Raw genomic sequence first — 69,909 nt, forward strand, 5'->3', positions numbered from 1 at the left:
GTCTTTGATATGTGATGATCATGTAATGCCATGAAAATTTGTGTAATTGTGTGGTTTAAAATGTATCTATCTTTTTTCATATAACTTATTTTATAATTTATTTGACAAATGATAAAAATGAATTCGCTTACAATGTAAGGTGAATTATGAGTTGTGATGCGATCTATATTCGGCAATAATAGATAAAATATATTTATGTCATGGGTGAATGGTTAAACACTTGGGTTAGTATAAAGTGTATATTTATTAAGATTTGTTGGAAAACAAATAACAGGTTTTAGTTTATATTGAACAGAGAAAATTTGTACTATCTTTGTGGCTAATTTTGTTAAGCTGTATGGGAGATGAATGGATAATGTATATATGTGACAATTAGCTTACTAGATAGTGAACATTTGATATATTACAATAATTAAAAAGGACAATTTGACGATATGAGAATATATAATGATATGGATCAATTCAGGTACTCAGGACGAATTCAACAAGTAAGTGAAAATTCATAAATTCATACGATGAGGAAGTGAAAAATTGTGAGTATGTTTAGCCAAGTAAACCCTAATTAACGACTTAAGAATAACAACTTGAAAGTTTTAATTTAGATGAAATTTTACAACTCGGTTTACTATGGTTAAAAGTGTATGTGTTCTAGTAATGCTTCGTACCCTATTCCGACGTCGAATACGGGTAAAGGGTGTTACAGGCCAGTTGTATAAATATGTGGTCTGGGACACCTACCCCTTAAACAAGGCAAATGATCAAGAAGCGAATGTTGGATCTGGTGTCATAAGTGTAGTATTTTCGTCTATGTTCACTTGTATTTTTTGAACCAATAGGTTTAATAATATTCGTTAATTACATTAATACCCTTTGTATATTTCCTTAATGTTTTTGCTTGCAAACCAAAATAGAAGCAAATATTAACTCACTAGTTATCTAACGTTTAACTAATACTAAGTGGTATTACATGGTCAGATTGTACTATAGAAAGACAACGTGTATCAGTAGATGAACCTAAACATGTCATTAGTCTAATTGGAAATGAGCAATTTGATTGAAAGACTAATATGTCGTTTATCAAGTCCAACTAGAGAGATGTTTTGTCTTGAGCATCGGAGCAGATGACTCCTAGAAGATAGAGACATAGATGTGACTGATTGGATTGACAGTACATTGGACAAGACCCAAGTAGAATAGATCTTAGATCCGTTTATGGATTTATTCACTTGTGACATTCATAGTGTGTCATACCTTAATCTTGAGTCGATGATAGACTATGTATGTGTTGGTTCTAGTGTCTTAAGTGTAGTATTTTCGTCTATATACAATTGTATTTTTTCAAACATATTAGCTAATAAAATTATTCATGAATTACATTAATATCCTTTGTATATTATCCTCAATGGTTTTTGTATGCAAAGCAAAATGAAAGCAAATATTAGCTCATTGGTTGTCTAATGTTTAACTAATACTAAACAGTATTATGTGATTAGATCGTAATACAGAAAGATAGTTTATATTAGTAGATGAACCTAAAGATATCCTTAATCTGATATAAAATGAGCAAACTGATTAAAAGAGTAATATGTCATCTATCAAGTTCAATTGGAGAGATGCTTTGTCTTGGCCATCGGAGCAGATGACTCCTAGAATATAGAGACATAGATGTCATTGACCGGCTATTGGATTAGGTGCCCTAAGTGTAGTATTTTCGTCAATGTACACTTGTAATTTTTTTGAACAGGTTGATAAATAAAATTATTCATGAATTACATTAATACTTTGTATAATGTCCTCATGTGGTTTTTGTACACAAAGCAAAATAGGAGCAAATGTTGCTCACTGGTTGTTTAATGTTTAAACTAATACTAAGTGATATTATATGGCCGGATTGTAATACGAAAATACATCTTATATTAGTAGACGAACCTAAATATGTCCCTAGTCTAATCGAAAATGAGTAAACCAATTGAAAGACTAATATGTTGTCTATCAAGTCCAATTAGGGAGATGTTTCGTCTTAGACATCGAAGTGGATGACTCCTAAAAGATAGAGACATGGATGTGACTGACTAGATTGGCAGTATATCGGACTAAACCCAAGAAGAATAAATCCTAAATTAGTTTATGGATTTATTCACTTGTGGTGTCCATAGTGTGGCATATCTAAATCTTGAATGGATGACAGACTATGTATACGTGACTCATACACTTAGATTAAGTAAAAGTCTGAGCTCAAATAGATAAAGAATGGGAAGTTAGTGTGTTTAGTGTACGACTTCTGCAGTATATAGTATAATTCACAACAGTGGAACTTATAGCCCGAGACATGGGTAAATGATATCCTCTCATTGGCATTACATGCTTGATGAAAAGTAAACGTGGCCATGAGTCGTTCATCTTTGTGATGAATGATTTGATTACTATTTGATAATAATTGACTTTTCATGAAAGAAGGCGTAATAGTTACCATAAGATAAAATAGGATCATATTAGGAAACGGATATTATTCCAAAAATATTAAGAATATCCTATAAGGGTAACACACTTATGACAAGGTTATTAGACGAGCACTGATCGAGTTGCTTTTGCAGTAGTATGTCATTGGGGAGAGCTCAGTCACAATACCATAGTGGAATGACCTTGTGACTAAATAAGTTTATAATTAATAAGCAAAAAGCTAAAAATTAATTATAAATCATTTGAGCCTTAATCGCCTATGTCCAATTGGTCCCTCTATTGGCTCGTTGAAACCATAAATGAATTGTATGTTGAATCAAATGAACATAAATGAATAGAAATTGTGAAAATGGAGAAATTGAAATCATTTGGAAATTATTATGGTTTTCTCCAAAATGAAAATGAAAATGAAAATGGAGAAATGGAAACATTTGGAATTGATTATGGTTTTTTCCAAAATGAAAATGGAGAAATGAAATCATTTGGAAATGAATGTGGTTTTCTCCAAAATGAAAATGACCTGAAAAATGAATTTATGTTTTGAATTAAATTTAGTTAGAAAATAAAAACAAATCATTTGATCATAGCTAACCGTTGAATACATGAAAATTAAATATATTTTATCATAGATTCTTTTACGTAATCTAGGTAAATATGGTATAAGGTGTGTGAAACCGATAAATTGAATTGAATAATTGTATCGATTGAAAATTGGACTAAGTTGAAAATAATCGAGGAAAAGACAAAATTGTTGAATAGTCCTTAAAGTTTCAACTTGTTTGCTGATTTAACTAGGTAAGTTCATATGGTATGATTATATTTAAATTGTTTTATACTTGAATTATGGACTTGAGTATGTTTTATAGTAATTTGAATTGTTTACAATTTGGTACAAAAAGTGAGATATGGGCTAAATTGTAAAGAAATGATAAATTGAATATGATGAATTTCAATTTGGGATATTTAATGAATTGATATTTGATTATGACTGGTCGAATCGTATTGGTCATATGAATTTGACTAATTATTGAGATAGAAAACGCCTAATAATGTCCATTATAAAGGGTGTATAAACTTGATGTTATGATCAAAAGATTGGACAATTGGTGGTCCTCTAATATGATTATGTTCGAAAAATATCTGAAACACCCTTATATGTATATTTTTAAAAAAAGAGAGTCATTATATTGACTGTGATAAGATTCTATGAAAATAGCAAATATATTGTCTTGTTTCATCAAAGGATTTGAGGCCTCTTTACAACATCTTACTTGGTGAAAAGACATGAGGATAACAATAAAATGATCATTGTGAATTGATAATCATACAAAGGATATTCTTGATAGCATTCTTTTGCGAAAGAATGAATAAATAAACATGGTGAGGATGTTAGTCTTGTGAATTTTCAAGACAAACAAATATAAAGTTTCACCATTTGATATAGAAAATTAACATAGCTTTGTTGGAAATTTGAAAATTTAGAGGTGAGGTACAAGTACATACTATTTGAGTCACTCGTGATGGAAAATCAAATCAATACTTGGTATAACGTTAAGTCCTGAGTTCAATGAGACAAAGTACATCATCAGTATCTGATTGCTAGCATTATAAAATATTATATAATATATCATCCCTTGGTGAAAAGTGCTAGGTACATGTAATGATAAGAGAAAGGATAAGTATTACACTGTTAATAGACCCATAGCATAAATATGATAGAGTGTTATAATTACAAGAACACTTTCAATGAGATCTACCTATGTGAGTGGAAGTGTAGCTTCTTCTAAGTGCTGAAGGGTTTGGCTTTAACAACAATTATGAAAAGAGGTTACAGACACATGGTCATAATAATGTCCATAGATATCGTGCATTGACTAGGGTTGAAATCATTATGTGAGATGTGTTTAGTTAATCGAATGGAATAGCAGGTTCAAAACATACTCTACTATGCAATGTCGATTAACATTAACATATTTTCACTAAGTGAAAATTCAATCATAAGACACATTCATTTATGCAATCGATTTTCAAGATTATCAAAATCTAAAATATTTTTAAAAGGGAGAGAATGTTGGAACATTTTCAAAATATTTATAATGTTCCAATAGTTATAATTGAAAAGTTACAAGTGGTTCAAAAGTTATGCCACTTGGTTATTAACCAATAGTTATCACTATTGATAATGAGAAGTTATATCTCTTGTTACCAAGAGTTATGCCACTTAATATTAATAAAGAGTCATAATTATTCTAGTAGATATCTATTGAATAATTATGTTTATTACTAAAAGATGTGACTATCTATTTGGATAGTTATATCTCTATGAAGAAACATGAGACCTCCTATAAAATATGTAACGCCCCAAAATTCTTGTTTTTGAATTGTTAAATTATATCAAGTAAATTAATTTCAATTCAGTGGTTAAGTGTTGTGTTTGTGTGCCTGAGGTTCTGAGTTTGATTCATTTCCCTTCTTTCTTTTTTTTTTTGTTATTCTTGTCTCAACCCTTGTCATAGCTCTTTTGGCCTAACTTTAAATTCTGAGAACTTGTTGACAAGAATGAGGCTGTTGGTTCAGAGGTAAAGTTTTAATTGACTTAGAGATCTTGTGCTCGATTCTTGTGTGGGGAAAGTGATAAATATTTTTGCTATTCCTTGCATGTGCCGTTCATGTGTTTGAAAGCGGGTTGATTTTGGGTTTTGAGAAATCTAATAGTGGTAACTAACATATTTAGTGGTTGGTTTTTTAAAAAAAATAGATAATAAAATATTCTTTTTGGAGAATTTTCTCCCCAAAATACTCCCTCAAGCATTCATTCTCTCCCTCTCTCATCTTTTGTTGTCCCAAGTTTGTTCTCCTCTCTCTTCCATGTTTCCTTCTTTCTCTATTTTTTTTCTACTTTCTCTTTTCTTTTTCACTTTTGATACTGAAATTTCCTTCTGCCGTTTTCTTTTTGTTTCATTCTTTCTTCTCTGCTGTTGAGCTATTCCATACCAACGTTCTCTTTCGATATCGTTGTTGGTTGTGTGTGGTAAGGTTGTCGATTTAAGATTGATATTTAGTTAATGGAATTTTCACGTTCTTGGATTATGATTTTCTATTTTGTGTGACAATAGTTTTAATTGTTTGAAATCCTTAATTTAGGTGAAGATTTGGTAGTGACTAATCTTTCGGAAAATCAAGAGTGTTAGAAATTATTCTTTCATTGGGGTAAGTGACTGAGTGTTTTAGTGTTGTGGTCATATACTGTAATCAAGTAAGGGCCAATTTTGTTTCGGGTTTGCTATGTTTGTGCTAAACAACTTATTTGGGTGTCGTTCTAGGTTCTACAGTCAACATATTGTGTCGACATCGGAAAAAAGTTATGTGTGTGTCAAATTTACAGGCTTGTGGGCCAATTTTTAATGAAATTTAGTTAGGGTCGTGTTTGAAGTGCATTTCAAGGTTAGCTACATCATAGGGTCTGTTATGTGATACGTATGATTCTGATATATGAAATATGTAGTATTTCTATTGCATGTGTAACATTTGAAAGCATGTTTGTAATATAAATTTTGCACTTGATCTGTAAATTTGAGAATTTTGTTAGCATGGTTCTAATCTATTAAAGCATGATTCATTTGTGAGCATCTGAGTATGTGTTATGTTTTAACACATGCATTGGGGTGAGATTATTATGTGACAGAGGAAGTGTTGGCAGTTTAATGATCTACCCTATCTGGTGGTTTAACCACATATCTTTTTTGGTAACTTGACTACCATTCTAGTAGCTTGACCACAATTATCTGATTCTGGCAGCCTTGACTGCACATTTCTGTACAGTGACATATGAAATATGTTGCTTCGCATGATATGTCATGCCGTCAGTACCTGATTTACCTATTATGTTGGATTGCATAAAATTGTCATGCGATCTGTGTCTATTCAGTTATGGAATTATGTTTGACTATCTGATATTTTTTATTTGCATGAGGGCTGAGTTGTACACTGGGCTTTGTTAGCTCACCCTATATTTTTATCTTCTCAAGTAATCAACAAACTTAGGACTGGGCGGTGTACAGGAGCTCAGATTGGATTCTCAGTTAGTAAAATGAGTCGGTTTATGTTTTTAAATTTAACTTTGAACTTTTGGACTGTTTAAATATTTTGGACTTTATTTTCGATTTTTAGTGGGTTTTCTATTGGATTGTGCTTTTGATAATTTGCAAAATTATTCATTTTCACATTTTGAAATCGCGCTTTACAAATTATCAACTTTAAAACAAATTAAATGTTTTTCTACTAAGTAAATAAGACCTAGGCGTATTTTCTTGAAAATTGCAAGAGACTTGTCAAAATTAACATTTTTTGAAAAACACACTTTTTAGTTCAAAATATGGAATTTAAAACAAATTTATATAATTCCTCAAGATTCAATTGAACATGTAGGCCGGATTTAGGGTGTTACAAAATAGGAGTGAAACTTCATTAGTATGATACACTAAAAACACATCAAAATGTTTCAATCTATTCTCTTCCATCTTCTAGTATTACTAGATTGTTCTATAAAAAATTATTGCAAAAGTTTTTTTTATATAGAAATTGGTATTCTTGCTATGCTCCTCAATGCTCAGTACACTGTTACTGTCAGTGTAAAACGTAGACAGTCATTGGGCTTCATTGTATCCTCAATGTTCATTTGCCGGTAACTATTACATACCATAATATAGGTGGGGGCGAATAGAACCTTAAAGAAAAGCAACATTGATACACACTTTGAAGCTTTTATTAATTTCTCGTAAATTTATTTTTATTCTCACACACCAATAATTTGTATTTGACTTAAGCTTCAAAATCAAACAAACGAATACTTCATAACCAAAATTACTAACTTATCCTAATATAAGTATTCAAAATTCAGGAAATTTAGACATGGGTGCATTGAATCTTAAATCACTTCTCACTTCCTTCGACTTGACTACTTGACCGAAAATAAGTACGGAACTCTAAATTTGCTCCTCCTCCTAACTTAATTAGACCTCAAGAGAATTGATTTAGAAGCTCCTAGATAAAAATACAACTTCTTGAAGCAAATTCACACTTGAAGCTTGAGTCTTTCTCGCGGAATGGAAGAAGAAAGACTACTGAAATTTTTATGTATTTCAACCCTTTTTGGCCGAGCGAATGTGGAGGAAGGTTTGAGAAGTTTCCTCCACTAACATAATTCTATTTCCCTTGATTAATTTAATACTTCAATCCATAATTATAACTCATCCAATGGTCATAATCCCATCCGAGATGGAGTAGTTATCATTCCTTCCCACTAAGCTAAAACAAATCTTGGCTATTCTCTATTAAAATCCATCCGACTAATCCTCTTTTAAAAATAAAACTTTGCTTATTCACTCTTTTAACACAACACTTCCTAAGCTCCCCCAAATTAGTCTATACCTCGAGTACACATCTCATAATTTCACACACCTAGGTCTTCCAATTGATCACTCGAATTTTAATGTTGAAAATTTTGAGATATTAAAAACTGATTCACGTAATGATCTTACACCTTTCTTTAGGATGTTATGAATGACAGGGCGAGCTCTCGAAATATTATCCGATATACCACCATTTGGCTTCGACCACCATATGGAGTTCTGAAACAAAATTAGGGTGCATCGCTAGGAAATAATTGCTTAAAAAATTGACATAGGAAAGCAACTTCAGCATTCACTTAACTCCACAAAATTCATCAGTTCCAATAAAGGACGTATACAATTATCAAATATCATCTGCTATTTTGCTATTGGTTGTTGCCAATAATTTTCCATTCTCTGAGCCAAGAAGTTCTTGCTGGGGATCACCAAAAATCAAAAAAGAAATTGTTCTCAGCACATGGAACATCACAAAATTTCCAACCTTTAGCTCGCAATAATAATTTTGAAAAGGCAAAATTAAATACCCATATTTTAATAAATCAATAAATAACCATGATTCTGGGCAAATGCTGTTAGACAGAAGTTTGTATTTGTTGCAAGGCAGATTGATAGAAAAAGTCAACAGATTTTATTGAATTAGTAAAAATCCAATATTTCACCCCTCTTTCATATCTTGCATTTTCAGTAAAATAAATCTTTTCTATTACCAAAAAGAATTCACTTTCCATAAAACCTTGGCAAAATCCAACAAGACCTTGCACTCTTCAATGGCTTTCTCGACAGCACCAGTCCTCAACACCGGCGGGAAAAATAGCCACATAGCGGTAGCCACCACGAACCCGACTGTTAATGGTGTTGACACCGCCCAATGCAGCTGAGCCTTGCCGGAAAACACTCTTTTGACACCAAACTCTACAACCACACATGCCCCATGCAAAACGAAGTACCATGTTACCTCCCACGTGGGACTCACACGTGTGACGTAGTAGAACACGAGCTCATGCATTAGCCCAGAGACAATGAAAGCCGCCAGCACCGCCGCAAGTGGAGCCCACTTGGAGCCTAACATGTTGTCAAAAAATGACCGAGCGGGTTTGTATACGGTGTGGCGTAGAAGATATGTTACCATGAGGTTCCATCTCCTACCCCAAAAATCTTGCAACGATGTTGAAAGATAAGGTTCATCGGATGGCGGTTCGAGCTCCAACCCCGATGTGGCATGTACTAGACCATTAAATATACCAAAAATTATGTCTATCAATAAATACACCATGCAACTGTATAGAAGCAATACAATATTTGGGTGCAGAGTTTGTTTATAATCATGTGCACTCACCAATATGGCAAAAAGCAATACTTTGGTTGGCCAATTTAGAGGCAATTTGGGATGTTTTTTAGATGAATTTTGATGTATATCGGGGCTTTTGAGAAATGGGTATTTCTCATTTTCCTTTATTTTTATAGGGAGAGAAGCTATGAAGATAAAATGAATTAGGGAATTAGATGAGTGAGTTGAAAGTGGTCCTTTATCAAAGGCAAAAAGGAGGAGCTTGAAGTTACCTAACCAAGAGAATAGCAAAGCTATTAGGCCTATTGGGAAGACATATGAGAGGTATAGAGGGAGGGCAGTGAAAAGGATGAAGATTGGCAGAAGAGAAATGAGCCTAAACTTACCTTTGGGGATCTTTGAAGCTAAAAAATAGCAATAAAAAAGAGATGCTAGAATTGACAGCCATAGCTTGACCAAGTTATTGATTTCCCCATCCATTTAGGCTTTGATTTTTTTGTGAACTCTTTGTTCATCTATCTCGTATTGTTTATTTATGTGTGGAAATGGATCTCACTCAATCCTTGTTTGGACTACTTGAAAGGACCAAGTTTTCTAGGATTAAGAATTTTAGTCTACAACGGACCTTAAAATTCCTTCCGGTGGTATTGATTTGAAAATTTCATCATCAAAAGCCTTTGATTTTTATTTGTCAAAAGAAATACAAATTGAAATAATACATTGAATTGATACTTGTCTGTTCTCTCGATTAGACATTTTTATAGTGTGAATCAACATCTACCTTTCCACTCAAAGGAAATAGAATAAAATAAGTGAAAAGAAGAGGAGTAGGTTCCTCTATCTTTGAATTTTATAAGATAAAATATGTTGAAATATTACCTTGGATGCAATTTTGGAACCATTCCCCAATTCTCATTTCTTTAATTAGTTGCTTAATTATGGTATATTACTGTAATTTGGTGTATAATTTCTTATTTGATATAATTATACATATAAAATTTTTATTTTAATTTAACTGTACACATTTAAAGAAATCAATACATTATTTTATTTTTCTATTAGATAAATAAAATTATTTATGTGTACAACATGTAAGCATAAAATAGGGCTATATTGATAATTATATTAATAATTTGTGAAAATAAAAATAAATTAACTACATAAAATCATAATAGACCAAAATTCATTTCTCTAACCAATACAATAAGAATAATTAATGTACATGATAGAATAAAGTCTAAGGTTCTACCGAGTTTTAGCCGGAAAGTTAATACATTCCATTTTTTCGATTTAATCGGTTTTAGTGATCTTTTCGGTTTTGATATTAGAGTTTTCTTTTGTTTAACCAATCAGTTCTCGACTTTTGAATTTCGAAATCAAATCGATCGAAAAAAATCGATTTATATTATATTATTTTAAATTATTTAAAACATATTTATTTTTATAATATAATAAATATATTACCCACTAAACTCGGCCCAATAACTTAAACCATTAACCCAACAACCTCTAAACCCATTCAATTTAATAACACACAACCCAATTAAAAAAAAAATAAAAGTTGAACCCACTCCTATATTTTTCAGAATTTACTAAATAACCCCTATTTTTCAATATTACAAATTTTACAAAATAGTCCCTAAAATTTCAGTTTTCCAGTCTCATGATTTAGCCCCCAAAGTTCAATTTTTATTATTTTACGATTTTAGTCCCTGAAAACAAAATCTATTTCTCCTAATAATAGCCAAGAATTTCTAGATTTTTTTAAATCAGTCCTTTTCTCCCAAGTTCCCAAATTTTAAAATATTTATAATTTAGTCCCTATTAACCCAAATCTTATCACATAATATCTCTTTTCTAAATTTTCAAATAAAAACAAAAAAATTAAAAAGGTTGGTTAACGAAAAATCGACCAAACTGACTGACTTAATGTCGGTTTGATTTTTTTTCAATTTTCTCAAAGATGGTCAATCAGTTCAGTTTTGATAGATTTAGGTCAGTTAAGTTGGTTTCGGAAAAAACCAACTGAACCAACCAACAAATCGGTTGCCATTCTCTCTCTCTCTCTCTCTCTCTCTTTCTTTTTTGAACTCTTGCTTCTACATGGGTTAGATTACAAATTTGAAGTCTTTGCTATCTCCAATGATCTTGACCCTACTAATCAACAAACTCTTCTTCCTAGTTCTCAGTTCAGATCTAAGGAATCATGGTTTGGGATTAGACCTGTTTATAGGTTAGGCTACTCGCCTAGGTCCGAAAGACTACTCGAAATTTGGGAGGGTTTAGACAAAAATATTAGATCCAAAAAATGGGCTTGAGCTAAAAAATTAGGCCCATTTAAAATATGGATTGAGTTCATGTTTGAACATTCAAGGCCTGAGCCTAGCTAACCCATTTTATAAGTTTGTAATGTTTTATATTATATTATTTTTTATATATTATGTGATTTATAACACAAAAATTAAATCTATAATAATCTATAATACTACTATAATGTAAACATTAAAAATTGTTAAAAAAAACTATATATAAAATTTTAATAAATAAAAAATATATAAAATTATTAACTATTAAATTAAAATAATATAAATATATATTTTTTAACTTTTTAAAAAATAATATGTGCAGGTCTAAAACGTGCTTGGATTCATAACATTCTGATCACCTCGTAATCTCATATTCTTAAATAGGGTCCAGATGTCAATGTAACATCATTACGGCAGCGTAATCTTAAATTTTAGACTAATTCATTCTTTGTTTTAATTATTTTAATATTTTTATCAAATAAAATTTAAGTTTATTTAAAAATATATATATATATTAACAATAAAACAATAAATGTTATACTTTAAAATTATAATTATCATATTTACACTAATAATTTATTTATTAGCAATGCAATTATTATAATTAGACTTATATACTACCTTTAAACTATAATAGCTTAATAAGAGCCCTTATAGAATATTTTTTAATATTTAAATAAACCCTTTTTCTTTTTTATCGAAACCCTCATCTTTAGTGCTTATTCATAGAAGCCATTAATTATGATTAATTAGTTGCTTGACTTAGACAAGAAGTTTTACCTTTTGATTTTAATCAGATTTACTAATTGCTGGTCAATAAAATAGTTCTTAGGATTCTTATTAGTGTAAAATTAAAATCATTTTACATTTTTTATATTTTATACAATTAATATTTTAGCGATCCAATTGTTGAATTCATCAATATAATTGTATTTATCATGTAACCGATAAAAATATTATATATTAATATTTATTGAGCAGTTGAAAGGTTTTTCATAAAACAATATTCACATACATGATCCATGTTTAATATGCAATTGGATAGTTAGATCATTAAAATATTAATTGTAGGAAGAGATAGAGAGAAGAAGAAGAATGATTAGAGAAAGAAAAGAATTTTGTTGGATTTCATTGATAATTTCCTTCCCTCAATTTCCTCACTGTGTAATGAAATGGAAGATGGAAGTTAAAAGGGTTGTTACAAAAGGCGGTTATGAAAATTATTACAAAAATTTCCCTAAAATGCCCAGTTTCAGTAACACAACTCCCACTTCCCCTTGAACACTCATTTCAGTAAACACTCAACATCACTCAAAATTCCCCATCTTATTATCTAACAGAACTAACAACACAAATTTTCATAACAGTTTGCCCCTCATTCGAAGGATCCTTATCTTCAAGGATCAAAACAGGGGTTCTTCCTCTGAAGTTCTTATAAATTCTCCCAGGTGGCACTATCTAGAAAAGCATTCGTCCATTCTGCAAGCACTTCAATCACTGCCTTGTTCCCACGTTTCACCATTCGTTTGTCTAAGATACAAGTAGGTTCCTTAATCATAGCGCCATCAATACCAACTATAGGAAGATCAGGTTGATGGATTGTATTCCTTACATGTTTCTTGAGTTAAGAAACATGGAAGGTAGAGCGAACTCATGACCCAGGTGGTAATGTCAGCCTATAAGTTACCTTTCCAACTCTAGCCTCAACAGGAAATGGTCCAAAGAAGTTGGGGGCCAGCTTTGGATTTCTTTTTTTTTCGCCCTAATTGTGTGGTGCCTATATAGTTGCAGCTTCAAGTACATAAGATCATCAACGTCAAAGGTCATGTCACTCCTCCTATTAGCCACGTGCTTCATTTTATCCTTGGCCCTTTGAATATGGAATTAGAGCATTTGTGTTGTTTCCTCTTTATGTTATAGGCTCTTATCCACACTAGCCACTCAAGAAGCTCTAGCCAAGAAAGATGCAGGGAGGAGATTGCCCATATAGAGCTTCATCAAGAGATGTCCTATTGAAGTTAGCTTACATACAAAACATGAAACAAACCAAGTTGGCCGAACTATGCAAGTTGCTGCTGAAGATCATGCTTACGTTTTGTTACTTGAAATGAATGTTTTGTTACTTAGTTAAATATGAACTAAGTTATTAGTATACATGATGTAATTAGGTGCTAATGGATTGATAAATCAGCTTTACCAAGTGTACAAGTTATGTTTATCAATTTTCTATGCAACTTAGTGGAGTTAGGTACATGTTTAGGTAATTTCTCATCTTTTGACCAGCTAAAATACTTGGTATATGTAATGGCTTTGTGCCTTTATTCATTGTAATGAAATCTTTCAAACTTCTTCTTCATTTTGATTTCAGTTAAGCAATTCTTTTGCTCACAAAACTCAAGTCGATTTTCTTGTTTGAATTGCAAGATATTTAAGGTTGTTGCTTAAGTTTTTGTCAAAGTTTCACATTCTGATTTCTTAGTTCCAACAATTGGTATCAAGAGTTGATTTCTTAGTGGACCTCTCTTTTTTCAATCCTCTAGAGCAATGTTTTCATCTGGTTTCTCTCCAGCTCCACCACCAGTGTTCAATGGTGAAGGCTACCACATTTGGGTAGTGAAAATGAAGACCTACCTGCAGGTATTTGACTTGTGAGAGGTTGTCAATGCTGATGTTGAACCACCACATTTAAGAGCCAACCTCACACTGGCTCAAATCAGACAGTACTCTGATGATAGAGCCGTGAGATACAAAGTAATGTCTTGCATTCAAAATAATGTGTCAAACTTAATTTTCACAAGGATTATGGCTTGTGAGTCTCCAAAATAGGCTTGGGACAGGCTTAAGGAGGAGTTTCAAGGTATTGAAAGAACAAGGCAGCAAAAACTCTTGAATTTGATAAGGGACTTTGAAAATTTGAATATGAAGGAAGCAGAAATAGTTAAGCAGTACTCAGACAGGATCATGTTTGTTGTGAATAGCATTAGATTGCTTGGGGACCAGTTTAGTGAAGCTAGAATAGTGGAAAAGGTTATTTCAACCTTACCTAAAAGATATGAAGCCAAAATCTCCTCCCTGAAAGACTCAAGAGATCTGTCAAGCATCTCTTTGACTGAGCTAATCAATGCTCTTCATGCTCAGGAACAAAGAAGAGCCAGCAGACAGAAAGAGCAACAAGAAGGTGCCTTCCAAGCCAAGAGTAAACCAACCTTGAGCTCATCTGGCTATAAAGGGAAGAAGACTTAGTCCGACAAGCCTAGAAGAGATGGAGCAAGAAGAAGATATCCACATTGCTCACATTGTAGAAGGCTTAGCCATCCAGAGGCAAATTGATGGTTTAGACCTAATGTGCAGTGCAAAATCTACAAACAGATGGGCCATGTTGAGAAAGTTTGCAAAAACAAAGGCAAACAGAAGCAAAATTAGCCTCAACAGCCTAGAGTTGAAGTTCAAGTTGCAGAAGAAGGTTGTGATCAAGAGGAATAAAATCTTTACTATCTCCTGCTCAGCCACCAAAAGAAATATCACAAAAGGGTGGCTGATTGACAGTGATTGCACAAACCACATGACACCTGATGAGTCCATTTCAAAAGTATTGACAGATCCTTCAACACAAGAGGTAAAGTGGGTAATAGACACTACATTAAAGTAGAAGGCAAGGGAGATGTGCTGATTGACACTCCTATATATACCAAACTGGTTTCTAATGTCTTGTTATTACTTGAAATTGATAAAAATCTGTTTAGTATAGCTCAGCTGCTTAAAAAGGGTTACTATGTGTTTTTAAAGACAAAGAATGCCTGATTAGTGATCCAAGTGGATCCAAGCTCATGTTAGTAAGCATGACTAACAGAAGCTTCGTTGTTGATTGGAGTAAAAACTCAGTTTGTGCCTACACAACTATTTTAGATGAATCTATCTTGTGGCATAAAAGGATGGGCCATGTCAACTACAAGTCTCTAGTTCAGTTGGCCAAAGGAGATTTAGTTGAAAACTTTACAAAATCAGTCAAAAAGGATGATGTTTGTGAAGTGTGTTAGCTAGGAAAGCAAGCTAGACTGCCATTTCCTTTGAACAAGGCCTAGAAAACCTCTTAGAAGTTGCAATTAGTCCACACTGATGTGTGTGGCCCTATGAGAATTGAATCCTTAAATGGCAGCAAGTATTTCATCCTCTTTATTGATGATTACTCAAGATTCTGTTGGGGCTATTTTCTCAAACACAAATCAGAAGTGGCATCAGTATTTTGGAAGTTCAAGGCTGCAGTAGAAATAGAATCAGGTTGCAAGCTCAAGACACTAAGGTCAAACACTGGCACAGAGTATACTTCAGTAATGTTTCAAAGTTTTTGTGATGAAACATGCATTAAACACCAGCTCACCAACACCTATACACCTTAACAAAATGGTGTCAGTGAGAGAAAAAATAGAAGCTTAATGGATATGGCCAGATGCTTGATGTTTGAAAGAAATTTACCTAAAACTCTGTGGGCTAAGGCAGTTAACACTGTAATATACCTTCAAAACAGGCTACCAACTAAAGCACTGTTTGAAAAAACACGATTTGAAGCTTGGTTTGGGTTCAAGCCATTAGTTGCACATCTGAAGATCTTTGGCTGCATTTGTTATGCTCATATTCCTGCAGTTAAAAGGGATAAGTTAGCCAAGAAGGCTCAGCCCGGTATTTTGATGGGCTACAGCAGTGTCAAGAAAGCCTATAAGATTCTAGATCCTACAACCAAAAAGGTCTTTGTGAGCAGAGATGTTGTATTTGATGAGAAGTCAAGCTGGAACTGGGATAAAAGTGAACCATAAGCTAATTCTGAAGATCTTATGTCAGATCAGATTGAAGTCAATCAGAATGATCCTGAAATGGACATTGATTATGAGCCAATTAAGGGAACCAGACCACTGACTGAAATATATGAAAGAGCAAATGTTGTAACTGTGGAACAACTTGTTTCGAAGAGGCTCAAGCTCAAGAAGGATGGAGACAAGCCATGCTTGATGAAATGAGCATGATTGACAAAAACCAGACCTAAGAGTTAGTTGTAAGGCTAAGCTAATAGGAAGGTCATAGGAGTAAAATGGGTGTTTCGAGCCAAACATAATGTTGGTAGAAGCTTGAAAAAACTAAAAGAAAGGCTGGTTGTGAAAGGATTTAGTCAGAAATATGGAATTGACTACCTTGAAACATTAGCACCAGCAATAAGGCTTGATACAATCAGACTGCTGATTGCATTGGCTGCACAAAGGCAGTGGAAAATACATCAACTTGATGTAAAATCTACCTTCCTCAATGGCTTTCTTGATGAGGAGATCTATGTTGAACAACCTGAAGGTTTCAGAGCTCCAGCCAAAGAAGATAGTGTGTACAAGCTAAGAAAAGCCTTGTATGGCTTAAAACAGGCACCAAGGGCCTGGTATGACAGAATAGATAGCTATCTAGCAAGCTTAGGGTTCGAGAGAAGCATCAGTGAGCCAACTTTGTATGTGAAGAAGGAAGGTGATGAAACACAGCTCATTGTCTCATTGTATGTAGATGACCTGCTAGTGATAGGAGGAAACAATGCTACGTTGACTAACTTCAAAAGAAAAATGCAAAGTATGTTTGAAATGTCAGATTTGGAAGAAATGTCCTACTTCCTTGGCATGGAAGTTTCCCAGACTCAGCAAGGAATTTTCTTGAGTCAAAAGGTATTTGCCTTAAAGATTCTGAGCAAATTCTCTATGCAAAATTGCAAGGCAACTAGCACTCCAGTTGTTGTTAGAGAAAAATTATCAAGCCAAGGTGATTTCGAGAAGGTGTCTGAAATAACCTATAAAAGCTTAGTGGGATGTCTGCTGTATTTGACAGCCACAAGACCAGACATAATGTATGTTGTTAGTCTCCTATCTAGGTTCATGCATTGCTGCAATGTGAACCATTTTTGAGCTGCAAAGAGAGTTCTCATGTACATTAAAGGCACTCAAGGCTTTGGGATGAAGTTTACCAAGGTTGACAGCATGAAACTGCTTTGTTTTTCTGATAGTGACAGGGCTAGATCAATTGATGACATGAAAAGCACCTCGGGGTATCTGTTTACCCTTGGTTCAGCCATTTTTTGTTGGAGCTCAAAGAAGTAAATTGTTGTTGCTCAATCAACAACTGAGGCAGATTATGTAGCAGTTGTAGGAGTTGTTAACCAAGCAATTTGGTTAAGAAAGATTATGGCTGACTTGAATTTACACCAAAGGGAAGCAACAGAGATTAAATGTAACAACCAATCTGCTGTTGCAATTGCAAAGAATCCAGTATTTCATGGGAAGACAAAACATTTTAAGATAAATAGAACAATCTCAAGAAGTTAAATTAATTCATTGCAGTTCTGACGATCAACTTGTTGATATCTTGACAAAGCCTCTTTGTGTGTTAAGATTAATTATTTGAGAGCCAAATTGAGAGTTTGCAGTATGCAAGCCAATGAGGAGTGTTGAAGTTGGCTTACATACAGAACATGAAGCAGACCAAGCTGGCTAAACCATGCAAGTTGCTGCTGAAAATCATGCTTACATTTTGTTACTTGAAATGAATGTTTTGTTACTTAGTTAAATATGAACTAAGTTATTAGTATACATGATGTAATTAGGTGCTGATGGATTGATAAATCAGCTTTACCAAGTTGACAAGTTATGTTTATCAATTTTTTATGCAACTTAGAGGAGTTAGGTACATGTTTAGGTAATTTCTCATCTTTTTTCCAGCTGAAATGCTTGGTATATGTAATGGCTTTGTGCCTTTATTTATTGTAATGAAATCTTTCAAACTTCTTCTTCATTTTGATTTCAGTTAAACAATTCTTTTGTTCACAAAACTCAAGCCAATTTTCTTATTTGATTAGCAAGATATTTAAGCTTGTTGCTTAAGTTTCTATCAAAGTTTCACATTCTGATTTCTTAGTTCCAACATGTCCCAATGGAAGAATGGTAAGAGGTGTTGTACCACCATTCAGGAAGGGCCAAACATTGTACTTAATCCCCTGGCCTTTCACTAGTTCTTACACCTCTAATACCCTTGCAAACACGTGTTCAAAACGTCTGTTTGTCCATCAGTTTCAGGATGGTAGGCAATAGAGAGCTTCAGCTTAGTGCCTAATCTTCTAACAATTCCTTTCAAAAAGTGCTAATAAATATCTCGCCTCTGTCAAAATTGATTGACTGGGGAACTTCATAAAGCTTATAGACCTAGTTAAGGTACTCCTGAGCTACTATCAAGGTTGCATGAGGAAGGGACAAAGTAATAAAGTGATCATATTTGGTCAACCGATCAGCTACCACCATGATAGAGTGCTTACCCTTGGAAATAGGAAGGCCTTCCACAAAGTCTATGCTAACCTCAGCCCAGGCTTTATCAGGAATGACCAAAGGCTACAGTAAACTTGGTTTAGCAGTATAGTCACTTTTGCATCTCTGAGAAACCACACATTTCCTTACCCACTTCTTAACATCATTTGTTATACCTTTCTAATAAAGGAAGTTGGGCGAACGATTCCTAGTGGCTTGGACCCCATAATGGCCTCCCAAAGCACTATTATGAAAGTATTCAATGAGCTCTTTCCTCAACTCTTCATTTGTCCCCACTGTTATTTTGCCCCTTCTTTTAAGAAATTTGCCATCCCAAAAATGTTTTGGATGCAAGGAAGTAGTGACTTGGATGTCAAAATAGATCTTCTTTAGCCTTGGATCCCTTTGCCAAGATTCTTAGACCCTAGGTAGCAACTCAGACCCAATAGAGCTATCCATAGACACTATCCCTTTGGAAATGAATGCCCCAAGTACTCAATTTCAAAAGCTACAAAACGACATTTACTCATCTTCGCATAGAGTTGATTCCTCCTTAGTACGAGCAACACTTCTTTCAGATGCAACAAGTGAGCATTCCAAGTATTAGAATAAATTAGAATGCCATAAAAAAAACAAACATTGACCTCCTCAACAGTGGCTTAAAACTGCATTCATTAGAGCTTGGAAACTAGATGGTGCATTATTGAGGCCAAAAGACATCACTAGGAATTCATCGTGGTAGTTATAAATGCATTCTTATGAATGTCAGACTCTCACATTCGAGTTTGATGAAAGCCTGAACTCAGGTCCATATTAGAAAAGAATGTTTCCTTCCCAAATTCATCCAACAACTCTTCAATGACAGGAATGAGAAATTTATCATTAACAACAGTGTGTAAGTGGATCCCTCCTTATTGAAAATCACTTTTTAAAAATAATTAAAATAGAAAATAATAGGAAAAATAAAATAAAATTAATTTTAACAAACCATAGTGTTAAATTTTTATATAAAACTATAGTATTTAAAAATAACACAAATTTAATTTTTTTTTCATGTTATTTGTCAACTTTAATTCCATGTAATAAAATAATGTCAAATAATCAAAGTTAAGGGCTTCTATGAATATGCATTAAAGATGGGGACTTTTTAAGTACAAAAATACTAAAAGGACTTATCTGAATAAACTACTTAAACTGCTTTCCTAACATATAAACCTTATAGTTATGATATATAAATTAATTTCAACATCGTATATTTGTTTATTAATATATAAATCATAATAAAAAATAAGAATTGTGATAATTTATCATAGTTTTATAGAAACTAAGACTAAAAATATTAAAGGAACTAAACTTATTAAAAATAAATTCTAGAACAAAGGTATTTAATTAGTAAAATGTGTATCTAGATAATTTTACAGTTAGTTTACCAAACACTTGAATTTTACATTCTAACTAAATAAACTGAACAAGATAATGTAATATAACGGACATTCCATTTCGTAATCTAATTCCGAAACACATTTTTACATTTCTTGAACCAAACATCCTCTTACAATTTCACTTTGCATAGGTATCACCAAGTGACCTCTTATTAGCGAAAAGGTTTAAGATTGATGGGAAAGTGGATCAAGAATAGAGCTACTTATATATAGAGAGATAGGGTAAGGGTTTCTTTGAATGGATGTTTTTTAATGTAAAATAATTATAGAAGTCTTTGTATTATATTTAAATTGCATTTTAGATTTAACATTATAAAAATAAGAAAATTAATCTCTATACATTACCAATAGAACGGTCTCTCTATTAAAATTTCTGTCCGTAAATAGAATTTTAATATATTTTTAGATTAAATGACATGAGGAATTAAGTTGATTAAGATTTAAAAAATATTTTATGGAATTATATTAAACCCTTTCACCCTACACGTTTATCTTCCTCTTTTAACATTTCCTCTAAGTCCAGAAAACTCCTTTTATCAAGCTGAAAAACACCTCACCAGTGTAAAGAAGTAAGCCTTTGTCCCTGGATTTTTTCTTTTTTGGAATTGCATAAACAAAGATTGATAATGCATTAGCAAAGGGTAGAAGTTGGTATTGTCTATACTCCATATGCACACATGGTAGGAGGATTTTTAAGAGACCCTACTGTGATGGTTTTGTTGTTTAAATGTTCTGCTTTGAGAGGTTTGAAGTCGGTATCTGGTCTTCAAAAATAGGAAAAATGTGAAGACTTATTGATTTTCTAATAGGAGATATGAAACGCTAATTGTTGTTTTGCTGGGTAATTTTGGCCTATAACTTTTTACTTTATGTTAAACTTTGATACCATTGCCTCCTCGTTATCCATAGCTGAGAAAATGTTGGAGCTAACATCCGGTGATTCTCACCCTCCAAAATAAATTTTGATAAAATAATATTTAGGGTAAACTATTATTAATACTGACTCAATTATGGTTTTTTTTTTAATCACCCTACTATGAAAAGTTTGAAAATAATTACTCAATTATTATTAAATATCTTTTTTGGTCACCGAACTATAAAAAGTTACAAAATGGTCACTCAACTATTCAATTTTATCTTTTTTATTCACCCAACTATCTTGGATTTTTAGATGTTTTCATTTTTACGTTAGCCCGCTGGTGACAAAAAAAAGGACAAAGTTGAAAAGTTTGATGACCAATTTGTAACTTTTTATAGTTGGGTGACCAAAAAAGGGGAAAAAAACCATAATTAAGTGACCATTTTGTAACTTTTCATAATTAGGTGACTAAAAAATGAATATAGTTGGGTGACTTGTAGTTTAAACTAATATTTAAGATAAATTTTTCATATTGTTACTTTAGTCTTTTATATTGGAAAACAATATATATAATAGGAAATGTTTTTGAAGTCCAAAACAAATTCAAAAACACTTATTTAAATTAATTTTACTCATATATTATGTTCTTGAGTTAACCAAATGCTTTTGAATACGCATCAAACTCATTCCAATTCATTTTAGACGTTTTGATATAGTGGAATTGATCCCACATAAGAGATCGATCACTTGAAGTTAGCAACCAAAATTTTTAAGAGGAACGATCCCTCACACTAATAGTTATATATTTTTTCAAACAAAGGGATTAATCCCCTTACGTACAAAACTGTAAAATTTCACGCATTTAATTCTCCAAATGATTATTTATTACCTCCGACAATTAGAAATCTTCAAACTAAAGGAGTTTGTACAATTTCGGTGGATATACCATTCTTCTACTAGTATTGGTATGTGTTGATATCGGTTTGTTTCGATGTACTATTTTAGATTGATTGTTATTTTTAAAAATATTTGGTATATGTATATAAAAAATATTTATAAATATCAAATAATAAGATTAAATAAATGTCAAATATAAAATATTATTCAATAAGCTTCACAAATACCATCAATAGTTAAACAAATTCAAAATAAGCAAACAAAAATTTATTCTATAAATTAAACAACACAATTGTTTTTTTTTTTTGAATATTTTACTACATCTTATCAGACACTTATCACATCTTAAATCATCTTGGGAAGTTTATCTAAAATCTCCACAAGCCGTATAGGGATAAATTTACTTTAACTTAACATAATATTTCCTTAATTGAAAAGAAAATATGTATTCTCAACTAGATTTATTAAATAAAAATTGATATGTTTAGTAAATAATTATATTTAATAAACAGAAATTTGATATGTTTAGTAAATAATTTTATTTAATTAAAATCTCAATTCATTTATAAGAAATATATTTAAAAGAGTGAATTAAACTTGACTTTAAGGTTTAGATTAAGATTCAATTTGGTACCTAAAGTGTGGTTGAACTTACAATAAATGATTATTTGAACCAATTTGGAATACAAAACTAAGTTCAAGTACTAATTTGCATCAAAATGCCTAGTTAAAATACCTAATTGGATAAAAAAAATTAAGTACCAAACTAAACCTCGAAGCCAAGTTCAAGTACCTAATTAGACCAAAAAAACCTTAAATACTAACTTGAACCTTAAAACCAAGTTCATGTGTCAAAATGCATATCTTCCCAACTAAAATTAATTTTTATCTATTCAAGAAAAATTATTCTTTTATAAATAGTTAGATTTAACATTATTATGAGTTTAATTAGTAGAAATAAAATATCAAATTTACCTAGTTTTAATTATTTTTTAATTAGCAACCTAATATAAAATATTAATAAATATTAATAACAAATATCCATGTAAGTTAGGAAAATTATTTGAGATTTCCAATGGAATTTGAGTTAAAGATTTGACAAATATATTATATGATGTAAAAAAATTAAAAATTAATTATATAAATAAATATAACACCTTCAACCTGCTTGTGAAGTTTTAAAAAACTCTACTTACAGTGTATCAAAAAGGTACCCTATTTAATCTAAATGATCAAGCAAAATTTCTAGTCTAAACATGCACAAAACATAACCCTACTAATTAAGAAACAGGAGCAAAATATTTAAAAGATAAGTTTCAACGTTATGCAGCAGAACCCATATTACAGAATCAGTTAAAAGGGTTCGAACAACCAAATTTCTAAAGATCAGGTCCTCGAGTTGATGGATGACGAGCAACTAACTATTCATTGAGTCAACCAGCCGAGTTGTGATGTGAATAAGGGTGGTATGGACCAGGAGAGAAACCCAGAGTATATGGAGGTCGTGGTGCTCGAGGATCAATCATAAAAGGTGGTCTAGGATCATAAAAAGTATTTCTATTCCCCATCAGTGGTGGCTCAGGCCCTGCACCACCCATCCTTGTGTAGTTCAACTCATCTAGACGAGGAGCATATCGCTGCATTGCGGACATATTCATCCTGTAGGAAGGATTCACTGTAGCACCGTTGTGTTGTCCATAAGACGGAGTTGTTGGACCATATAAAGAGTTCAACCCAGCCAGATCATTTCTCCGAGGAAATAGACCAGGTTCTTGCCCATAGAGGTGAACTTGTGACCGTAAATTGAATTCCCTGTTCATTTCATTGGGGTAAGGTCTGTAACCATGACTGTGGGTACCAGCTGAATAAGGATCGTAATTCATATTGTACCTTCTTCCCATATCATCACCAACGCTGGTCCTGGTGTCACCATATGAAGTTCGAAGTGCAGTCTGTGAACTACGCATATTGGGTATCCGATGTTGGTTAGGCGATCTGGAGGCACATTCCACTGAGGATCTACTACTAGCCATCACATTGGATGGAGAAGAGTGCGGAATTCCACTGTATGTCTCACTTCTAGTAGTCCTTCCACTCTTCTTATTAGTTTTCCTTCCAAGATTTTCTTCACTGTGCAATTTGGAGGCACCTTCCACTGAGGATCTACTACTGCCCATCACGTTGGATGGAGAAGAGTGGGGAATTCCACCGTGTGTCTCACTTCTAGGAGTCCTTCCTCCACTCATTTTATCAGTTTTCCTTCCAAGATTTTCTTCACTGTGCAATTTGGGGGAGGCACCTTTCACTGAGGATCTACTACTACCGATCACATTGGACGGAGAAGGGTGAGGAATTCCACTATGCATCTCACTCCTAGGAATCCTTCCTCCACCCTTTATATCAGTTTTCCTTACAAGATTTTCTTCACTGTGCAATTTGGAGGAGGCACCTTCCACTGAGGATCTACTACTACCCATCACATTGGATGGAGAAGAGTGAGGAATTCCATCATGTGTCTCACTTCTAGGAGTCCGTCCTCCACTCTTTTTATCAGTTTTCCTTCCATTATTTTCTTCACTGTGCTTTCTCTTCTTATTGCTCGAGGTTTCCTTGGATTGGTTCTTCTCATCACTTTGCTGACGAGGAGAGCACTCTTTCGGGGTCACCTCCACAGATTTCTCTTTTTTACATTCCTCAATTACATGATTTTGCATATGATCTTTCAACTCAGTAGCATCATCACGAAGACCATCATCCTCCAATGGCAGTTCAAAATCAGATCTGCGTGTTTCATCAATATTCATTTCCTGATTTGAACTCGCTGGTTCCCTAGGTACATGACCATGCTTTTCAGCTATGCTCTTGTTCTTTGCCGAAAAATCAGAACGACTCCAAAGATAAAGAGGTGGAACCATGACATTCCACTGATCCATTTGTTTGTCATTTGCATCAATAGAACCAGGCAGGTAAAATGACTGGAACACGAGATACCAAAGTTACCCACAATACCATAAGACTGTAATAAGAACATCACAAACATTCATCTACAAGGAAACTGCACAAAACATATTAGTTACCTTTCCAGATAACAAGTTATTATCCTCCCATACTAGTTCATACGGATATTTCAAAGATTTCTTTTTGTCCAACCTGGTGAAAGCCAAGAAATGCGAGTGTTTGAGTGAGTGAGTTGAGTGTGTCAAAAAGCCAAGAAACGTGAGTGTTTGAGAGAGGAAAATACTACCTTTCTGTTTCGGGTGGAACAATAAGGATCAAAAGTTTTGGGTTAAATTCAAGGGCCTTATCAATAAACTTGTTTGCCAAAGCAGCTTTAACTCCAAAAGGAGGATTTAGCCCCATTATCTACTCAAATAGTGAACAAAAATTTTGTCAATTACGACAACAGGAATAGCTGAATGCGTTAATTCTTACAATATAAAAAAATTCCTTACCAGTTGTGACCCTGTTGGCAACTCCTTTTGTTGCACACTCATCCAATCCCTCCTCTCAAAATTAAAATCATTCTGACAAAGGATATCAGTAGCCAAAACATAAGGAAAATATATACAAGTAAAAACAAGATTAATGAATCATCTACAAATGCATGCAAACAATCAGGTTCCCCTTCTAATCACATGCAGCAAGAACAACGATACCATTGTCAAACTGTGATGCACCTGATACCGTGCTTGACTTCTTGGGCAGCCACAATGTACATCCATAATGCATAAACTGATTTATTAGAAATAAATCCAGGAAACTAAAGCATACCTTTGCTTGGAAAATATCATAGTTTTTGAATGAGCACTTCTTCCCGGTCTCTTCAAGCTTTCTTTTCATTATTAAACTAAAATCATTAGCACCACAACAAAAGTCGACAATCTGTCCATGGAAATAATCAAAAATAAGATAACTCGGTCAAGTTCCATGCTTCCATCTAATCTTCTGTTATAGAGCTGTACTTATACAAAGGAGGAAAGAACAAATGGCATCTTTGTTGTTTTTCCATCTCCTAACAAGAATATCGACATGGCCGGCCATGAAAGGTATCAGTATTAGGAAATTACTGTACATAGTTTCTAGGAGTTCTATTATTATGTATATCCAAGCATAAGGAGAACTTAAAAACCAAAATATTTCTTTCCCTTTCCTTTCATGATCTTTTTCGCTAAAATATGTGCAGGAAACATTTCATTATGAAGCAAATATCAAAGTGTAATCACATAGACTTGAATTCCAAAATATAAAAGCAAAAGAAGAAAACATAAGAGGGGAGAGAGGTAAAAAAGAAAAAAGAGGGAGAGAGAGAGAAGAGGGAGGCACAGAAACGCTTACTGTATCACCATCTTGCACATACCAATGAAGTCTATCAACAATCTGCACATTTAACGCCAGGCATTAAGGTTTTAATTTAAAGCGTCTAGGAACTTGTAATAATAAGAGAACATATATTAACAATTGCATTAGCATTCTTTAGAAGAAAAAAAAACAATTGAATTAGCAGATGTAGAACTAAAGGATATGAAAACAACGGAACTTACCTCTTCAAGTTTATCCACTTTAGTAAAATGACGACCAAAAGAAGAGTAGCGCATGCCATATAGAAAAGGTGCAAGATATACCCTGAGTTTGTTCTGGAAATAATAAATTTTAAAAAATTCAAGAGCAAGAAAAAGATAGAATGAGACAAAGAATTAAATGGCACCTTGTAAAAACATGTACGTGTAACAAACTTGCAGAGCATATGATATGTCCAGGGGAACTTTGAAGAAGGAAACAGGCCACTTATAGAAATTTCATATCAACTTATTTTAAGAAATAGGACAAAGCATTGTTTTTGCAATGAAACAAAAATAAAATCATACTCACTTGAAAACGAAATCATAGATAATGACAAAACTCTTTATTAAAGTAACTGGGAGGGGATAATTACAAATGATTAAGGGTAATAACCTGCCACTTAAATATCTGGTTTAAAACCTCTGGCTCACAAACAGCTTGAGCATCTTCAATACTACAGCCATCCTCTAGTTTTGCTAAAGCCATCCGAACAGCCTGCAAACAGTTGAATAAAGACTCAAAGAAAAATAATAACACAAACAGACAGAAAAATCATACCTTTGCTTAAAGCTATAACGCAAACTTTATCCAAAATTATGAAATACCTCAACTAAACCCTCTATCTTTCCAAGAGTAATTGTTCTGTCTATGACACTTCTTGAAGAATATCCATGTGTAGATAGGACTTTTGGTTTCGTTATTATATCTTCTAATGTTACTGATGATTCAGCCTCCTTCATTAAATTGAGTAATCTACAATGTAAAGAAGTCCAACAAATCACATTTGATGCATAATCTAAAACATCAACTCAGATCAGTTTGCCCCTAAGTGATTAAGGGTTAGGAAACAAGAAAATACAACTAAGGCAGAAATAAAGAAAGTCCACCTTCTCTCAGAATCAGCATCTAATGAAGGCATGTCCGAGCTTTTACTTGTTGCGGTAGAGTTGACCACGGCAGCCTTACTAAGACCACCTTTAAGATTATCCTGTCTCCCAGGCTTAATCTGCTGCTCACTCTCCTGATTCATTAAGGAGAATAATCTTCCCCCCAAGGAGGTCTTGTTTCCATCATCTGCAGAGGATTTGCCTGCATCCATAGGCAGAGACTTTGAATTCTGCCTCAAAGGCTTTTTGGATGGACCAGTGGCTTTGACTTTCTTTAGGGCATTGGTCCTAGGAGTAACTTTTTCACTCTTTTTGCTAGTTTGATCAGCTTTAACAACAGAAGAAGATTGCTTTGCTGCTTTCATGGCAGTTCTCTCCTGTGAAGTGCCTTCTAATGCAAGAGTTTTCTTCTTTGAGCCAACCTTTTCATGACTTGTGAGCACATCTGATGCCTTTCTTTTCTTGCTTTCATCAAAGGGGAATTTTATATGGTCCCTTATGGGAGTTCCAAGGTCTTCGTCAATCTCATGTTTGCTATCCAAACCAACAATATGAACAATTTAAAAAACAATTAAAGCAAATAAAAGTATGATAGTAACACATTTAAAACACTTACAAGCAATATATCAGTACACGATTGACAAGTAGACCATCCCAAGCCCTTGTTATAATACCTTCCTCTTCTATATCATCAAATGCGATCTCTCTGATAGTTGCAAAAGGAAACCAAGTAGATTGTTAAGAATGGGACATTCCAATAAATGCGGTTAATATATAAATGATAAACCTCATTGTACCTTGGTAAACATTTCCTGTGGTATGATGTGGGGCAACGTCTACACAAAGCAAACTGCAGCTCCTCGACTTTCTTGTTTTCTCCTTGTTGACAAACACAGCATTTATGAGTGGGGCATGTAAAAAATTCCCCTGAAGAAATTCTTTTCGCATGCTCTTCAGCAGCAACTTTATCCCCCTTATGAAGCAATTTTGCCACACAATGTGGATGATAAAAGTGACCACAGGTTGCATTACTGCAGCGAAAGACCTGGCAAAAGGAAATGAAACTTTTGGAGCCATTCAGCAGGAAGTTACAATAAAACTAGGAAGAAATCAAAATCTATTGAGGATAACTAAAAAACCAACATTAGTCATAAAAGAAAATGTATCTTTAAGAAAAATCAAAAACAAATAAATTTCACCTAAACAGTCGGATAAAATGCCATTAAAGCAAATAAACCAATCAGAAAACAAACAGAACAATGCGATAACAATATAAAGCTTCTAACAATATTTACTGATTAGAATTGATTTCACTATGACTCAATTATTCAAATATTTTGCTGCAAATATAATCAATGACATTGGTAGGTATTATACCTCAGCACCAGAGGACTTATCAGAAGAACCTAACTTCCCACAAGAAAAGCACTGATGTTGATTATATTCACAATTCTTGCATAAGAGTGTTTCCAACGCCTGCCATTTAGTAGGGACTTGTAATTATAAACAAGACAGAAACTAGCTAAAAGCCAGTATATAAAATATGGGTCACTAACTTACTTTAACTTGGTTCGGAGTAAAGCCAAGAGATTCACAAGCAGATTCACGAGCAGAATCGTCATCTTCAGTAGCATGAAATGATCTCATGCACCTTCCATCACAACATATAAGACTACCCCCATTGTCGCAAAAAGCACAAACTGAATCATACAAGTCATCTTCATCATCATCATTATTGGAATCATCTAGTTCAGGGCCATCAACTGCATCATCAACTATAAATCCAGAAATTGATGTGCCTCGAGCATTCTGATTAATCAATAAGTACACTTGCTTAAAATAATGTACATTTTTCAGAAAATAAGAATTTAAAAAAAAAAAGAAGTGAATAATCAGATTTGAAGAAATAGACCAAGAAACATCAAAGGGTAATATCTAACCTCATTAACAAGTTTCCGTTTTTTGGGCTTCTCCTCCAAAAATGAGTGCAAAAACTGCTCAAAACATAAACATCCCACTGACTTCAATTGCACAAAGAAACAGAAAGAGAGAAACAGGATCATAAATTGCTGCAATCCTTTAGACGAGCCTTGTTTTACAACCAAAAACTCATTGCAGACTAAAACATGCTAAACCCAACTCAACATTATCCAACGAAAAATAACAATTAAAATGCACCAAAATGAGTTTACCAAATTACACACAAACCTTGGATTTTGCTAATGAATCATCACTTTTAACAGCCTCAGCAATCAAATCCATGTGATCCACCAAGTCGTTTTGTGAAGGCTTTACCTCATACAAGCTGCAAATAACAGAAGGAATAAAAAAAAAAGAACACCCATCAATTTCATACTTGAAAATAGGAAAAATACACCCATAAGAGTGATAAACTACCTAAAAATTTTCGCTAACTGGTCCCACAACGATTTCCCTGATAAATCAGGATTCCAAGTAATAAGATGCAAGCAATGAACCGATATTAAAACACTCCTAATCACAGGCTCAAAGCTCTTCCTTGGCTTCTGTAGCTTAAGCCACCCAATGTCTTTACTTAAAACAGAAATATCCGGCTTCCCAACATTAGACAGATCAAATTTCCAGGCAGTGACATGCTTGCAAATTGTTAGGAGCCCATCATCAGCTATTCCTCTCAAAAATATCTTCTTTTTAGATCCACCACTAAGGCATTCTTTCCCCCCAAATTGTAGTGGCAACTGAGAAAAGCAAACAGCCTCATCTTTTTCATCATTGAAATAATAGTTTGAGACGGAATGGATTAAAGCCTCTTCTTCTTCATCATCAGAAAACGCCATTACCACTCTGATAGTATTGAAAACAATGAAAGAAATAACTAACTAGATTTTACTAAAAACAATGCAATTAACAATATAAGAAATTGCAACAACATTAACAAAACCACTTCCCTTTTTCATCATTAGAAAACGCGAGTACCACTACGATCATATTAAACAACAATGACGAAAATAATTAACTAAAGTTTAATAAGAATAATGCAATTAACACTAACTGAAACAATAATTACAATAGAAAATTTAATGCAATAGACTGATCAATTCAGGGTTTGAAATAGCGGTTGAGTAACGGTGTCGCGGCCACTATGCCCCGTCCACCACCGGTAAAAACCTCAATAGCGGTCCGCTATTTCTGCTAAACCAATAGCTTTACAAAATGTCCGATGAGACAGGTAACAAGCAGTACGATCGAAAACAGAAAATCAAATATAGCGGAGTGATGCAGAGGAAGAGAGCAGATAACTCAAAATCTCTCTCATGAGTCAAGTAGAAATCAATGTTCGAGTTAATTTAGGGTTTTAAAAAAATCAATCTTCCATTGAAGTTTAGGGTTTCAAAAATTACCTTATTTAATTTCTCTGCTCTGCCGGAAAATTGAAAGACGAGAGGGCTGAGAAGGAGAGAGATAAAATACGAGGAAAAGGAGAGGGATAAAAAGTAATAACTGTTTTTCTTTGAGAAGATAAAAGCTGTTTTATATATGTAAACTGCTTCATATGTATTATATGTTTTATATATGCACGGATTAAAATATTATATGTATTTTTCAAAAATTAAGAATTTTAATTTATATTTGTTTTTTTAATATTTTTTATTTTTCAATTTTAAATTTCAAGTTTAATTGGTAATTTATTAAATTCAGGTTACTTATATTTTTTAATTAAGTAAGTAATTTTTTATTATTTTAAAATCACAACAATAAATTTAAAAAATTAACAGTGGTAACAATTCAAACTGAATTTTAATATTTGAAAAGTAAAAAAAAAAACTAAATCATATATGGGATAAATTCCTTTTTTATTATAGAAAGTATAGGCATATTTTAACCATTATTGTATCTATAAAATATATTAAATAAATATTTATATTTAATTTAACCTATAATAAATTAGTAAATTAAAGTATATTAAAATTTGTATTCAAATTAATAGAGAAGTTAAACATATTTTAAATAAATTTGATAATAATTAATAAATAGTACCAATTAAAAGTTATTTTATACATGTAAATTTATCTAGGCAAAATTATCTAAGAATTAGAGTAAATTCTGTGTTTTTATTTTAATCATCCAAATGTAAATAAGTTTATTTCTAGCAAGATTTAATAAATTGAAAAATTAAAAGTTTGAAAAAGTAAGTATTAAAAATGTAAATACTAAACAATTAAATGTTGTTGGTCAAAAAAGAATTACATGTTGAATTTAAGTTCGTAATACCTCTCTCCAATCTATACACGTGTCAGCAGAATAGGCGATTTTGACCTTCTATTTAGTCCACCTAAAATTGCGACTGGTTTGACATCTAGCATTGACTAAAGAAGCATAGGCTTTTTGTCAACATATTATCTGACTGAAATGATTCCCTAACTAATCCTTTCACTCTTAAAAACATGGCAAGCACTCGCTTTTTACTCTTCAAATGTGACCACACCTCCAACGATGAGTGATCCGCATCAGAAAATAACAACAACTTCATGCTGTCTAGAGCACTACGTCCGCACCTCACATACACCACGTCAGTACATCCACTATAATGGCCTATCACATCATACTATAAGACAAGAGGACCTCTCTTATAAGTTATAAATAGAAAAATGATTGACTTTTTAAGCCCTAAGCTTACTCTAGGCGACCTCACTCTCTCAACAGTCAGCGTATCATCTTGTCCATTTTCAACTCTTGACCTCTTTAGGTGAACCATCTTCTTAACACCATCATATACTCCTTCCTTGTTACTTTTTCCTTGTTGTATGTTATATCAACGAAGTGATAAAATATGTCTAGTATATTGCGTAAAATTAAATACCGAGTATAATTAAATTATTTGATAAAAGATAATATAATCATTGAATTTATTCTTAATGACAAGTATGTCCCTATTCTATCTAGTAATTTTCATTAGGAGTTATTAAATATATTTAAAATTTAAGTTAGAAAAATATTAATTTTCAGTTGGTTAATTTTTAACACTTTATCAAAGACATTTATTATTAACATTATCGACATTTGATAATCTGATCACTTCTCGGAATGTTTCCGCACGAGTGTAAAATCATGATAAAAAATGCAACATAAATAATAATAATAAACTTAAAAAAATGAAATAATAATAAAAATACCCAGGAAAGTTGCCCAAACTGATTTTGGCCAACAGCAAGACACGGAGACAAATCAATTAACAACACCCCCCCCCCCCCAAAAAAAAAAGCCTCATTATTTGCAATTTTTAAGATTTTCCATAGCAAGTGGGTATTGAGATTTATGCTGTACTTATTGCTAAAGAATACTACCTAGAATACAATTGACTGATAACAAACAAAAAAGAAAGAAAAGGAGGAATTCCTCTTTTGAGGGTCTAATTGTATGAGTTTATGACCTCTTCTGCCTAACTGCAACCATATTCACTCTGCCATGTGATCATGCATGGGATTCCGCTGTTGCAATTTCAGTATCTTCATTCTCACATTGAGATGATGAGACTGTAATGTCCGAGGCGGCATCATCCATAGTCAAGCTTGAGATTTCACCACACAGCGAGGACCTTTCGTCTTCACCGCTAATGGATGGTGCCGGAGATGTATCTGATGTGTAAGTGCTTCCGTTGCCATTAGCAGGGGATAGAGCCACCTCACCCTCTTCCGCTGCGTGTTGAAGGCACCAGTACATTATGCTGGCTGTTAATGTAAGGATCATTTTCTGGTTCACCTGCCAATACCGTAAGAAAATCTGAGTTGTAAATTCCAAATATTCATCCATTTGCGATATTTAAAACTGATGATATTCACAATGCAGCCTGCCTGCCTGCCTATGTTAGTGTGCCGACAATAATTCATGCAATCCAGTTATTCAAATTTTTTTATAAATGTGTGAATGCCACAAAGACTGAAGACTCGATCTAATGATGCAATGAAGTAGCAAGTGACCTAGAAGAGTCGCATCCTTACCTCCATGATGTCTTCAGGCAACAAGAAAATGGAACACCCAAGCTTTCGTGCCACGCTTATGATGTATGTTGCATTCAACCTCTTCTCCTCATCTATAATCCAACAAGGATAAATAAACTTCCAACTTTAGCTCGATCCAAAATCACTTCATTCTAAGATGAAAAATGTGACCAAAATAACTTCAGTTAAAAAAAATCATACCACTTTCACCCTTGGTTACAAGGTTCCAGTTGACAACTCTAGGCTCCACAGCACTTAAAAGTTCGAGGAAGAACAGTCCAGTGGAAAGGCTTTTATCCTGCAAATTTAGTATAATGTACAAATTTACTGGCCTTAACTCCTAAATCGTAAGATGGTTAATATGTATATAAGAATAACGCAGACCTTGAAGCTTTCTATTTGAGTACTTCTTCCTGTACTTTTGACTTTCCGGTTTGCCCAATTCATGATATCTGCATCAGTTATCTCCTTTCCTCGGGAGCGAGATCTCAAACTCTTCAGGAGTTGAAGCATATTGAACCTCATTAATTGCCATAGAAAAGCTGTAACACAAGTAATCCATTTTGAGCATTTGGACAACCATCCAACATTCAACAACCAAGCATATTTTTAAGAATAAATAGAAAAAAAGGGTGCAAATAATTCCCCACAGCATGAAGCAAGGAACTGACAACTTTTTATGAAAGCTCAGTGCCACAAAGACGAAAGAAACAAATATACAACGAAAATAAAAAGTAATTTGTCACTCTTTGCAAGCAGGTCAAGGTACTCAACTTAGACCAGATGCATATTCCTTTTTATAAATAATAATAAAAGTGTAAAACAAAGCTGAACTCTTTAATGGAGGTAAAACATATCAAGCTGATAAGGAAATTATACAAAAAAAAAAGAGATTACCAACTATGAGTTTTTTATTTCCTTGCACTATATCATTTCCGCCAAGATTCACAACAGAAAATTTCAACTGTCTTCCGATCTTTACTACTTGATTGCAATTTTCCACTTTTCTAAATGGGAACTTAATTGGAGGTTTTGATGCATGCTTCCAGTTTACTGATCCAGGAGCAACCTTGTCAAGCACCTCTAAAAGTATCCATCTGCATCAAAATCAAGCTTTCTATGTCAATAGTCGAAATATTGAATTACAAACCTTCGGTTCATCCCTTCAAATATCATTTGAGATCTATATGACAGAAACCAGCTGAATGTGAAATTGATGATACATACGCAAAAACTGCCTACTTGGACATGAAAAATGCATCCATGCTTTCGCCATAAGAGAAAAGCAATCAGCCTGATGCTTTCATGGTCTCAATATTATCAGAAGGATTTAAAAGAAAAACAGGACCTTAACATAACCTTTTGTAATGTTTGCTTAAAATCTACAGTAGGGATAGAGCATGGAACTTGAGCCATTCGAATACATCAGCGAAGAGGAAAACTTACCCAGTTCTGACATCCTCGAAGACATTATTAACATAACTCTCAATTCCAAGACTATTGATCCATAGTCGAAAACATCTCTCTTCCCTGGAAATTTGAACATCATCTGTCATCCTTTCTGCAAAAGAGATCTTTTTGCTATCTGTGCTCAGGCCATTCCTGTAAAAGCACACATGTTTTCTTGCTTGATTACATAAGAGCAGACTTAAGTGTTACTGACTAAACAATCTAAAATACTGACAAGATAATGGATTGAAGGCCTGGGAAAGGCATTGTAAACAAACAATTAGATAACACCACAGCTTAACTGTTTAAACATCAAATCGTAGCACTTTCTCCCAATCTTTCTAACAATAGATATAGGCGGCAATACTGTTAAATGACAACAAAGGCATTCACGACCTGAAGCACATGAAAAAAATCCATGCACCTAGATTCCTAATTTCGTAAGAACAGTTCTATAATGCACATGACCACAACCTATAAGACCTCTTAGAGTGGTGTTAGCTCCAGATTTGATATCATTAAACTGAAAAGGCTTTATAAAAATAAATAAATAATAATTGAAAACATCTATTATAACCGCAAGTTTTTGTGATTTCTCACCTTTCATGAAAGATTTGAGCCACAAATGCAAGATTCAAGTTCGTTGAGCCCTCAGTAATGTCTTTTGGGCTCAGATACCGTTTGCAGCCCATTCTTTCTGCGTGGTCAATAACAAGTTTAGCCCTTTCGACAGGATCCTTTGTATCTAGGGTCAATGGATTGCAGAACTCTGGTGCCAGAACATTAAGCAGGTAAGCATAAGCTTTTCCATCCTGCATGTATGAGAAAATGAGTAAAATATATCAAAATACTGATGCAAGAAAAATAGAAGAATGCATCTAATTGAAGTGTAACACACTTTATCAGTTTATTGCGACTCAATGTAATATTAACAGAATCACATACCTTCACATCTGAAGAAAAATTGGCAACAGTTTTCTCATAGCCTGCTTTATTTAAATGGAAATTCATCCATTTTAGTAGAACCTTCTCAGGAGCTAACCCCATAAGTTCCTCAACATCCTGCAAGTGACAATAATTATAAGGGAAACATGCTTATTTCATGCTTCATTATTAATTAAACATCAATCACATGATAAAGAGATATATTACTGCATTGCTATCCTCCACCAACTCCACAAGCTGAGGCGTCTTCTTAAGGTTGAGATCTGCTAATAGTTGAATCTGCAGTTATAAAAGATAGTAAGGATGAGAAAAAGTGTACCTGAACACAACTTGTTTTAAGTTAAACATCCTACTTTTCCCAGTCTATCAAGACAGTGTAAAGGCTATACAAGAAATTGCAAATGAATGGTAGAGAAGAAATTAGATGCCTACCTTTATAATTTGAGATATCAACCCAAGCACGAGATGGGGCTGCAATACAAACAATAAAGACGAAAACCATTTGATTATCAGAATGTTTCGTTCTAACACATACAGGAATCTGTTATAGCTGTACTAACCCTTGCTTCAACTAAGTCCTGAGTACCAATATTTACCACCGTGCAGCCAATAGCCTTTGCAGAGTTAAGGCAAAGGGTATGGTTCTCATTCCTCTCCCATGGGTTAAGCACCCTTTTTGTGTTGATAGCTCTTTCATCGATGGTTCCAGGCACAGCAACATTTATAAGCTTACTGCACAAATATAAGACGGAACAGAATCAGTAACACTGCTTCGTACCAGCTTTTTTTGAAGAAAAAAAATAAAGCAAATGCATAATGGAGCACACCCCATAAATGTACCATAAGAGTACTCCATCTTTTGCGAGATGGAAAAGATCATTCGTAGCTGGATCAAGCGGAAGAAACTGCTTTAAAAATGGATCATCCGCAAGGTAAATATTTATGTGTGTTACATAAGAGGCTTTTTCCGATTCACTGATTGTGTGGAGAAGAGTGGTAGTGGAGGCCTTTAGGAACGATGATGAATTCTTTGGACCACCCAGTTTTCCTGTAGCCTGACCTTGCATATTTAAATACACCTGCTCATTCCACGCAACCAACCATAATGTTAGCTTCCTTCAACTAATTCCAGTATCAAAAAAGGCCAAAACCTATGGTTCCCACTTCTATGCAACCTGACAGAATGTAAACTGCCATATAAGTTAAACTGAACCAATTATTACTTTTCTTGATGCTTTTATTAACAGTAAAATAGAAAACAAGCATGCAACTGATAGCACGCACAAGCTCATATATATACACACACACGACTCACCCTGAGGAATGTCTCAAAATCAATCTCACTGCTCATGTCACCATACGATTCGCCCAATATCAGCCTAATCTCATCCTCAGTAAGCAAAGCACTAAAAGCCTTCAACTTCACCATCAAGGGTGGCAAATCTCCTACTGTAACTTTACCATTTTGGTTCTTTACGGAAACAAACTAGAAATCATATTAAAAAAAGGCCATTAAAACTCTATCAAACCATCCATCCAAGAGAGAGAAAAAAAGGATTCTCTCAAATTAGATTCAGAAAAAAACAACAACAAAATTAAATAATAATTCAATAGTTGAAGCAATAAGTTGAGGAAGGAACAAAACATGCTTACCTTGGAATTAAGGCTGCGAAGCTCAACTTGTGTGAATTGGCTCTGAAGCCATTGATCAGAGACAAGAACACCCACATAACTAGACATATCTACCAATTACTCCAACAGTGCTTCTCAAAATTACACCAACTGAATCCAGAACCCAATGACCAATGCAAGACCCAAATTAGACTTCAATCTACCCAAGTAGCTAAACCTTTACAAAAATCTTCCTTGAACCCAGAATCTAAAAATCAGAAAAAAAAAAAACCAAATCAACGAGTCAGCTTTAGATCCGGTGAACTTATAAACATCATCAACCCTTCACGAAACTATCCATATAAATTGCTTAGAACTTATATAAATCATGAAAATCCAATACCTTTATCATCTAACAGATGCAAACTAATAGAAAATCCAAATCCAGAACTCAAGTTTAGATCCAATGAACATAAATATTAACAAGAAGCCATCATGAAAACATCCTACAGAATACTTTTTAACTTATAACAATCACGAAAGATTCAAAAAATTGAAAACCCAAGAAACTAGTACCAATAGAACTCCTTTTCCATTATTCAGTTCCAAGAAGGAACAACCAAATTAGAAGAGAAAATAAGCACCAAGAAAACTCAAAAGAACGACTGAGAAATGATAACCCAACAAAGGAAACATAAAAAACGAAGCAAGCCCAAAATTACTTGCCTGTAAAAAGCTTAGATTTTCCGGGTTTTCAATAAACGGATTCATTACCTTTCAAAGTTTTTGACTTTACACCCATCAAAATTTACAAACACACACACACACACAAAAGAAAAAAAGTATTAACAAATGTTCATTTATAGGATTGATTATATAGAAAGATAAAGGACCAAAGGATCAAATTTTCTTCTAAGAAGAGCAAAGTGAAAAAGAAAGAAAGAAGAAGAAAACATAGCTATTACGGTATTACCTTAAAGACAGCATAGAGCAAGACAAGCTTTGAAACAGATTTGATCCTGTTAAGAATCGAGTGTTTCCGAGAGTATTGTGAACCGAATGCACTCGCTTTATCCTTTTTGACACGTCGACAAATTTGTGTGGAACGTGTAACTGTAGGGCGTTAGGTGTAGTTTGGGATGTTGTGCAGTTACCAATTTACCAGTTCCGAAGAAAAAGATAAAATAAAATAAAAGTTGGAAATGTTACATATCATATACTTCTAACTTAAAGAGTTGTCAAAGATGATAATAGTAAGCAACATGAGTTACTCTTGGTTAATGGATTATTAGGGTAAACTATAAAAATAGTTATTTTAGATTATATTTTAGTCATTTATATCCGAAATGTTACGATTTAATCATTTATGTTATTGTTTTGTTATGAAATGATCTTTCTAATACTGATCCAAATGGGTTTTAAATGTTAACTTAAATGTTTAGTTATTAGGATAAAAATAAGTTTTAATTAAATTAATTTAATATAAAAGGATACATTTACCACTTTAATCTAGTAAACTTTTTTAAAAAGAGAAATTGTATTTCACCTGATTTGGGTTGAATACCAACCATGGAAGTTGAATTCTTAGTTACAAGTTATTGACCACTCAATGAGAGGAAATTTATTGAACAAGTTTTGTGTGAAAAGGTGAAAAAGTTAGGGTTGTTAAAAAATTCATTGATTTCAATTAAATCTTTTATGGGCTGTGGACCTAAAGAAGTAGGAATTGATGGTGCATTGATATTGTCAAAAAGTTGAAATTATACAAAAAAAAATTAATTAAAGATGGATGATTTAGTTAATTTGTGAAAATAAAAGGTGCCAAAATCTGGGACTTGATTGGAAAATGAGTGAGGATGTCTCCATCTTCACCTTTCTTTCTTGGGAAGATCTTTTACTATTTGATCCCACTTGTCATTGGTCCCATTTGTCCCCAAATGTATTACATTACCACTTTCATATTATTTTTTCATAAAATTTGATAAAGATAATACTTTACCTAATAAAAGTATATGCACTTTATTTTTTCAGAGCAATTTATTAATTTCTTTAAATTGATGCTATGTTCAATTTTTGTACACATTGACAAAGCGCCACCGACCGAACCGACAAGGTTCATTTTGTTAATGCCAAAACCTGTCCATGTGCCGTGCACGACATCCTATTTCCGGTGCAAAGGGACAAATCAATGTTGCATTTCTTTTAAAAACCAAAGAAAGAATAATTGGTGTGAACTGTTTATAGATAGGTTCGGCTTCGGATTTCTTTTTTCAAAATTAAGCAAAATTTATTCCGCTTCATTTTCCACATTCTTTGTTTGTATTAATTTAGAGAGTAAAATATTTGAAAGTTGAAAATTAAACTATAATTTTCAGGAATTTAATTTTTCTGTGGTTCGAATTTAAAATTTTAAATGAATTGTTATTATTATTAAAATGTTTTTATTAAATTTACGGGTATGATATTTTAAAGTTTTTCAAATAAAATACTCACTTGATAGTTATATAATAATTAAAATAATATTGAAAATATTTATGACTTTTTTTCCTTAAAATACTTATTCAAATTTGTCATAATAAAATATTTTTTGTTGAAATAGTGTTATTAAGAAAAATGGATACGCACATTTTAATTGAAATAATTAACAATATTAATTATTTTATTATTTTGGGGGACAAAATATAATTTTACTTTTTACTCAATTAAGATTTTGTAAAACTTAAAAGATTAATATTATAATTTTATATTTTAAGGAGACAGGGCGTTACTAGCCTCCCAACTCCGCCCTTGATGCTCATGTGTCAATTTAAAATTGCATGGAAGTCATGTAAGCAACTTTCATTTTGCTTTTTTGCATCAGCAATATAGAACCTCACAACCTAATATTCTAACATTTTTATTTACTTATTTAGCCTTCCAAGCATGTAGTAGGGCATATGAGTATTTTTTTTTAAATACCACATAATCTAGTTTTAATAAAAGTTTTACTTTTTTATAGCATTACCAATTAAATTTCAATTATTAAATTAAAAGAATAAATAAATTAAATTTTAAACTCGTATAATTAGATTTTTATAATTAAAATTAAATAAAATAAGCATAAAAATCAACTTGATCTATTTATGTAATTAATAACTCAAATCGAATTGGGAATTTCAATATTTCTTTCTTGGGGGGAGGGGTTTAAACTTGATCTATTTCCTTGAAAGCTTCCTTTCTTGCCCAGCTTCTTCCAACATGTCAGTCTTTGACAACTACTAGAATTGTAAAAGTCACTTTCATCCTTTGAATGTACTGGAGAATTGGTTGTTTTGTGTAGGCTCCAGATTGTATAAGTTTCACCAACACTATTCTAGTGACAATTAATTCTGCTATTTTTAAACTCTTCAAACCTCTTTCCAAATTGTTTCTCAGTTCCAACTTTCAAGCAAGAAAGCTATTCCCATAGTTTCCTCTGCATCATTGCACATTGGGTTTATTGTGTCTGCATTCTCAATTATGTTATGCATTTCCAGTTTACAAGGTAGGCAACTATTAAGGAATTTCCAATGGAAAATCACTATCTTGAAAGGAAGTTTCAAAGACCATAATCTAGACCATAGCTTCTTATTGCCAATTGTTTGATTTGAGTTCCCATTGTTGTCTTGCAAGACCTCCTAGTTTACATTAAAATTATAAGTTGATGAGTTCAATAAGAAATATCCATCAAATGAGTGCTTCCATTCCAATCAGTTGCTTTCTGGAGTTTTTTTTTACTAAAATTTAGTGTCGCTTTTGCTCTAGGTAGGGAGGTTTTATTTCCATCACTTTCTCTATGTTGGATTCTACTTTCTTGCAAAGCTAAGCCTTAAGAAAAAAAGGTTCTTGTCTACTGATAAGCTCTTCCAAGCTCAAAAGTGGTTCAGTTTAAGCATGGTATTAATGAATTGTACATTAGGAATTTTTGAATGAGCCAATTTTAGTTCTTAACAATTCTCCAAGCTTGCTTTTCCAGTGAGGCCCTATTCACGCTTTCTGTTTCCCTAAATCCCAAACCCTTATTGGTTGTTTTAAAGCATATTTTTTTTCAACTTGTGAAGTGCAACTTTCTTTCATTCCCTTTATAAATGTAGGGAGATAACCCGTGTATGCAATGAACAAGTAAATAAAGTAAAATCGAAAATATCGAATACACAAATTTTAACGTGAAAAAACTCCTCAAAAGAGGATAAAAATCACAGGCAAAAGGTATCGGAAATGGTGGTTTCGAAACCCCGTTCTCCGATGATCGAGTCTATAAATATTAACATTTACTAATCATTGGTTCAATATAGTGTTATATGCAATTTTGGTTCTGTAATTTGATTGATTAGAAAATTGATTATAGTACATGGATTAAATCGTAAAGGTGGTAAAAGTTTATTATTATGGATTTCTATCTACTAATGATAATACATTAATTGATTAGGGCCTAAAATGACAAGTTAGCCATTTTATTTATAGATAGTGTTCGGGTGTTGACATTATTTAAAATAATGTTAATTTTATACAATAATTAGATTATATATATATATTGTAACATAGTGGATGGTGGGGGGAATTCATTTTTTTTCATCTTCTTTATCACAGTCTTTCTTCCTTATTGAGCTAGGGAAGTTCGGCCAAGTTTTGTGCTCTTGCATGGTAAGCTAATTCGAGCCCTTTTTGCATGGATTTTGTGTTTTTGATATCATTGTACTTCAATCTAGCTAACAGTTGTGACTGTTTCTAAAACTATTAAAGATTCATGAGATTGTCATTGTTGAATGCTTGAAATTGTGGTGTTAAATGATTAGATTAGATAAAGGTTATGAAAAAGGACCACTTTGTAAAATGAAAATTTTTTAGTTTCGAATATCTGGACTAAATTGTAAACATTTCGAAACCAATTTGAGATTTCTATAAACATTGTTATAAAAGGGCTCGACTGTATAATGTGTGAGGATTAAAGGAATTGTGAGTGATAGAATAGAACTAACTTATATGCATAATAAGTTGATAAATGATATTTGGTTGATGAAAATTGAATTAAATTAAGTTATAGATCAAGATTTGAATCTTTCAGGAGAAGATCGAGGGAAAGGGAAAGTCATTGAGTAGACTTTATCGTGGCGTGTTACCATTTTGCCAGGTAAGTTCATATAATATAAACTTTGTTTAATTTTTGTTCTTTAATTTTATAATTGGAATTTGACAGGTGAGATTCGATTTGTTTAACATAAAAAGGAGATATTGAATTATGATACAAGGAAATAAGGTTATAGAATGAAATCGTCCTGATGAACTTAGTAAAAGGCTCATGCATATGGTTACATGTTATTTCCTGATGATTCCAAGATCTAGCATTTGTTGTAGACTCGAAGATACATGTGACACATGTTTAGCCTGGATTGGTAACATAATGTCGTTTTCAAGGTTTAGTATAGACTAGTAACCTTACATGTATATACAACCCTAGCCAAGCTATTATTGTGTCTTTAAAGGTTTAGCCCGAACGGGTAAACTGACACCTCTGTACATGATTAGCTCGAACGAGCCCCTGATGTGTTACGTTCCTGTGTTTGAGCCTTTTTACGATGGTTCATCGAGTAACATAAAACTTGCGACATGTTAATTTGATATGTTATGAAATGAAAGGTAATGAGAGATTTGATGGATAAATTCCAAGTACACAAAATTGAAAGGAATGTAGATTATTTGGATATGAAAGTTTAACAGATTATGTTGCGTATTTGGCATGTTATACATTTGATTCAGTGTACAAAATTACATTATTGGAATTATGTAGTATAATAGGTAAACTTATCACATACATTAAACCACATATATATTTGTTGGTGAGGTAAGTTACGTGTTGAAATTGTATAAGCTTACTAAGTATTTTAAATACTTACTTCCATATTGCTACCTTTTCTATAGATTTTGATCATTTGGGTTGCACCAATCGAATCCACAAGAAGTTCACACTATTCGCTTGCTGACTGGTAGATTTTTGTTTATGTCGTTACGGTAAAGTGGCATGTATTTAGGTGGATACTTGCATATGAATATAAATGAGTCAAAGTTGTAGTTGAATGTTATGATCCCTTTTGATGTTATAAATGAAATGGATATAGATTTTGATTTTTGAACATGTATATAAATTATACATGTTGATTTGATTGTTGTTATGAAAAACATAGGACTACATGCGTCATGGTTTAAATATTCATGGGACATTTCGCAATATAGGTGTCCGTGGGACATTCCGTAATATATGTGTTCGTGGAAAAGTCCGCAACTTAGCCATCTGTAGGACAGTACGCAGTTGGGCTACTCGTAGGATAGTCCGCCATGTTTCTATCTGTGGAACGGTCCGCTATAGATATATATACATATATGTGTACTATGTTTTGTGTGTACTGTAAGTTATGTGAGCCGTGTGTCTACAAATTGTATCAAGTGGTGTAAAAAAATTGTTTGATATCGATGATAATATCCTGTAACTTGGGTCTGGCAACTGAACCGAGCAATGGGTGTTACAGTATCAATCCTTCCATCAGCCTAGCCATTAGCACGAGCGTTAGATATTAACTCAAATCTGATGTTGAGCATATTAAAGCACATAGATCAAATTTTGAACACATTTGAACTTATCGTATGGACAACTTGGATCAAGTTTAAAAAAAAAAAACAAATAATTATATTAAATTTTAATGGTATTGTTAATTTTATTTTATTTTTCTAATACGTCATATTTAAGCTACCAATACAATAGGTATGCATGCATTTAAACTTTGATAACATGTTTAAAACATGTTAAAACATGCTCCACTTCATATTTGAGCTAGCATTTAGCACTTAAGCTAATGTTAGGCTAATAGAAGGATATGATTGATATGTACATATACTTTAAGAACTCAATTAAAATTTTTGAAACTTATAGATCAATTTAAACTTTTGATTATCGTTTGGGACTTATGATGAATGAAACTTGAATTTATTAGCATTAAAATGGATCTCATCTTTAATGGTCTAACTTAAATGTCTACTAGCATAGTTTCACGAGTCAATAGAATACCAAATCAATTAGAAAATAACTAAAAATAACAAATAATATTTTAAGAATCTTTTTGTTTTTATATTAAATCTATAAATCCAAATAAATTCACAAATGATGAACCAACACATCAAAATCTCAAAATTTCCATTTAAACTAAAACCTCCTTTAATTTATATGTAATTTTTTTTATAAATATATTTCAACAGAAATTTGTATATCTAGTGATAAATTAGAAGTATGAGAGGTAGCATGGACTGTGAAGCCCAGTAATGGGGTTAACAACTTGGAATGATAATTTGATAATTCCAATCAGAGCCCAAATAAATTGATTAAAAACCCTTAAAAAGAGCCCTTCGAGTCTATTGCAAAAATCGAGAATATAATTATTAGACTGTTATAAATAAATATTTATTATTAAGTGAATACATTAGAAATAAAATGTATTTTATTTATATTAGTCAATAAAATTTATACTTTCTCTTTGTTATTTATTTCCTAATATAAACAAAATTCATTCATCACGAAAATTCGAAAATATTTTAGCTATGGGTGGAATTTTCTTTAACAAATATATCTCTAAACATTCACACAAATGAAATTTTAGATAAAATGATAAAATTTAAAATTAAAATTAATGGTTTAATTTACATGTAGCACTAAATTATGTCTACAGGAGAGAGATAATAGAAGAATTGATTGATCAATGATAGATGAATTTTACAAATTCAATGTCTACAAGCTTTGGTTATGTGTATATAAAATTTGTAATTGAGAAATTATGAATTAGACGAGGCCTCAATCGGCCTTAGTATTGATTCATTTATATGATTGATTGTAATAATAGAATTGTAACCTAATAAATATATACTTCATGTGAAAAGATTCCATGGATGTATAGCATAGTTTCTAAATCTTGCAAATCAAAATATTCTTCACAGAACTTTGTTGTTTACCAATCAAGCACCTCAAGGCCTTTGAATTTTCTTCCCTCTTTTAAGCTCTCTCGTGACTATCATACAGACTGGAATTTGGCTTCACATGCCATAAATCAACATATAGAGAGAGAGAGATATATGTAAAATAGAGCCTTTGTCGTATCAAGAAGCTTCAAAACCCCTTGCTATAAATTAAGAGTGTTGCTTGGCATTGGATTTAGATACAAGTTCTGAGGAAAGAAAAATGGCAATGGCTAGTGAGAAACTTTTGGTGCAATGCTTGGTTGCAACATTGTTGCTTATTGCAGCGGTGGAAGGAGCTAAAGAGACGACCATCTGTAACATTCCATTGAAAAAGTTGGAGCAGTGCAAGCCGGCAGTCACCGGGGAAAATCCTCCACCGCCAACCAAGGAATGTTGTAGTTTGATAAAACAAGCCGACTTGACTTGTCTCTGCAACTACAAGGACGCTCTTCCTGCTTTCCAGATTGAACCTTCCCGTGCATTTGCATTGCCTCAGAAATGTAAATGTAAGCATGCCGTACCACCACAATGCAAGCGTAAGTTCTCAAATGAATTATATCAGGTTTTCTCTTTGTTTTCATCTTTTGGTAAGATATAATCTGGATTAAATTGCTTTCTAACTGATATATTTTGTTGTTTGCAGCCTGAATCACTTCAAGTTACAGGCAGAGGTGAAGATTATGAATCATGTCTGAGATATTATTTGTATTGAAACTGTTGTTAAATTTCACCATCTTTCTTCTTGTTGCAATCACTTCAATTTTTCTTCTTATTTTTCACCGATGGCTTCCTTTCAAGGCAATCATCAATCACTAAACATAAAATGGTGGCATCACCAAGAAATTAACAGCAATAATCTAAGAGAAAAAGATGAAATGGTTTGCCTATAACAAATTTCATGAAATCAGCAAGACGTTGGCTATCTAACATTCTGGCGATTAAATAAACTTCACATGAAGCACATAATTCATATCAGAAACATGTAATCAGCATTTTAAGCTTTCATTTCCTCTCAATGATTGTTGGCAAGTTTTAGTTAGTAAGTTCAACACTAGACATCTTATTTATTTTTTGCTTAGCCTAATTAGAATCTTTACCATAAAATTATTGCTATCAAAATATCTATAAATGTCAAGGTAATCCTAAAAAATATGCCTTCTCTGCTTCAAAAGAAATTAATATGCAAAGATTAAACCAACTGAAATATGAAATAATGTTTTAAAAAGGAAAAGATGAAGGTAGCTTTGTGTAGTCTAATCAAAACAATACATAATCTACTTATGTGCTCCCAACTACCACCATGGTTCAATCCAACTTCCTTTGTGCTGTAAAGTTTTCCATAACAGCATCAAGCCTTTACTTTGTTTTACTAGTTTTTTTTTTTTTTCAGTGAATCACAATAAGAGGGCAAAGCCCTAACAACAACGCAATTAGCGTGACTTAAACCTAAGCCACACAGTCATCAGGCCAACACACAGGATTCTGCTTTACTAGTTTTAACTACCTAAATAAGATAATATGTAATTACTTAGCTTTTCACTCTTCTCCTCTCCTCTCCTTTCCTTTTCTTTTCTTTTCCTTTACTATTTTTAATCCAAACATGGATAATATACCAAGTTATTCCTACAAAACCTAGGGAAGCAAATTGTGTTCTTTGTTTCTTCTGTTGTTGTTGTAGCAGTGAAATATGATATATGGCTAAACTACAGGTTCTATTAAGAAGTTGAAAATTGATATAACTAATTCACCTAAGCCAATTTCAGTTCCTTCATAATCACATACAATGTCTTTGGGAGTATTAAGAGTATTTAGCTTATGCATATTAAAGAGTTGTATATATAAAAGAAAGGAATAAAAATGAAGCTAACAAATGATCATACCTACTACAAGTAGATAGGTGAGCACCATGGTGATGATTTTTCAATCGGATAAGAAAAAGAAACCTGTATGTGTTGATATATTTGAAGTTGCTACAATGTGTCAAGGGAAGTACCCACTTCTTGTAACAGTCCGATTTTTAGTGGTGTCGAAAATAACTGTTTCGGAATATCATTTTTGTAAACCGAGTCTATAAATATTAATTTTAATATTTTATGAGGCTAGTATCGTAATATATTAAAGTTTGGTCTTGTAATTTTATTGAATTGATAGTTAATTAAGGTACAATGACTAAATTATAAAAGTTTATTACTACTGATTTTTAATTGGCCAAAGGTTTAAAGATTCAAATTGTAATTAACCCAAGGTCTAATTAGGAAATAAACCATCATATTGTGATTATAGTCAACAATAGGGAATGTTAAGTTTATATATTATTAAAATTATAATTAAATTATTAAATAAATATAAAATGTATAAAATGAAAACAAATATAAGTAATATTAAAAGAGAAAAGAATGTCATCCTTCATTTCTTGGCTTTTCGATCGTTTTAAGTCCGTCGTTGTGACATGTATATAGGTGCCATGAAGTGTATGTATCTATATGTGAATATGTATACCTGTGTAAGCTTGTTTTTACCATTACCTAGTATGTTTGAATTGAAATTTAAATGTTGCCTTGATTTGGCAATGGTTGGTGCCTAATTGAAATGATATATTTTTTTGTTGATATGTTTGAGAAATGTATGGTGTTTGAAATGACATGCTTTGATATGGTGTAGCATTGGTAAGGCTTGAAGTTTCATAGCCAAATTGTTAGATGAAATGACATTGAATTGTTTAGGTTTGAATGGTGAGAAATGTTTGAATGGTAAGGACATGAACAATGACGCTTGAACTATTAGGCATGTTTGAATATGAATTTGGCATAGATAAGTTTAGTATTTGGTTGGTTGGTTTGGAAGACATTTGGATGATTTGTAATATTTGAGCTCATTTTAAGTTGATCTTGTTTTGAATTGGTAAATGACACGTTTTAGTAAGAAATGTATGTATTTGGCATGTTCTTGAGTGATCAAATGGAATGGTCTTTAATAAGTTCAGTTGAGAGTTTTGAAATAGGTACCGAATGGTTCATTTTTATCAAAAACAGAGCCTATGTCCCAATGAGCAACATTCCTCATCGCAACATCGACTGATAGTGAGTCATGTCGCGAGTCAAGTGGCTTGAGGTCACGACGTGAAAAACTGTTTGGCAATGTCACGACGAGGAGGAGGTGACGTCACGACGTCAGTCCTGAATTTTCAAAACTTTACAATTTGGTATTATTTTGTGCTTGGGTCAACAAAAGAGCTTTCTTAAGTTCGATTGAGGCTAGAATTTGATTGCTTAACATAATGTAAATGTCTTTAATGAATAATTGTATGCTCGAGTGATTATTTTAATGTATAATTGATGGTAGTTGCTCCAGCAACGAATGTGGCATCCTGTACCTTGGACCCGGAGATCAGGTCGAGCGAGGGGTGTTACACATCCAACACCACTATGAAAAAATAACAACTTGCCATATTTGGAAGATTGATAATTTGTTGAACCAAATCTTTAGGCTATGTTGATATCACGAAATGATTCAAGTTCACCAATAAAAATTAATTCACTTGGAGAAATATATCATGAGAACCGGATCAGATCAAACATTTCAAATCCCATGGGTTAAGGAAATTGGATTGGACCAAAACTTAAAGACTTATTTGCCAACAGCCCATTTTACTTTGATCATTAATATTGATCTTTAATTTGTTAACAAGTTTAAAAAATCTTTATATATTTTAGAGATTGTATTGATTTATGTACTGATTATTAAGAGCACTTATTTGTTCAAGAAGTACGTTATTTGTGAGAGTGAATTTTTTACTGTAAAACCTTTGTGTGATTGGTTTTACTATTGGGAAATGTGCCCATATTGTAGTAAACATGTAATTGTTTTCTATTTATTTGAATGATGAATAAATAAATAAAGTTAATTTCACATTTCACTATTATGTCTTTTTTATTTTACATGCGTAACGAAATTGTGACAAGTATATATTAGCTCATTGATTGTCTAAGTTCAAACTGAAGATAAGTGGCATAGTAAGAACATTTACATTGTGAGAAAGACAACTTACTTTAGTAGATAATCTAAATGAGTCCGTAACCCCGTAAAAGAATCAAAGTGAGCATTTGATTCAAATACTGAAAAGGATTATTATGTCGTCTACAATTCCAATTGGGGAGATAACTAATTTTAGCTATCGGAGTAATTGACTCCATAGGTAGAGACATAGATATATTCATTGGTAGAATGATACATTAGACTGAACTCAAGATGAATTAATTTTGAACCTGTTTGTAAATTTATTCACTTGTGACATTCATGGTGTGATTTACCTAAATCCTGAGTTAGTCACTGACTATACGTATGCAACTCATGTGCTTTGATATAAGTCGAGGTTTATGCTCTAAAGATGATCGAGCCCATAGCCAATATATTGGGTACATGACTTGTGTACGGCATAACTTTACTAGTAACAGTGGAATTCATAGCTCAATTAAAGAGTTAATGTATCTTCTCATTGGTATTGTGTGGATTGATAAACATGGAACATAGCCACAGGTTACTTGTCCTCGAACAAGCAATTTATCACAGTCATTTGTTGACAGTGACCATATTAATCATTAAGAAGACACAATGGAGGTAATGAGATAAAATAAGATTGTATTGAGTAAACTGATTTAACTCAAAAAAGGAATCAATGATATCATATGATGTAACACACACGTGACGAGGTCATTGGATAAAGCAATTGGATGAACTGCTTTCGCAAAGAGTATACAATAAGGAGTTTTCAATCATGGTACTTCTTGTGGACTGACTCCATGATTAAGTAATTGTGAATTATCGGAACGATGCTTCTGAACATAATTGCAATTACTAAAGTCTAATTGTATATGTCTGATTGGTCCCTCCGCTAGCTCAACAAAAGCTCGATCGGACTACATTTGAAACAAAAGAAAATTCTACGACTTTGGAAATAATTTAATTGAGTCAATTTATTCGATGTGAAATTAAATTAGGTGGTCGTGAGAATTGTTCAACTAGAGAATTTGATTAAAAAATTTTCTTGAAAAATTAATTTGGAAAATCCAAGTAATTTTTGGAAAAATTAATTTTGATCAAGTAAAATTAAATTAATCAAATTAATTAAAATTAATATAATATTTTTGGAAATTAATTTTTAAGTCAAACAATTGGCCCAGAACTTGAAAATTGGATCTGAGATCGTTAATTGGGATTGGGAGCCCAAAATCGATACCAATACCCAAAAACTAGTCAAACTGAGCCCGATATATGAAACCAGCCAACGGTCCAACCAGTGGCTAGACTGGATCGACCAAGTTGTCACTGACTTGAACTGAATCGGCAACAGCTGAACAGACTCGGGGTGCCATAAAGGTGTTGCACCTGTATTAGAGGACACGACGGTGCCAGCAACTGTGATGGCGGCTGCTCGGTGGCCTGCGACAGTTGGTCTTCGGTGGTTGAGTAGTGGAAGAGTTACACTCCTACTAGGACTCTACCAGAGAATTTGATTTCAGATTAACTATTCTAAAAATAATAATATTTTAATATTAAATTTAATTTAATACTTATCTTAATAGTATTTTATTAATTTAATATTAAAGTGATTATCTTAATATTAAATTTAATTTAATATTTATCTTGTAGATAAATATTATATTAATTTAATATATTAAATTAATATAATATTTATCTTGATTAATTTAATATTAAAATGATTAAGTTTAATCATAGTTGAACTCTCTAAACTCTCTCTATATAAAGAGAGCCTTAGGTCATTATTTTATATACACTTGAATTAAAGAGAAAGTTGTGCAAAGAAAATTCTTTGAAGAGAGTATTTCAGAAAATTTCTAGAAATATTTTTATGGCAACTTGACTCAAAAGTTTAAAGAAATTGCGAAATTACTCAACTAATAATTTTTTGTGAAAATTTTTCTAATTTGAAGCGAGCTCACACTCGGTAGACGGGAGTTTGAGGATAACGGAGAAGACTACTCGGCCGAAGTGCTCATCCTAGACGAATCGAAAAGGTACAATTTTGTTTAAGTGTTTATTACTTTAGATATCACAACTAAGATATTGTTTTAGAAAAAAAATTAAAAATCTGTTTTCCCTTAATTTTTTTTCTGTTGTGTTTTCCAAACCCGTGTTTCCAACATTTACAACCTAAGTTCTCAATAAGAGAATTTAGTGGTGAATGGTGTAGTATTAGACATAAAAGAGTGAGATTTCTTCACTAGTGTGTGTTAGAACTAGAATCACTAGTTATGTTGTTTTCAAAGATAGTGAATTCATCTCACAGAGCTAGGCTCCGTTATATTGTCTCCTATTTTCATTGTGTTTGTCGCAGTTATAACAAAAGTGTCCACTTCTGCTCGTACTTAGTTTCTTGTAGTTTAGCAACTAGTTCAAGTCAATAATTGGTATCAGACTTTCCCACTTAACATAGTTAGTGGAGATTCTTCATGTTGTTATTTGCATGATATGGATAGATCATCAACCACTCGTCCCCTTATGTTGGATTGTGGCAAATATGCCTATTGGAAGACACATATGAAGTTATACATCAAGTCTATCATGAGAAGGCTTGGTGCTTGGTTTTTACTGGTAGAGATGGTAATGGGGCGAGGCGGGGCGAGGGCAGATATTGTTAAATCCACTACAGCTCCACAATCGACATACTCTGCTCCACTATCCACCCCACTCCACTATAGAGCACCTCCATAGATGTTGGATGCATCCATCTCCACCCTAGCCCACCCCGCTTTAATTTAATTGTTGCTGCTTATATTTAATTTTTTTTTCAATTTCTTAAAGTCAATTAAATATTTAAACATAATTCTTCAAAAAATATTTAAACATAAAATATATATATTTTTAATATCACGTTATTACATTTTACCTTTTTAATAGTTTATATATACAAGGATAAAATGGTAAGTGTACATTGTGGAGCGAGTTGGAGCGGGGCAAGCAATTATCATAATCACTCCATACCAACTATCCAAAAAAAAAATCCACCCCGTCTCGCCCCACCCCGCCCCACATCCACTTTTCAAATAAAAAAATTCGTTTCATTCAAAGTGGATCAGTTCAGAATCCATGGGGTGGCTTGGATTTTGCCATCCCCACTTACTGGATGAGAACCTCTTATGGTTAAAATTAAAGTTGGTAAAGTTCCCAAATATGAGCTAAAATGGACAACTGATGAAGAATGATTTGCTAATGCCAATTTAATTTTTTAAAATTTTTAAAATTTTTTAATTATTATTTTTAAAATTTTTATAATTAGGATTAAAATGAAAAATCTTGTAAACATTGATAGCTAAATTTATTGAATTTTTTTTATTTAAGATCAAAATCTTGCAAATCAGTCTTCTATGCCATAGGTTAATACTAGTACAAACTTTGTTGGATGAGCTATAAGAAGAGCTTAACTCATTATTATTTGACAACATGTCACTATGAAAACGAACATCTGAATTATCTTAAGTTGTTGCTTTACTATTCTGGAGCTGAGGCAAAGCTGAATCAAATTGATAGATGCCTTCATAAATGTGCCATGTCAACAAAGTATCCTTTGTTTGTATGTCCTTCACAAAACAACAAGTTGGATGAAACTCAAAATAAATATTGTTATCTAGAGCAAATTGAGATACTAACAACAAGTTCTTGCACACATCAAGAACATGAAAATTCTATTGATATGTAGAATTAGATTTTGGAACTCGAGTATGTAAACTCAAAAAATCTTTGTATGGTCTAAGCAATCTCCTCGAGCTTGGTTTGAGCGGTTCACTCAAGTTGTTAAAAAGCAAGGTTACTCACAATGGCAAGTTGATCACACAATATTCTATCGACATTCACAAAAAGGTAGATATAGTTTATGTCGATGATATCATTCTTACAGGAGATGATGTGGATGAAATAAGGCGTCTCAAGGAGCATCTAGCATTGGAGTTTGAGATCAAAGACTTGGGTCATTTGAAATGCTTTCTTAGAATAGAAGTTGCTCGATCAAAGAAGGGTCTTGTGGTCTCTCGAAAAAAATATGTGATTGATCTTTTAAAAGAGGCTGGGATGAGTGGTTGCCGCCCAGTTGACATACCAATTAATCCAAATGTAAAATTCGAAAATAAAGAAGGTCGATTAGTTGATAAAGGGCAGTACCAAAGATTAGTTGGTAAATTAATTTACTTATCACATATAAGGCCAGACATGGCTTTTGCAGTGAGCTTAGTGAGTCAACTTATGCACTCCCCAATTGAGGAACATGAAGAAGCAGTGTTCTGAATTCTAATACTTGAAGAGTTCACCTAGAAAGGGCTTATTCTTCAAGAAATCTGAACAAAGAGGAATTGAAGCTTATACAGATACAGATTGGGCAGGCTCAATAACAGATAAAAGATCTACATCAAGATACTGTACATTTGTTTGGGGAAACCTTGTAACTTGACGAAGCAAAAGCCAAAGTGTTGTGGCAAGAAGTAGTGTAGAGGCTGAGTTTAGATCAATGGCTTAAGGAATTTGTGAAATGATGTGGTTAAAAAGAATTATGGAAGAGCTGAGGAAACCAATAACTTCACCACTGAAGTTGTACTGTGATAGCAAAGCTGCCATTAGTATTGCTCACAACCCAATCCAACATGACAGAACTAAACATGTTGAGATTGATAAACACTTTATCTAAGAGAAGATTGAAGAAGGCCAAGTATGCATGTCGTTTGTTCTTTCAAAACAACAAATTGCTGACATACTCACCAAAGGGCTCTTTAAGACAAGCTTTGATTTTCTTGTAAGCAAGTTAGGCATGATTGATATATATGCGCCAACTTGAGGGAGGGTGTTGAAATATGTATACATTTTAAATTTATTTAAGTAGATAAATCTTATTTAGGTAGATAAATTTTATTCATATTCTGAGAATATTTTATTTTATTTTTTAGTAATTTATTAGAATAAGAGAATTATTTTTCCAATTAAGACTCTTTTCTCAATTTAAATTCATTTTTATTAAAAGCACTCTTAAAAAAACTTTGAATAATAAATATTTTTCTTACTATCTTCTGCTTTTGCATCCTTCTTTTTCGCTTCTTTTTATGGTAATGTCTAATGAAAAACTTTTGTCTAATTGCTTGGTTGCAACATTGTTTCTAATTGCACAGGTGCAAGGAACTGATGAGCCAACCATGTATGTAACATTGCATTGAACAAGCTGGACCTGTACCGGCCAGTGGTCACATGGAAATATCTCGGCAACAACACCACAATGCAAGGGTAAGTTGGTCCTTAAATAAAACAGTTTCTGACAGATTCAAAAATGAATTATCTCATTTTTGTCATTGTTCTCATCCTTGAATTAAGATAAAAACTGGGTTAAATTGCATTGAAACTGTATTGCAACTGTTGCTATATTTTACCATCTTTCTTCTTGTTGCATTTACTTCAATTTTCATATTTTTCACTAATAGCTTCCCTTCTAAGGCAATCTATTTTAGAGTATGTTCATGACTGTTTTTAACACAAACATAGAAGTCCAAAAAGTCCAAACCAGACTCATTCTATTCCTCGAGCGTAGTACTATCTTGATCTGCCATTTGCTAACATTAAAACCCAAGCAGCCCTTGGGAAAAAGGGAAAACTTACTGCCATCAATTGATTATGTCATGCCAGTTTCAGTCTGAACTTACCACTGCCTATAACGATGGTTGGCTATCTAACATTCGGGCGGACTGCTAATAGGGCCTCCAAATATCGGTCTCATATACCTGTCATCGAACTTTCTCCAGTAGAAATGTACGGTGTACACAGGCCTTTCGATCAACATACTCAAACTATCCTTTGCTCGAAGGATATTGGTCGAGGCAGATGCCTCAAAGGATAGCAAAGGTAGGGTCATGTCCTCCTTTGGGGATTTCGATCCCTGACCCTCATCACTTGTGTCAGTTACATGCTGCGGAAGCAGGCAGAGTATAAGGGGCTTTGTTAGGAAACCGAATACCTGAAACAAAATGATTTCCTAGAATGTCAATCACAGTTCACAGCATTTCATTTAGTGCAAGTGGCAAGTCATGGAAAGCTTTGTACAACCGAGAAAAAATTTACTGTCAACTACGGAAGGCATGGCGTTATAACTGTTTCTCTTCGGATTCAAAATCTTGTAAATGATTAGAAAAGTTCAGTTACATACCAGTGTAGTAAACAGAACAACGATTATAGTGTTTGTTATCATTGCTGCATTGACCGGATCCCATGTCACACCAGAAAATGTGAACTGTATTAACGAAGCAAGCAAGAAAATCAGTAGGAAAATGGAATCCCTATGACCATGAGTTTAGTGATCTATACATGCAATTCAGAAAATTATTTAACAATATCGAACAGCTAACACAATTGAGAAGTGGAAATACCTGTTTAAAAGCCAAAGCAATGGATACTGCCCCTCGCATTAGCCCAGCCCACCATATAACCACCTGCAGAAATAACACGTTCATAAATTTGTCTTCAACCAATCACGTAGGAAATATCTTACTAGAAAGTTTGCATGGAAAAACCTAAATAGTAACCTGGTGTCTAAAAGTTAATGGTTTTGATCTATCGGGATGCTTGTTCAAATAATTGGAGAAAGCAGAGAGAGGGAACACAAATGCAGCACGTCCGACCAATATTAGAAAAACTAAGGTTCCAAAGCTGGCCATTAAAGTCCCAACACTGAAACCAATAACTCAAAACCGAGATCATAAGCTACAAGGTAAACAGAAGTAAACCAATTTTGAAGGAAGATGGAAAGCATAATCAGACACCTTAGTCGAGTCATCTTCCATTTCTCCATGTCAAGAGCATCCATTCCTACATAGAGAAAAATGAAGGTTTCTGCAACAAATGACATCATTGCAAATATATGCCTGAAAAAAAAATAGAAAATGGTGGATGTTAAGCCTTGTTGAGCTCAATGAATCAATAAACATTAGTCTTTCCTAATATCAAAGTACATGCCTTGTCGTGATTCTTGAACTTTCGGTCACATTGTACCATGCATAGTGTGACATCAGAATTCCGCAGAAGAAAACAGTGAGAATCCCACTAAGGTCTAACAGCTGCACAAAAAAATAACGCTGTTAAAACGAAGAAGCAGAAATTGCAGGCTCCACTCGTTTTTTGTAAGAATGAAGGTGGTTATTTCAGTGAAGGATAGTAGTATTGAAATTTATATTAATAGAACATCAAATTTGAAGCTTTTTATCAGGAGTTACCTCAGCTAACATGTAAGACAGATATGCCATTAAAACCATAATAGCAAGTTCACGAACAGTTGAATGTCTGCAAACAGATAAGGATTCAGGTTTTACTATGATGTCTTCACGGCATTTTCCTTTTTCCTTTTAATTGTAAAAGAAAAAGTTCTAACCTTCCAAAGTATAAGGTTTTAAGAGAATACGCTGTTACAAGTCCGAACTGCAAGAGAACGAGAAATATCATGCCAAGATTAAGAAGTACCAAGAGTGGATCAAAGCCCAACACTATAATAAATGACATTTACGGTCAGAAGAAAGCTTCAAGAGTAATTAACTCACAGTAACTCCAAGAGCAGTACTTGTCGAGAACAGGTAAATGAAATCACCAATCAACTGGAGAGATGTTCGGCTGTTAATTCTCGAAACATCGATCTTTTGAATTGCGTTGAAGAGAACTACTGATGTTGCATCATTCACTACTCCTTCTCCAAACACTAGGCTGTATAATAAAGGATTTTCATCTTGGCGAAGGACCTATAAGGAAGTAATCAAATCTAAAAATCTCTTTCTGTGAAATAATAAGCAAAAACATGGGGGAGAGATTTGCAAACTGACCAACCTGCAATGTACAAACTGTATCTGTTGATGAGAAAATAGTTCCTACAGCTGAAACAGAACAGCATGAAATTCACAGACAATTCTAGTAAGAAATTAACCCTGAATACAGATATTAGTTGACAAGATAACATCATTTAAGAATCTCACCGAGATATTCTCGTGCAGTCAAACCAAAAAATCCTAGCTTGGGAAACAGCCACCAACTGCCTAGGACAAGAGTACCATCCATGAACTTCAGAAAAACTGGTTGCACCAGACAAATATGAAAAATGATATCCTAGGTGGAATCAAAATTACCGGCTGTAATAATCGAGGTAGAGATAAAAACCCCGATTACTCCAAACAGCATGATGGTTATGAAGTTCTGAAAAAACTGTTTCTTCTTCACCTGAAATCTGCAAGCAAACCAGCAAAGAAAGAAGTTAGCCAGTTTCAAAATCCAGGTTAATTCAACAGGGGAAAAATGTGAAAATTTTGCATGACATTTGAAACCCATTTTACCCTGCATTGAATATAATAGGCGGGAGGAGATAAATGAAGAACAACTCTTCACTGAACCTTAGGATGTGAGAGCTTTTTCCTTTGTTCAAGAACAAGATTACTGTTCCTGCCATGCCTCCCTGAGTCCAACAATATGTCAGTTAGATTTTAAATTCCTAGGACATCCGTATGTTAATTTTGAAAGGTTCGATAAGATTCTCAAGCGATTTAAAGATATGAAACACAAACACATGAACATATATATATGTATATGGTAAAGAAAATGTTCCAAAGAAATGAGAGAAATTACAATTAAGATTGCAGTGATTGATTCATTGACCCATCGGTTCTCTTCAAGCAAATGTCCTATAACTAAACATAGGCAGAGAATTGCCACAAACACTGAGATTGGCACCACCTGCTCATGCTGATGAGCTAAGTTTCTTACAAACTCAAACATCTCCACTAAGTATTGTTCCTTCTTTTTACTTACTGTTGCATTATTTTTCTTTATTTTTTTCTTGATCAACGAATTAACATGTTATATATGCTTTAATTTCTCTTTCTATGTATTGTTTTTTTTTTTTTTTGGGATTCAGCGTCATGAAAAGAAGCTGGAAATTGCCAGACTAAAGGATTTGATACATGAATTGATGAGTTTTCCCAAAAAAAGAGTGTTGGCAGTTGACAAAATGACACGTAGGGTTTCACGTTGCATGGATAATGCCAGGTGCCAGTATGAGCATGAATTATATAACCTCTTGTTGGCGAAAAAGTCTGAGACTGATCAAAAACTGGATCAAGTTTTTAGAGCTATCTGTTGAAGGTTTTGGCTATTATATATTTGCAGGGTAAGGCCTTCTTTTATTGGACCGTTTCTTGAATATCCATCTATTCAAAGGATTGTTGCTATTTGCTAGTTGTGTGTTGAGGCACTTTCCAAGTCCATAATTTCACTTTTTAGATTTGGGTGCGAATAATTTGAAAGTAACCGAGGTTATCTCAAAGCGATTAAAAGACCAAACACCCATGGATAAAAAATTATATAATAAATATATTTATTAAAATTAAATAATATTTTAGTTTAAATGGTAAAATTAGATATTTATATGGTTGATATCATGGGTTTAAATTTTATTATAATTAAGTTTGATTATTCATAAAATGCAAAAAGATAAAAATAAAAAACACTCATAATAATATAATTTACTTTGTATATAATGATTTTTTGTAATTTCTCGATTAAGTTGATGTGTAGTGACTTATGACACTAAGTCAATTAAGGGCTTAATATTAGTGTATATTCAAATAATCTTATATAAATTATTTCTAAGACATTTAGGTGTTTTTGATAAACTAAAAAATTAAGTGTTGCAAAATTAAATATTGAATTTAAGTTATAAAATTTGTTCGGTATCTTTCTTAAAATTAAATATTATTTTTTCATAAGTTTAATTTTAAAAATTTTAAAAGTAAAGTAGGATAATATTAAAAATAAAATAAAATAAAAAGAATTGAAAATTTTATATTATTTGGTAAGCAACTTCTTGTGTACTTATCAAAACTTAAATCGATAAAAATATTAATTATGGTAATGATATTGAGAAGAAAACAGAAATGATGATATTAGATTAAAATATGTGTATACTTAATGAAAAATTAAAGTTATTAAAATTATATTTATACTAAATAATATATTAAAAGTAAAATATTTGTGTTAAATAATAATTATAAATTATTGAAATTATATTTTTGTTAAATATAAATTATTAAAAATTATATTTATATTTTTAATAAAATATATTAAATTTATTTTAATTAAATTACATGTATATTAAAAAATAATATAAAAAGTAATAATTAAAAATATATTTTTAAAAAGGTTGAGGGGAATTACTCCCTCCACTAGAAGCCCACCTTTTGAGCTTTAGTGGGAAAATTGAAATACGGTGAGTTAGCGGGTTTCTTTAGTTAATGGTGTATTCGGTAAATCATTTGAAAGCTTTTAACATTTAATAACTATTTTATTTTTTTACTTAATATAAAAAATTAATAAAAATATTAAATAAGATAAATAGATAGGTAACTATTCATCTTTTAAGTAAAAAGTATTAAATTGCTTTTATTTTATTAAAAATTAAAAAATTATTTTTATTACTAAATGAGATATTTAAATTAGTATATTTATTTTCATCTAAAACTATCTAAAATAATATAAAATATTATATTAATAAGATTCAAATTAGAAATAAAATATAAAATATTATATTATTAAGATCCTAATTAGAAATAAATAATCTTTTGAAAATCAATACAATATAATTATATTCAATTAATATATTTACTAATTTATCAAACAACTTTTTAATATAAATTTATCACTTATAAAATTTAGCAATAAAAATTTAGTATCTAATTTTTCGCACTTAAATTTTCAGTTTATCAAACACCTCCTCTTCGTTTGTATCACTAATTATCTTTAGTGAGATAGAATTTTGAGAAATAATACTTTTTAGGGTAAATTACACTAATAGTCACCTAACTATTGGTTAAGTTCTTTTTGTCACCCAATTATGAAAAGTTACAAAATGATCACTCAACTATTTGATTTTGTTATTTTTGGTCATCAGTCGTTCAATGGCTAACAAAATGATAACATGGAAGCATTTTAAATTGCCATAATAACAACATTAACCCTAAAATTTATACGTTGTGTTAATTTAGTCTTGACTATGAAAATTTTAACCTTCAACATTTACGCATCGTGTAATTAGATCTTCTTCTTTTTTTGGTAGTTTTACTTTTCTTTGGGACCCTTTCCCCTATAAATGTAAAAAACAAATTTATCAACTAAATTTGATAAATATATATACCAAAAATTCAAGATAATAATTTTCACCTTTTCTCATTATTTTAAAATTAACCCTCAATGTCACAAAGAAAACAAAACTACAAAAAGATCAAAGTACACAATATTGAGAGTTAATTTTTTAGAGTCAAGACTAAATTGACACAATGTATAATGTTAAGGGTTAAAGTTGCTATTATGTCAATTTTAAAAGTTATCAAATTATCTTTCCATTTGTAATTTAACGGCTAGTGTCAAAAAATTTGAATAGTTAAATGATCATTTTGTAACATTTTATAGTTAGTGACAAAAAAAAACTAAAAATTAGATGACTACAAATACAATTTACTCTATTTTTAATGGAATTTTGTAATGAGATAATTATTTTAAATTTTCAATAGAGCATCCATATTCAATCCAAAAAAGTAATTTTAAATTTTTTAAATTGTATTTAAAATAGTTAATCCACACTAACCCATGGTCAAATATTTAAAATCAATATTTAATTCTGAATTATTAAATTAAATTATATAAATAAGTATTATTTAATAAAATTTGAGTCAAATTAAACTTTTCTATTAGATAAACAAATTATTAAAACAAAATTGATATCTCCTTAAATTTTAAAATTAAATTTCAATATGTATGAGTTTAATTCATTTTAAAATTGTTTAAGGTGAAAATTGAATTATAAATTTGTTAAATCAAAATTTAATTTTATCATTTATATAAAATTTAGAAATTTTTGAGTAAGGTAATGTTCCCTGGTTTCAACATTAAATTTTTTTAAGAAAAATGTAATTTCACATGATTTTTTTATAATAGTAAGTATTCTAATTCATTTAAAATGATATTAAAATAAAACCATCCAAATAATAATAATTTTAAAATTCAAATTAAATTTAAATGCTTGAAGAATCACTGCATTTTTAATATATGCTATCGAAATTAACTTTATTAAAAAAAGTAACTGTCAACAGTGGCGAAGCTTGAAATTTTTTAGAGGGTTAAATTAAATTATATATTTTATGATAGTAAAAATATAATTTTATCATTTTAATAACTTATATTTTTATAATTTTTAAACGGTTAAATCAAATTTTTATCATTTTAGGGAATTAAAGTATAATTTTACCATTATTAATTTAAAATTTTTTAAATTATAAAAAAAAGTTAAAATAAAAATTTATTAGGAGAATCCATGGGCCTACTGGCTCTCCACTACGGTACTCCGCTGGTTGTCACGATTTGGCTTAATTCGATATTACAGAAATTATTTCGAATTCCACTAAAATTAGCTTAGGTTGTTTTGAATAATTGAAACGTGAACACAATGGAATCTGAAAAAAAGGTATTTTGCCTGCAAACGTATCCTTCCGAAATTGGTGGTAGAGTCCCTTTCCTTTCTCAATTAAGACCCCTTTTTCCTCATTCACTGCTTTCCATCTCTTTCTGCCACTTACATCTCAAATAAATATCTCGTTTAAGATCAACCTTTATGTGGAACTAAAATTATAATATTTTAAAAATTCAAAAATTAAAATCGGTGTCGAAAGAATTTAAATTGAATTATTTATACAACATTTTTCATTTAGTTGAGAAGCTAAAAGACTTAAAATGAATTTTAACTATTGAAAAGGGCCAGATATAAAATTATACCATTTAGCCAGCGGCTTCGTCCCTAAATGCTGTCTAAATTCTAAGATTGTAACAGTAATAAAAATATTTAATTTTAGGTTTTTTAGCAGTCTGTCATTGCAGTATAGTGGTGACTTTTAAATTAGACTGAACACGAAAGATAATTGTATAATTGGCGAATACTATATTGATTTTAATTTCTAAAAATATAAACAGAATTTATTTAAGAAAAATTTAACAATTTTCAAAGATGGACTGATAGTAGTGCCTCCAACTTATGACAACCTTTCAAAACAAAATAAAATAAGTCTAATCCCATACCAATAATTCGTAAAATATTTTTAAATATCCAACTTCAAATAAATTATCTGTAGAAGTAAAATAAAATTAATTAATGAATATTTATGATTTAATATCCACATTATTACTGTTTTTACGCTAAACACAAATTAACACACAAACTTACTCTTAGCCGGTATTTATTGCCCTTAGGCTATCGAGGTCATCATCGAAAAATCTAAAAAGAAAGAGATGCATTTGATGTTTTCATGCATTGACTAAAAACTTAAAAATCCTTAAAAAGTGGTAAACGCTCTTTGCCATGTCTTCGAATTTCACCATCAAAATCGTTCCCAATGTGTTTACATGCTTACAAATCTCCAAAGCTTTGCCTTTTCCATGTGGTGGGATCCCACCTTTGGAACGTGACCATTTTGCGCGTTTCGGTGGTGGTGGTGGTGCTTGGTGCCTCAACCAATGACATCATCCCACGTGTGTTCTTGCCAGTTTGGCATTTACCCCCATGTTGTGGACCCTTATCTAGCTGTCTCCCAATTACAAAACCCCCCTTCATATTCAGTTGCTGGCTCGGATTGGAGGGTCGAGCCACGACTCCAGTACTCAAGTTCCAGTCACTCAATTGGGTGGGGCGGGCGGTCTGGCCCGCTGATTGGTACCGGCCTGGTCAGGACGTTTGCAATTTTTGTTATCCGGTTTTACAAATATATTTACCGCGATAGAAAGTGTCTGCTCCAAGCTTCTCTCTCATAATTTAAGAGAATTTTTATGGAGTACATTATGTGACTTTCAAGTTATTCCATTAATTATGTATTAGATGAAATTTTTAATTAAAAATTTAATTTATTTTTATTTAATATATAAAGATTAATGTATCCGTTTTAATAGAGAAAATAAAATATAATCTATTTTTATTATAAAGATTTTCATGATATTTATATCAAAATTTTTATTATATTATAAAACTTTTGAAAAATTATAATTACAGTTTAAAATTTAAAATTTTTAAAATGTTCAAATCTCAACTATATCCTCTAATCAAAATTTCATCGACATTTAAAATAATAAATTAATAGTCTTTAATAATAGACCATTTTACGGTTTAGTAAAATTTTGTAGCTATTAATTATTTATAATAAATAAAGGAAATAAAAACTTAGAAACTATATTGATAATCTCCAAAATGAGCAATTATTATAGTATTTTAATTAATGTTATTAAAGTTATCGATTGGATCTTACTTGATTGATATGAATATTGTTATTAATGTAAAAAATATAGATTCAAGTGTATAAAAGCGCATTATTCTTTTATTTATGAGTTAGAAAGAGATTATAAATAATTTTAAAAGATAAAATTAATGTTATCAAAATTATTGAATTAAGTAGTAAAAGGTTAATGGCATTAGAGATTTCGAAAACAACAAAAAGAGATATTATTAGGAAAAATGTTTGGAGGAAAAAGACATAAAAGATAAAAGGACCTAATTTAGAACAAAGTTAAAATACATGATGGCTGTGAAAAGGGTCATTTACTTTTTAAGAAGATTTTCAACTACTTTTTAATTACTTCCAACTACCCAAAATATAAAAATAAAGGAACAAAAGAAAATCACATGTAATTTTAAAGTTATTCTAGTAATATATATTTTCCCCTAAATATAAATCACTTCTATTGCCCAGGCCCTAAATAAGGTAAAAAGAAAAAAATTTATTTGGCCTTCCATTTTACGAAAAGATTATTTAAACTCTCAATTTAATCCTTCGCCTTCTTAATTTTTAATTTATTTATTTTATTAAATCACTTCAAACTAAATAAAAAATAAAAAATTTAATTTTACCGACATAATACACACGTGAATGAAACATCAACATTTAATTAATATTTTAAAATTTATAAAAAATATTTTTTTCAAAATTTAAAATCGTTAAAAATATTTTTAAAATTTTAAAAAGTAATTATATACTAACATGTCATTCACGCAACAATCTATATGTATGCCACGCCAACAAAGTTAACAAAAGTTAAGTATAAGTTAAAGAGAAAATTAAATGGGGTTAAAATAAAAAAATTTTAAAGGTGGAGGATAAAAAAATTATTATGCAAAAAAAAAAAAGGTTTTAGAGCTCATGGTAATCATGTGGAAGCAATCACACTCAATCACTATCCCACACCTTCGGACAAAAGCCCCCCGTAACCTTAGACCGGCTCCAGCCGAGCTTGGGACAACGCGTGATTCGGTTCGAGAAAAACTAGTTTAAATTAACTATGTAAATTATTATTAAACAATTTAATTAATTAAAATCGAATAACTTAAATATGGGAAGCAACAAAAAGCCAGCCTAAAAGTTCAGCATTTTTCTTTCTCAACAATCACTTTTCTCTCTCTAAATCTTGTACGGTTTACGAAGCGAGGAAGTAACCGGCGGCAGAGATCAGTGGCGGAGCTGAGCTGAGTCTTCAGTGGAAGATATAGTTCAGGCAATGGGAAGCTTGCGTGGCATTTCGATTGCCATTTTTGTAGTTCAAGCTCTGTTAGCTTCAGTAGCTTTGGTTTCAGCTCAAGGATCTGCTACTCCTTCTCGTTGGCAGACTTTAAGCGGTGCGTTTCTCTCTTTTGCTTCCTTTTCTTTTTCTAAATTCGTTAAATGATGTGAATTTAAAAAAAAAAAAACTTTATCTAGTTCTGTTTGGTTGCTGAGAAAGATGAGGAAATGTTGGGAAAACAGCTTGTTGAGCTGGATGCATTTTCAAAATTTCCAGTCTTTGCTTGAATATAAGTTTGTTTCTGTTTGATTTACTCAAAATTGAAGGGGAAAAAAAGGAGAAAATTACTCAAACTAAGCTTACTTTGAGCTGCTTAGCCGTATCAGATTCGATGTGTTTTGTTTGAGTTTTAGGTAGTTCGAACTTGGTTTTGTTTTATTTAATAGCTTCTGTTCATCTAAAAAGAAAACGAAGTGAAGGTAAAGGGAAAAATTCACGTTCCTTCCAAAAAAAAAATGCTTATCAAGTTTTCTCAGATTTGCCTTCAAGAAAGAAAATTTTCTAATTTCTCGTTCGTTCGTACAAAAGTGAAAGAAACGACGAGAAAAATGCATGCTTTAACGATTTCCAACTTCGAAGTTTCTCCAAGTGGAACGTTTTATTTTATTTTTTTAAAATTCACTCTCCTTATTGATTTATGACCCTTCATTTGAAATTAGTTATTTTTAATTTGGTTTCTGAGGAAGTACATGCATTAGAAAAAGGATAAATTGCACGGGAAAATGGAACAAATAGATAAAAAGAAAATGCAGCTTTAAGTTTCTCCTGATTTGTTTCTTTGAATAATTTTGTTTTTTTGTTCTGACTCTTCTTCCTTCGTATATTAGAGTTAGTTTTGATCTTCATTAGAAGTTTGGCGTTTTTTTCTGTTGATCAATATGCTTAAAATATTCAATTTCCTTTCCAGGGGAAGCACCAGTTGTCATAGCTCGTGGTGGATTTTCAGGAATATTTTCAGACTCCAGTTTTGGAGCTTATAGTTTGGCTTTAGAAACGGGTCCTTCTGATGTGATCTTGTGGTGTGATGTGCAATTAACAAACGATGGAGCCGGGATTTGCTTTCCTGATCTTAAGCTAGATAATAATTCTAAAATTGCAACTGTTTTTACAGATAAGCCGACGACTTACCTTGTTAATGGGGTCTCTACCAAGGGACTTTTTTCCATTGATTATACTCTCAACGATCTTGGAAGTGTTTATTGTAAGTTCAGCTCGCAGTTTATCCTGTTAGCTTTTTCTTGGTCACCATCAGTGTTCTCTACCTCTTATTTATTGCTTTTGTCGTTACATTCTCTCTCCCTTTTTTTTTTATCATCATCTTCACAAACTTTGATTGATAGATAGTTAATGAACTTGCGAGTTTCAAGTTCATCTTACTGGTCTCAAAATTATTTTTAGTTTTGAATCATAAAACTCGTTTACTAACCACTAATGATCTAGTTCAAGCAGTTTTACAAGCAATCCGGTAATTAATTCTGAAGTTTGATATGATACCACTAGCTTTCACTTTGACTTATTGCCTATACACGTTTGCATTTTTTTTGATAGGTTTGTTTGACTTGACTTGCTGTGAAATGTACCAGTAGTAAATTCTTTATTGCTTTCTGCTACTTGTTTGTTGTGTTACATTCTAATGTGTTATTTGTTATCTGGACAGTAAGTCAAGGTATCTACTCTCGGACGAATAAGCTTGATGGAAATAATTACCCAATTATGACCGTTCAGGATACCTATACTCAACTGCAACCACGTGGATTTTGGTTGAATATTCAGGTAAAGGATTTTTCAGTGCTTAATAATGCGTTCCTACTTTTCCCTCATGTCTTTTCTCATCCCTTTGTTAATTTAGTGTAACTTCATCTTTCTGTTTTTGGATTTAATTGACTGTCTCTCTATTTTGCAGCATGATGCATTTTATGCAGCACACAACTTGAGCATGAGAAGCTTTGTACTTTCTGTATCTAGAAATGCAAAAGTTACTGTTGACTATATCTCGTCACCGGAGGTAGCTTTCTTGCGAAACATTGCTCCAATTTTCCGAAGAAGTTCAACAAAGGTTGTCTTCCGATTTCTAGGACCGAAGGATGTGGAACCTTCGACCAATCAGACCTATGATTCTCTCTTAACAAATCTCACATTTATCAAGACATTTGCCTCTGGAATCATTGTACCAAAGTCTTATATATGGCCTGTAGATGGAGCTCTTTACTTGCAACCTTCTACCTCTATTGTCTTGGATGCTCACAAAGAAGGGCTAGAAGTTTTTGCGTCAGACTTTTATAATGATGTTCCATTCAGCTTCAATTACTCATATGACCCAGTAGCTGAGTACCTTCAGTTTGTTGACAATGGTAAATTCTCTGTTGATGGGGTTTTAACCGACTTCCCAATAACTCCAGCAGCAGCTATAGGTAAGTTATATGCAGGTGTATGCATTATGAATCCTCAGAATTTATCAATTTATTTGTTGTTATTATTTTGCATCTATATGCTGATATTTACTTTCTAACTTAAATTATGGTCAAATTTCAAATTATTTTCGTTACTTGTCTTAGTAACTTGCACTGCCATTTTGCAAATTTCATCAAAATTTGTGTACTTAGGGAGAATACTAAAAGGGTGCGCCTAAGAATCTTTTGCTTTGTTGGTATTTTTCTCCTTGTTTGCCCCATGCCATGGTTTCATCATTTAAATAAGATGGTGAAGTGAGATATCTGCCTTTTGTGTCAATCTGTATTTTCTTGGCCTGACATTCTCTACAGTCTACACAGTAACTTAGTCTGGTTATTGAAAGGACAGGTTGCCTTATTTTTGCCAGATGCCATTATCTTTTGCTGCTACTGGATAAGAACGTTGGGGTTTTTTTGGTTGAGATGCTAACTTCTGTTTCGCATTGCAGATTGTTTTGCTCACATAGGAAAAAATGCTTCAAAACAAGGTATGTATTTATGGAATGCTTCTGACCGGAATAGCTTAATATTTTTTGCTAAGAGTTAGTGGTAATGGTCATGAGATTATGTGTTTTAAGGTTCTTCATAAACCATTTCTTTTGTTGTCATGCTACAGCGGACCTTTTGGTCATATCAAATAATGGAGCAAGTGGAGACTATCCTGGTTGTACTGACATGGCATATACAAAAGCTATTCAAGATGGTGTAGATGTTCTTGACTGTCCTGTTCAAATGACAAAGGATGGAATACCTATTTGCTTGGGCTCTATAAATCTTATACAGAGCACCGACATTGTCCGAACAGGCTTTAGCAATCTTACAGAAACTGTGCCAGAGATTATGCAGAGCAGTGGAATATTTACCTACAACCTGTCATGGAGTGATATTAAAAGTTTGAAACGTAAGTTGAATTTAGTGCTCGTTTGCTTGTTCTTTATTGTATTGAATTGTTTTCTTTTTGATCTTTTTTTCTTTCTTTTGGGTGGGATTAGATTCTAGAGTCTTTAATCTTTTCACAAAATAGAAACATAACATGTTGAAAATAAAAGTTGCCTAAGCATAGATTGAAGTTTGTACATTATATTGAGTGGGTTTATGAGATATGTCACACTTTCTGATGCAAATTCATGTTTCTTTCTGTGCTTGAAACATTGATAGCCATCTTGAAGGTGCATGAACGAAACTCTGCTTTGGAAGATACTCTCTTTTTTCCTAGATTACTTATTGCAAGTTTATTTTAATTTGCCCCATCATCTAAATCTGTGTTTTAGTTGTAGAGATTCAGCTAATTTTTTTTTTTGTTTCTTTGATAGATATATTTGGCATTAGCTTTTTGTCAAATTCCTTATTCTAATCTATCAATACTTCTCCTGTAGCTGTAATATCAAGCCCACAGTCACAGTACAAATTGTTTCGAAATCCAAAGTTCCAAAATGCTGGGAAGTACTTAAAGTTATCTGAATTTTTAAGCATGGCAAACACCACTAGCTCTCTAAATGGTGTCTTAATCAGCATAGAGGTCAGTTCTTGCAATTCTATATTTTCCTCATTGTATTGGTGTTTATGCTGTAGTTTTATTTTCTACTCACATTATTGGAACTAATGAGGGATGTTAGGCCGTTAGGCACAGTAATTATGAATGGTGGCTATTGTTTTATTTTGTGCCAGGGTGGAACTGTTAGCATGGTAGCTTAATCGTGAGAAACATATCAGATTGAATCATAATCTTACATGGTAGCTGTGGGTTATGCTATATGGAATGTATTGACCTGAATGGTCAGAAAAACATAAAACATAATTTAACCAGTAGCCGGCACCTTTATGAAATGAAGTACTCAATATCTTGTATCTGCTTACCATATCATTCTGTAAGTACAATAACTCTGGAGTTTGTGAAACCTTTAATGCTCATCTTAATTAAATATCACTTAAGATTTAAAAACCATTCTATTGTTTTACAAATTGTTGAAATACGTTTCATCCATCTCATAATTAAGTAACCTTATTTGCGAAATAATGTTGACCGAGATTGTCACGACCAGCTGACCAACAAGGTACTCTCATTATCTTGGGTCATGTTGCGTTGACATTGTGATCATAATACCAGCATTGTCTTCTTTGGGCGTCCATTGACCCCTTAAGGTTTTCTCAGCCAAAGGTGTGGCGTCCTAGATTTGAACCCAAGATCTCCTACATACAGGACTCTTTTCCACAACTCTGGTATTGATTGACCTACATGACCCGTTGACTGGGAAGATACTCTAATTTCCCTGAGCCATGTTGCACCAGTGTTGTGAGCACAATATCGATATTGTTCTCTTTGGGCATCCATTGACCTCTCAAGGTTTTGTCACTTGAAG

At 32.4% G+C, this 69,909-nt stretch overlaps 6 protein-coding genes across 10 annotated transcripts in view; 2 read left to right on the forward strand and 4 right to left on the reverse strand.

The window, feature by feature from the left end:
- Positions 1-8,389: 8,389 nt before the first annotated feature.
- On the reverse strand, positions 8,390-9,663 carry LOC105781307 (probable long-chain-alcohol O-fatty-acyltransferase 3). The gene has a single exon (XM_012605844.2). The coding sequence runs from the start codon at positions 9,637-9,639 to the stop codon at positions 8,575-8,577; it is 1,065 nt and encodes a 354-aa protein (XP_012461298.1). The 5' UTR covers positions 9,640-9,663; the 3' UTR covers positions 8,390-8,574.
- Positions 9,664-23,239: 13,576 nt separating this feature from the next.
- On the reverse strand, positions 23,240-30,950 carry LOC105781313 (protein ENHANCED DOWNY MILDEW 2). Its single transcript, XM_012605849.2, has 18 exons — positions 30,810-30,950; positions 29,827-30,252; positions 29,638-29,734; positions 29,370-29,423; positions 28,990-29,238; positions 28,807-28,905; positions 28,227-28,474; positions 28,046-28,135; positions 27,430-27,963; positions 27,148-27,295; positions 26,936-27,037; positions 26,524-26,616; positions 26,318-26,359; positions 25,754-25,864; positions 25,435-25,506; positions 25,227-25,345; positions 25,060-25,132; positions 23,240-24,957 (listed from the first exon to the last, which is right to left on the reverse strand). The coding sequence occupies exons 2-18, from the start codon at positions 30,243-30,245 to the stop codon at positions 23,416-23,418; spliced, it is 4,092 nt and encodes a 1,363-aa protein (XP_012461303.1). The 5' UTR covers positions 30,246-30,252; positions 30,810-30,950; the 3' UTR covers positions 23,240-23,415.
- A 1,571-nt stretch (positions 30,951-32,521) lies between these two features.
- LOC105781319 (fimbrin-1) lies at positions 32,522-38,377 on the reverse strand. 5 transcript variants are annotated; one of them, XM_012605863.2, is made up of 15 exons: positions 38,187-38,377; positions 37,455-37,680; positions 37,117-37,287; positions 36,642-36,880; positions 36,362-36,533; positions 36,234-36,272; positions 36,009-36,080; positions 35,802-35,918; positions 35,457-35,668; positions 34,854-35,009; positions 34,305-34,504; positions 33,792-33,949; positions 33,609-33,705; positions 33,408-33,499; positions 32,522-33,168 (listed from the first exon to the last, which is right to left on the reverse strand). In XM_012605863.2, the coding sequence occupies exons 2-15, from the start codon at positions 37,539-37,541 to the stop codon at positions 32,881-32,883; spliced, it is 2,100 nt and encodes a 699-aa protein (XP_012461317.1). In that variant the 5' UTR covers positions 37,542-37,680; positions 38,187-38,377; the 3' UTR covers positions 32,522-32,880. The 5 variants fall into 5 exon arrangements, with proteins under 5 accessions (XP_012461317.1, XP_012461325.1, XP_052487477.1 ...); XM_012605871.2 differs by lacking the exon at positions 38,187-38,377 and adding an exon at positions 37,989-38,092; XM_052631517.1 differs by lacking the exon at positions 38,187-38,377 and adding an exon at positions 37,816-37,952.
- A 7,187-nt stretch (positions 38,378-45,564) lies between these two features.
- On the forward strand, positions 45,565-46,210 carry LOC105781335 (putative lipid-transfer protein DIR1). The gene is made up of 2 exons (XM_012605882.2): positions 45,565-45,967; positions 46,075-46,210. The coding sequence occupies exons 1-2, from the start codon at positions 45,652-45,654 to the stop codon at positions 46,077-46,079; spliced, it is 321 nt and encodes a 106-aa protein (XP_012461336.1). The 5' UTR covers positions 45,565-45,651; the 3' UTR covers positions 46,080-46,210.
- An 8,585-nt stretch (positions 46,211-54,795) lies between these two features.
- Positions 54,796-58,336, reverse strand: LOC105781341 (sodium/hydrogen exchanger 4). Its single transcript, XM_012605889.2, has 14 exons — positions 58,080-58,336; positions 57,791-57,909; positions 57,587-57,684; positions 57,437-57,496; positions 57,291-57,337; positions 57,011-57,205; positions 56,845-56,891; positions 56,690-56,756; positions 56,433-56,533; positions 56,240-56,341; positions 56,003-56,147; positions 55,847-55,909; positions 55,627-55,710; positions 54,796-55,437 (listed from the first exon to the last, which is right to left on the reverse strand). The coding sequence occupies exons 1-14, from the start codon at positions 58,227-58,229 to the stop codon at positions 55,153-55,155; spliced, it is 1,563 nt and encodes a 520-aa protein (XP_012461343.1). The 5' UTR covers positions 58,230-58,336; the 3' UTR covers positions 54,796-55,152.
- Positions 58,337-64,882: 6,546 nt separating this feature from the next.
- LOC105781358 (glycerophosphodiester phosphodiesterase GDPDL4) overlaps positions 64,883-69,909 on the forward strand; it is a 7,085-nt gene continuing 2,058 nt past the window's right edge. Inside the window, exons 1-7 of the mRNA XM_012605901.2 lie at positions 64,883-65,154; positions 66,007-66,300; positions 66,757-66,872; positions 67,003-67,510; positions 67,999-68,037; positions 68,166-68,450; positions 68,926-69,068. Coding sequence (XP_012461355.1) covers positions 65,037-65,154; positions 66,007-66,300; positions 66,757-66,872; positions 67,003-67,510; positions 67,999-68,037; positions 68,166-68,450; positions 68,926-69,068 — 1,503 coding nt within the window. The 5' untranslated portion in view covers positions 64,883-65,036. The remainder of the gene's footprint in view (positions 65,155-66,006; positions 66,301-66,756; positions 66,873-67,002; positions 67,511-67,998; positions 68,038-68,165; positions 68,451-68,925; positions 69,069-69,909) is intronic.

This window comes from Gossypium raimondii, chromosome 1 (assembly GCF_025698545.1).
Source record: "Gossypium raimondii isolate GPD5lz chromosome 1, ASM2569854v1, whole genome shotgun sequence".
NCBI classification, from domain to species: domain Eukaryota; kingdom Viridiplantae; phylum Streptophyta; class Magnoliopsida; order Malvales; family Malvaceae; genus Gossypium; species Gossypium raimondii.

What these genes read in the sequence shown, in the direction of transcription:
- LOC105781307 (XM_012605844.2), bottom strand. Translation starts at nt 9,639, where the DNA reads ATGGATGGGGAAATCAATAACTTGGTCAAGCTATGGCTGTCAATTCTA.
- LOC105781313 (XM_012605849.2), bottom strand. Translation starts at nt 30,245, where the DNA reads ATGGCGTTTTCTGATGATGAAGAAGAAGAGGCTTTAATCCATTCCGTC. An exon ending in AACGGAAACTTGTTAATGAG is followed by an intron (nt 29,239 to 29,369) that starts GTTAGATATTAC and finishes TTGATTAATCAG; the next exon opens with AATGCTCGAGGCACATCAAT. An exon ending in ACCAGATATTTAAGTGGCAG is followed by an intron (nt 26,617 to 26,935) that starts GTTATTACCCTT and finishes TATTATTTCCAG; the next exon opens with AACAAACTCAGGGTATATCT.
- LOC105781319 (XM_012605863.2), bottom strand. Translation starts at nt 37,541, where the DNA reads ATGTCTAGTTATGTGGGTGTTCTTGTCTCTGATCAATGGCTTCAGAGC. An exon ending in GCTCAAATCTTTCATGAAAG is followed by an intron (nt 35,010 to 35,456) that starts GTGAGAAATCAC and finishes GTGCTTTTACAG; the next exon opens with GAATGGCCTGAGCACAGATA. An exon ending in TTCGAGGATGTCAGAACTGG is followed by an intron (nt 34,505 to 34,853) that starts GTAAGTTTTCCT and finishes ATTTTGATGCAG; the next exon opens with ATGGATACTTTTAGAGGTGC.
- LOC105781335 (XM_012605882.2), top strand. Translation starts at nt 45,652, where the DNA reads ATGGCAATGGCTAGTGAGAAACTTTTGGTGCAATGCTTGGTTGCAACA.
- LOC105781341 (XM_012605889.2), bottom strand. Translation starts at nt 58,229, where the DNA reads ATGTTTGAGTTTGTAAGAAACTTAGCTCATCAGCATGAGCAGGTGGTG. An exon ending in AGTTCAAGAATCACGACAAG is followed by an intron (nt 56,342 to 56,432) that starts GCATGTACTTTG and finishes TTTTTTTTTCAG; the next exon opens with GCATATATTTGCAATGATGT. An exon ending in TTGCTTTGGCTTTTAAACAG is followed by an intron (nt 55,711 to 55,846) that starts GTATTTCCACTT and finishes TCGTTAATACAG; the next exon opens with TTCACATTTTCTGGTGTGAC.